Source organism: Triticum urartu, chromosome 5A, assembly GCF_056163025.1.
Source record: "Triticum urartu cultivar PI428250 chromosome 5A, HENAU_Tu73, whole genome shotgun sequence".
NCBI lineage: Eukaryota > Viridiplantae > Streptophyta > Magnoliopsida > Poales > Poaceae > Triticum > Triticum urartu.
The window spans coordinates 574,609,442-574,680,776 of NC_141877.1; the positions used below are offsets into that span (position 1 = coordinate 574,609,442).

At 46.2% G+C, this 71,335-nt stretch overlaps 4 protein-coding genes and 1 pseudogene across 5 annotated transcripts; 3 read left to right on the plus strand and 2 right to left on the minus strand.

Annotated features, from left to right (window-relative positions):
• Window positions 1–1,638: 1,638 nt before the first annotated feature.
• LOC147973000 (uncharacterized) lies at window positions 1,639–2,227 on the plus strand. Its single transcript, XM_087524531.1, has 2 exons — window positions 1,639–1,857; window positions 1,946–2,227. The coding sequence occupies exons 1-2, from the start codon at window positions 1,639–1,641 to the stop codon at window positions 2,225–2,227; spliced, it is 501 nt and encodes a 166-aa protein (XP_087380657.1).
• A 19,149-nt stretch (window positions 2,228–21,376) lies between these two features.
• LOC147973001 (uncharacterized) lies at window positions 21,377–23,450 on the minus strand (annotated as a pseudogene).
• Window positions 23,451–26,287: 2,837 nt separating this feature from the next.
• LOC125510681 (QWRF motif-containing protein 2) lies at window positions 26,288–30,988 on the plus strand. Its single transcript, XM_048675930.2, has 6 exons — window positions 26,288–27,730; window positions 28,724–28,843; window positions 29,429–29,542; window positions 29,637–29,726; window positions 30,326–30,433; window positions 30,527–30,988. The coding sequence occupies exons 1-6, from the start codon at window positions 26,423–26,425 to the stop codon at window positions 30,590–30,592; spliced, it is 1,806 nt and encodes a 601-aa protein (XP_048531887.1). The 5' UTR covers window positions 26,288–26,422; the 3' UTR covers window positions 30,593–30,988.
• A 2,250-nt stretch (window positions 30,989–33,238) lies between these two features.
• Window positions 33,239–37,943, minus strand: LOC125510682 (uncharacterized). 2 transcript variants are annotated; one of them, XM_048675933.2, is made up of 7 exons: window positions 37,817–37,943; window positions 36,797–36,912; window positions 36,058–36,699; window positions 35,805–35,890; window positions 35,642–35,732; window positions 35,109–35,540; window positions 33,239–35,030 (listed from the first exon to the last, which is right to left on the minus strand). In XM_048675933.2, exons 2-7 carry the CDS (start codon window positions 36,884–36,886, stop codon window positions 33,468–33,470), a joined length of 2,904 nt encoding a protein of 967 aa, XP_048531890.2. In that variant the 5' UTR covers window positions 36,887–36,912; window positions 37,817–37,943; the 3' UTR covers window positions 33,239–33,467. The 2 variants fall into 2 exon arrangements, with proteins under 2 accessions (XP_048531890.2, XP_048531888.2); XM_048675931.2 differs by having other exon boundaries at window positions 36,797–36,923.
• A 154-nt stretch (window positions 37,944–38,097) lies between these two features.
• Window positions 38,098–44,606, plus strand: LOC125510683 (casein kinase II subunit alpha-2). Its single transcript, XM_048675934.2, has 10 exons — window positions 38,098–38,478; window positions 38,595–38,724; window positions 39,932–40,126; window positions 40,825–40,982; window positions 41,529–41,619; window positions 41,699–41,764; window positions 43,814–43,896; window positions 43,990–44,053; window positions 44,128–44,196; window positions 44,292–44,606. Exons 1-10 carry the CDS (start codon window positions 38,156–38,158, stop codon window positions 44,349–44,351), a joined length of 1,239 nt encoding a protein of 412 aa, XP_048531891.1. The 5' UTR covers window positions 38,098–38,155; the 3' UTR covers window positions 44,352–44,606.
• Window positions 44,607–71,335: the final 26,729 nt, after the last annotated feature.

Genomic DNA, 71,335 nt, shown 5'->3' on the forward strand with positions numbered 1-71,335 from the left:
TTGGTTTGAAATTTTTTCGAAATCTGATCCTTTTGCTACCGTCAAGATCCATGGTGGTAGGATCTAACAGCCTACCGCCAAGGTTGGCGGACCTTGGCGGTAGGAAACATCCCTACCGTCAAATAGACTTGCGGTAGCTTGTACGACCTTATCGTCAAGGTGCTCGGCGGTAGGCATAAGCACGCTCTGTGTCACACACTACCGTTGTGGACCCTGACGGTAGTAAAAAGGTCAGATCTTGAATTTTTGTTAAACTAGGGTCAAATCTTAAATAGGTTTCAGAAAAGGATCAAAACCCAAAATTTAGCCGCGTGTACGCCCGCCCTCATCTCTTGTCACGTACCATCAACTGCTTCGTTCGCCAGTAAATGAAATGAAACCCACTACTGTTGACGCACGAGCGGTTTCCCCTGTTGCGGCGTGGCAGCTACTTCTTCCATTCCAAATTATTCGTCACAGAAATGGATGTATCTAGAATTAAAATACATCTAGATACATCCATTTCTGCGACGAGTAATTCGGAACGGAAGAAGTACGTGCCAAAAATATCTCCAACTCGAAGGCACATGCTTTGGACCAAGTTTGTTCCTACGCGTGTGAATTTGATCCCACACAGTACATTTTTTCCGTGGAGGAATCATCGTCCTCCACCGCAAAAGGCTGGTTTCAGGCGGAACAATCGCTGCAGCCCTCACTTGTCACTTGTCAGCAGGTTGAATCTTTCAATTATTGTGCCGAGGCGGATTTGACCGTTTTTTTTTCAGAACTTCAGCACAAAAAAAACCAGCTTCAAAAGAAAAATCACAAAAACAGCCAGCACGTGCATGTCCCCTGGCGTCCTGATCTAGCATGGCACCCCAGGCCGGAGCGTCGTGCTATCTAGCATGGCGTCATGCAAATGGATCATTTTATGAAATATTTTTGAATTGCGTTCATTTTGAACTAAAGTTAATCTGATTTGTCCACTTTCACCCGAGCCGAGAGATACTGTATCTATCCGAATAGTGAGCGTTCATCCGTTTAAGGCTAGTGCGTAGGACGACGGGGCCCGTGAGGCTAATCGCACGTTGACACATGGGATAAACTAGAGCGATAAACTATGGCGGAGGAGCGCATTTCCCTAATTCCCTCGGCCACGCACTTGTTTAAAGCCTCGATCAAAGCCTAAATCCTGGCGCTGTCAAACAAAATGATGGTGTCAGGCCGGGGATACCACGCCGTCTGCGCGGGTAGTTAATGGTCGTAGACAAACTCGACCATGTCACATGACCATCTTTGCTGTCCGAGCAAATAATATTTCCGGGAAAGATGATAGATGTGCCTATGTACAAGCATTTGTCAAGAGGGAGTGAAGTCTGAAATAAACCTTATGAGTATAGACGCCGTCGCAAATGAACCCCCACGTCCAAATCCCGGAAGTCCGTACCCCAACCTCTTTGATCCCGGTCGTTATCTCTCTTAAGCTGGGTTGAAGGCAGGATTTGCTGACGTGGCATGGTTCGAGGGTGGGATTAGAAATTAATGATGCCACGTGTGCTGGGGCGCTCCTTTCTTTTTATATCCGACGCTGGTGGGGATCGAACCTAGGGTTCTTGCGACGGAGAGAGGGCGGGTGGCGATTTCGCGGCGGCGGGGGCGATGTCATCGTCGTCGTCGTCGATTGCTTCCTCCCGTTCACGCGGCGGAGGGACTCGACGGAGAGTGGCTGCAGTTAGGTCGCCGGTGCCCTATCGGGAGCAGCCCATGGACTACGAGCCGGCGGTTTTCTGCGAGCGGTGCGGGCGGAAGGCGCCGCGGTGGATATCGTGGAGTCCGGCGAACCCTGGGCGGAGATATTACACATGCGTTGAAGCTCAGGTAAGCTTGATTCGACATTTTGCATCTTCCTCTGCTTGGTGCTCTGTTCTTTGCTTTATGTCTGGCAGAAATTCTGTTAATTGAACAGCACGGTTTCATCCAGTGGCATGACCTTCCTACATCTCCATTTCTTCGTGGATTGCTGGGAGATCTTCGAGATAGGGTATGGAATCTAGAGGATTTTGTAGCTGCATTAGGTGATGGAGATGATGGTGCTATGACTGTGGAACTGCAGAAGAAAAATGAAGGAAATGCAGTGGCAGGCGCTGGAGCATTAGTTTGTAAGAAATGTGTCAGTAAAAAGATGATGTTATTCTGTGGCATCATGCTATTTGTCTCAGGTTTATCTGTAGGGATGATATTATCTTAGTTTATATGGTTGTGAGGCGGCAATGTACTGAATTTAAATCCTAGAACTTGACAAAATGTGTAATGGATGTCATGAATGTTGGGTTTCGTAGTAATTTCAAAAAAATTCCTACGCACACGCAAGATCATGGTGATGCATAGCAACGAGAGGGGGAGAGTGTGATCTACGTACCCTTGTAGATCGACAACGAAAGCGTTAACTTGGTTGATGTAGTCGTACGTCTCCACGGCCCGACCGATCAAGCACTGAAACTATGACACCTCCGAGTTCTAGCACACGTTCAACTCGATGACGATCCCCGGACTCCGATCCAGCAAAGTGTCGGGGAAGAGTTCCGTCAGCACGACGGCGTGGTGACGATCTTGATGTTCTACTGTCGCAGGGCTTCACCTAAGCACCGCTACAATATTATCGAGGACTATCGTGGAAGGGGGCACCGCACACGGCTAAGAATATGATCACGTGGATCAACTTGTGTCTCTAGGGGTGCCCCTTGCCTCCGTATATAAAGGCTCAAAAGGGGGGGGGGCTGGCCGGCCAAGAGGAGGCGTGCCAGGAGGAGTCCTACTCCCTCCGGGAGTAGGACTCCCCCCTTTTCCTAGTTGGAATAGGATTCGCGGAGGGGGGAAAAGAGGAGAGAGAGGAGGAAGGGGGGCCGGCCCCCTCTCCTTGTCCTATTCGGACCAAGGGGGGGAGGGGCGCGTGGCCCATCTATGGCCACCTCTCCTCTCTTCCACTAAGGCCCACTAAGGCCCATATACCTCCCGAGGGGTTCCGGTAACCTCCCGGTACTCTGGTAAAATCCCGATTTCACCCGGAACACTTCCGATATCCAAACATAGGCTTCCAATATATCAATCTTTATGTCTCGACCATTTCGAGACTCCTCGTCATGTCCGTGATCACATCCGGGACTCCGAACAAACTTCGGTACATCAAAATGTATAAACTCATAATATGACTGTCAACATAACCTTAAGCGTGCGGACCCTACGGGTTCGAGAACAATGTAGACATGACCGAGACACGTCTCCAGTCAATAACCAATAGCGGAACCTAGATGCTCATATTGGCTCCTACATATTCTACGAAGATCTTTTATCGGTCAGACCGCATAACAACATACGTTGTTCCCTTTGTCACCGGTATGTTACTTGCCCGAGATTCGATCGTCGGTATCCCATACCTAGTTCAATCTCATTACCGGCAAGTCTCTTTACTCGTTCCGTAATACATCATCCCGCAACTAACTCATTAGTTGCAATGCTTGCAAGGCTTCAGTGATGTGCATTACCGAGAGGGCCCAGAGATACCTCTCCGACAATCGGAGTGACAAATCCTAATCTTGAAATACGCCAACCCAACATGTACCTTTGGAGACACCTGTAGAGCACCTTTATAATCACCCAGTTACGTTGTGACATTTGGTAGCACACAAAGTGTTCCTCCGGCAAACGGGAGTTGCATAATCTCATAGTCATAGGAACATGTATAAGTCATGAAGAAAGCAATAGCAACATACTAAACGATCGGGTGCTAAGCTAATGGAATGGGTCATGTCAATCAGATCATTCAACTAATGATGTGATCCCGTTAATCAAATGACAACTCTTTGTCCATGGTTAGGAAACATAACCATCTTTGATTAACGAGCTAGTCAAGTAGAGGCATACTAGTGACACTCTGTTTGTCTATGTATTCACACATGTATTATGTTTCCGGTTAATACAATTCTAGCATGAATAATAAACTTTTATCATGATATAAGGAAATAAATAATAACTTTATTATTGCCTCTAGGGCATATTTCCTTCAGTCTTCCACTTGCACTAGAGTCAATAATCTAGATTATACTGTAATGATTCTAACACCCATGGAGCCTTGGTGCTGATCATGTTTTGCTCATGGAAGAGACTTAGTCAACGGGTCTGCTACATTCAGATCCGTATGTATCTTGCAAATCTCTATGTCTACCACCTGGACTAGATCCCGGATGGAATTGAAGCGTCTTTTGATGTGCTTGGTTCTTTTGTGAAATCTGGATTCCTTCGCCAAGGCAATTGCACCAGTATTGTCACAAAAGATTTTCATTGGACCCGATGCACTAGGTATGACACCTAGATCGGATATGAACTCCTTCATCCAGACTCCTTCGTTTGCTGCTTCCGAAGCAGCTATGTACTCCGCTTCACATGTAGATCCCGCCACGACGCTTTGTTTAGAACTGCACCAACTGACAGCTCCACCGTTTAATGTGAACACGTATCCGGTTTGCGATTTAGAATCGTCCGGATCAGTGTCAAAGCTTGCATCAACGTAACCGTTTATGATGAGCTCTTTGTCACCTCCATATACGAGAAACATATCCCTAGTCCTTTTAAGGTACTTCAGGATGTTCTTGACCGCTGTCCAGTGATCCACTCCTGGATTACTTTGGTACCTCCCTGCTAGACTTATAGCAAGGCACACATCAGGTCTGGTACACAGCATTGCATACATGATAGAGCCTATAACTGAAGCATAGGGAACATCTTTCATTTTCTCTCTATCTTCTGCAGTGGTCGGGCATTGAGTCTGACTCAACTTCACACCTTGTAACACAGGCAAGAACCCTTTCTTTGCTTGATCAATTTTGAATTTCTTCAAAACTTTGTCAAGATATGTGCTTTGTGAAAGTCCAATTAAGCGTCTTGATCTATCTCTATAGATCTTAATGCCTAATATGTAAGCAGCTTCACCGAGGTCTTTCATTGAAAAACTCTTATTCAAGTATCCCTTTATGCTATCCAGAAATTCTATATCATTTCCAATCAGTAATATGTCATCCATATATAATATCAGAAATGCTACAGAGCTCCCACTCACTTTCTTGTAAATACAGGCTTCTCCGAAAGTCTGTATAAAACCAAATGCTTTGATCACACTATCAAAGCGTTTATTCCAACTCCGAGAGGCTTGCACCAGTCCATAAATGGATCGCTGGAGCTTGCACACTTTGTTAGCTCCCTTTGGATCGACAAAACCTTCTGGTTGCATCATATACAACTCTTCTCCCGGAAATCCATTCAGGAATGCAGTTTTGACATCCATCTGCCAAATTTCATAATCATAAAATGCGGCAATTGCTAACATGATTCGGACAGACTTAAGCATCGCTATGGGTGAGAAGGTTGTTGGGGAACGTAGCAGAAATTCAAAATTTTCCTACGTGTCACCAAGATCTATCTATGGAGAGACTAGCAACGAGGGAGGATTGGATCTACATACCCTTGTAGATCGCGCGCGGAAGCGTTCAAGAGAACGGGGTTGATGGAGTCGTACTCGTCGTGATTCAAATCACCGATGATCCTAGCGCCGAACGGACGGCACCTCCGCGTTCAACACACGTACGGAACGGAGACGTCTCCCATGCCTTGATCCAGCAAGGAGGAGGCAGAGGTTGATGGAGATCCAGCAGCACGACGGCATGGTGGAAGTAGCAGGATTCCAACAGGGCTTCGCTAAGCGCTGCGGGAGGAGGGAGATGTGTCACGGGAGGGGAAGGGAGGCGCCAGGCCTTAGATTGGTTTGCTCCTCCTTTTTCCCCACTATATATAGGGCCAAGGGAGAGGGGGAGGCACAGCCCTTGCCCCTTCCTCCAAGGAAGGGTGCGGCCAAGGGTGGGGAGGAGTCCATCCTCCCCAAGGCACCTCAGAGGTGCCTTCCCCTTTTAGGACTCTCCCCTTTTTTTTCTTCTCTTGGCGCATGGGCCTCTTGGGGCTGGTGCCCTTGGCCCATATAGGCCAAGGCACACCCCCTACAGCCCATGTGGCCCCCCGGGGCAGGTGGCCCCACCCGGTGGACCCCCGGGACCCTTCCGGTGGTCCCGGTACAATACCGATGACCCCGAAACTTGTCCCGATGGTCGAAATAGCACTTCCTATATATAATTCTTTACCTACGGACCATTCCGGAACTCCTCGTGACGTCCAGGATCTCATCCGGGACTCCGAACAACTTTCGGGTTACCGCATACTAATATCTCTATAACCCTAGCGTCACCGAACCTTAAGTGTGTAGACCCTACGGGTTCGGGAAGCATGCAGACATGACCGAGACGTTCTCCGGTCAATAACCAACAGCGGGATCTGGATACCCATGATGGCTCCCACATGTTCCACGATGATCTCATCGGATGAACCGCGATGTCAAGGACTTAATCAATCCCGTATACAATTCCCTTTGTCTAGCGGTATTGTACTTGCCCGAGATTCGATCGTCGGTATACCGATACCTTGTTCAATCTCGTTACCGGCAAGTCTCTTTACTCGTTCCGTAACACATCATCCCGTGATCAACTCCTTGGTCACATTGCGCATATGATGATGTCCTACCGAGTGGGCCCAGAGATACCTCTCCGCTTACACGGAGTGACAAATCCCAGTCTCGATTCGTGCCAACCCAACAGACACTTTCGGAGATACCTGTAGTGCACCTTTATAGTCACCCAGTTACGTTGTGACGTTTTATACACCCAAAGCATTCCTACGGTATCCGGGAGTTGCACAATCTCATGGTCTAAGGAAATGATACTTGACATTAGAAAAGCGTTAGCATACGAACTACACGATCTTTGTGCTAGGCTTAGGATTGGGTCTTGTCCATCACATCATTCTCCTAATGATGTGATCCCGTTATCAACGACATTCAATGTCCATGGTTAGGAAACCGTAACCATCTATTGATCAACGAGCTAGTCAACTAGAGGCTCACTAGGGACATGGTGTTGTCTATGTATCCACACATGTATCTGAGTTTCCTATCAATACAATTATAGCATGGATAATAAACGATTATCATGAACAAGGAAATATAACAATAACCAATTTATTATTGCCTCTAGGGCATATTTCCAACAAAGGTCTCGTCGTAGTCAATCCCTTGAACTTGCCGAAACCCTTTTGCGACAACTCGAGCTTTGTAGACAGTAATATTACCGTCGGCGTCAGTCTTCTTCTTGAAGATCCATTTATTCTCAATTGCTTGCCAATCATTGGGCAAGTCAACCAAAGTCCACACTTTGTTCTCATACATGGATCCCATCTCAGATTTCATGGCTTCAAGCCATTTTGCGGAATCTGGGCTCACCATCGCTTCTTCATAGTTCGTAGGTTCATCATGATCTAGCAGCATGACTTCTAGAACAGGATTACCGTACCACTCTGGCGCGAATCTCACTCTGGTTGATCTACGAGGTTCAGTAGTATCTTGTCCTGAAGTTTCATGATCATTATCATTAGCTTCCTCACTAATTGGTGTAGGTGTCACAGAAACAGTTTTCTGTGATGCACTACTTTCCAATAAGGGAGCAGGTACAGTTACCTCATCAAGTTCTACTTTCCTCCCACTCACTTCTTTCGAGAGAAACTCCTTCTCTAGAAAGTTTCCAAACTTAGCAACAAAAGTCTTGCCTTCGGATCTATGATAGAAGGTGTATCCAATAGTCTCCTTTGGATATCCTATGAATACACATTTCTCCGATTTGGGTTCGAGCTTATCAGGTTGAAGCTTTTTCACATAAGCATCGCAGCCCCAAACTTTCAGAAACGACAACTTTGGTTTCTTGCCAAACCATAGTTCATAAGGCGTCGTCTCAACGGATTTTGATGGTGCCCTATTTAACGTGAATGCGGTCATCTCCAAAGCATAACCCCAAAACGATAGCGGTAAATCAGTAAGAGACATCATAGATCGCACCATATCTAGTAAAGTACGATTACGACGTTCGGACACAACATTACGCTGTGGTGTTCCGGGTGGCGTGAGTTGCGAAACTATTCCGCATTGTTTCAAATGTACACCAAACTCGTAACTCAAATATTCTCCTCCACGATCAGATCGTAGAAACTTTATTTTCTTGTTACGATGATTTTCAACTTCACTCTGAAATTCTTTGAACTTTTCAAATGTTTCAGACTTATGTTTCATTAAGTAGATATACCCATATCTGCTTAAGTCATCTGTGAAGGTGAGAAAATAACGATATCCGCCACGAGCCTCAATATTCATCGGACCACATACATCTGTATGTATGATTTCCAACAAATCTGTTGCTCTCTCCATAGTACCGGAGAACGGCGTTTTAGTCATCTTGCCCATGAGGCACGGTTCGCAAGTACCAAGTGATTCATAATCAAGTGGTTCCAAAAGTCCATCAGTATGGAGTTTCTTCATGCGCTTTACACCGATATGACCTAAATGACAGTGCCACAAATATGTTGCACTATCATTATCAACTCTTCATCTTTTGGCTTCAACATTATGAATATGTGTGTCACTACTATCGAGATTCAATAAGAATAGACCATTCTTCAAGGGTGCATGACCATAAAAGATATTACTCATATAAATAGAACAACCATTATTCTCTGATTTAAATGAATAACCGTCTCGCATCAAACAAGATCCAGATATAATGTTCATGCTTAACGCTGGCACCAAATAACAATTATTTAGGTCTAATATTAATCCCGAAGGTAGATGTAGAGGTAGCACGTCAACCGCGATCACATCGACTTTGGAACCGTTTCCCACGCGCATCGTCACCTCGTCTTTAGCTAATCTTCGCTTAATCCGTAGTCCCTGTTTCGAGTTGCAAATATTAGCAACAGAACCAGTATCAAATACCCAGGTGCTACTGCGAGCATTAGTAATGTACACATCAATAACATGTATATCACATATACCTTTGTTCACCTTGCCATCCTTCTTATCCGCCGAATACTTGGGGCAGTTCCGCTTCCAGTGACCAGTCTGCTTGCAGTAGAAGCACTCAGTTTCAGGCTTAGGTCCAGACTTGGGTTTCTTATCTCGAGCAGCAACTTGCTTGCTGTTCTTCTTGAAGTTCCCCTTCTTCTTCCCTTTGCCTTTTTTCTTGAAACTAGTGGTCTTGTTGACCATCAACACTTGATGCTCCTTCTTGATTTCTACCTCCGCGGCCTTTAGCATTGCGAAGAGCTCGGGAATTGTCTTATCCATCCCTTGCATGTTATAGTTCATCACAAAGCTCTTGTAGCTTGGTGGCAGTGATTGAAGAATTCTATCAATGACGCTATCATCCGGAAGATTAACTCCCAGTTGAATCAAGTGATTGTTATACCCAGACATTCTAAGTATATGCTCACTGACAGAACTATTCTCCTCCATCTTGCAGCTGTAGAACTTATTGGAGACTTCATATCTCTCAATCCGGGCATTTGCTTGAAATATTAACTTCAACTCCTGGAACATCTCATATGCCCCATGACGTTCAAAACGTCGTTGAAGTCCCGATTCTAAGCCGTAAAGCATGGCACATTGAACTATCGAGTAGTCATCAGCTTTGCTCTGCCAGACATTCATAACATCTGGTGTTGCTCCAGCAGCAGGCCTGGCACCCAGCGGTGCTTCCAGGACGTAATTCTTCTGTGCAGCAATGAGGATAATCCTCAAGTTACGGACCCAGTCCGTGTAATTGCTACCATCATCTTTCAACTTTGCTTTCTCAAGGAACGCATTAAAATTCAACGGAACAACAGCACGGGCCATCTATCTACAATCAAACATACATAAGCAAGATACTATCAGTACTAAGTTCATGATAAATTTAGGTTCAATTAATCATATTACTTAAAGAACTCCCACTTAGATAGACATCCCTCTAATCCTCTAAGTGATTACGTGATCCAAGTCAACTAAACCATGTCCGATCATCACGTGAGATGGAGTAGTTTCGTTGGTGAACATCACTATGTTGATCATATATACTATATGATTCACGCTCGTGTTGGAAATATGCCCTAGAGGCAATAATAAATTAGTTATTATTATATTTCCTTGTTCATGATAATCGTTTATTATCCATGCTATAATTGTATTGATAGGAAACTCAGATACATGTGTGGATACATAGACAACACCATGTCCCTAGTAAGCCTCTAGTTGACTAGCTCGTTGATCAATAGATGGTTACGGTTTCCTGACCATGGACATTGGATGTCATTGATAACGGGATCACATCATTAGGAGAATGATGTGATGGACAAGACCCAATCCTAAGCCTAGCACAAAGATCGTGTAGTTCGTATGCTAAAGCTTTTCTAATGTCAAGTATCATTTCCTTAGACCATGAGATTGTGCAACTCCCGGATACCGTAGGAATGCTTTGGGTGTACCAAACGTCACAACGTAACTGGGTGACTATAAAGGTGCACTACAGGTATCTCCGAAAGTGTCTGTTGGGTTAGCACGAATCGAGACTGGGATTTGTCACTCCGTGTAAGCAGAGAGGTATCTCTGGGCCCACTCGGTAGGACATCATCATAATGTGCACAATGTGATAAAGGAGTTGATCACGGGATGATGTGTTACGGAACGAGTAAAGAGACTTGCCGGTAACGAGATTGAACAAGGTATAGGGATACCAACGATCGAATCTCGGGCAGGTACAATACCGCTAGACAAAGGGAATTGTATACGGGATTGATTAAGTCCTTGACATCGTGGTTCATCCGATGAGATCATCGTGGAACATGTGGGAGCCAACATGGGTATCCAGATCCCATTGTTGGTTATTGGCCGGAGAGGTGTCTCGGTCATGTCTGCATGGTTCCCGAACCCGTAGGGTCTACACACTTAAGGTTCGGTGACGCTAGGGTTATAGAGATATTAGTATGCGGTAACCCGAAAGTTGTTCGGAGTCCCGGATGAGATCCCGGACGTCACGAGGAGTTCCGGAATGGTCCGGAGGTAAAGAATTATATATAGGAAGTGCTATTTCGGCCATCGGGACAAGTTTCGGGGTCACCGATATTGTACCGGGACCACCGGAAGGGTTCCGGGGGTCCACCGGGTGGGGCCACCTGCCCCGGGGGGCCACATGGGCTGTAGGGGGTGCGCCTTGGCCTATATGGGCCAAGGGCACCAGCCCCAAGAGGCCCATGCGCCAAGAGAGGAGGAAAAGGGGAGAGTCCTAAAGGGGGAAGGCACCTCCGAGGTGCCTTGGGGAGGATGGACTCCTCCCCCCTGTGCCGCACCCTTCCTTGGAGGAAGGGGCAAGGCTGCGCCCTCCCCCTCTCCCTTGGCCCTATATATAGTGGGGGAAAGGGAGGGCAATCATACCTAAGCCCTGGCGCCTCCCTCTCCCTCCCACGACACATCTTCCTCCTCCCACAGCGCTTGGCGAAGCCCTGTTGGAATCCCGCTACTTCCACCACCACGCCGTCGTGCTGCTGGATCTCCATCAACCTCTCCTCCCCCCTTGCTGGATCAATAAGGAGGAGATGTCGCTGCTCCGTACGTGTGTTGAACGCGGAGGTGCCGTCCGTTCGGCGCTAGGATCATCGGTGATTTGGATCACGACGAGTACGACTCCATCAACCCCATTCTCTTGAACGCTTCCGCGCGCAATCTACAAGGGTATGTAGATCCACTCCTCCCTCGTTGCTAGATGACTCCATAGATTGATCTTGGTGACACATAGGAAAATTTTGAATTTATGCTACGTTCCCCAACAGTGGCATCATGAGCTAGGTCTATGCGTAGTTTCTATGCACGAGTAGAACAAAAAGTAGTTGTGGGCGTTGATTTTGTTCAATATGCTTGCCGTTACTAGTCTTATCTTGATTCGGCGGCATCGTGGGATGAAGCGGCCCGGACCGACCTTACACGTACTCTTACGTGAGACTGGTTCCACCGACTGACATGCACTAGTTGCATAAGGTGGCTAGCGGGTGTCTGTCTCTCCCACTTTAGTCGGATCGGATTCGATGAAAAGGGTCCTTATGAAGGGTAAATAGCAATTGGCATATCACGTTGTGGTTTTTGCGTAGGTAAGAAACGTTCTTGCTAGAAACCCATAGCAGCCACGTAAAACATGCAAACAACAATTAGAGGACGTCTAACTTGTTTTTGAAGGGTATGCTATGTGATGTGATATGGCCAAAAGGATGTGATGAATGATATATGTGATGTATGAGATTGACCATGTTCTTGTAATGGGAATCACGACTTGCATGTCGATGAGTATGACAACCGGCAGGAGCCATAGGAGTTGTCTTAATTTATTTATGACCTGCGTGTCAACATAAACGTCATGTAATTACTTTACTTTATTGCTAACCGTTAGCTATAGTAGTAGAAGTATTAGTTGACGAGACAACTTCATGAAGACACGATGATAGAGATCATGATGATGGAGATCATGGTGTCATGCCGGTGACAAGATGATCATGGAGCCCCAAGATGGAGATCAAAGGAGCTATATGATATTGGCCATATCATGTCACTGTTATTTGATTGCATGTGATGTTTATCATGTTTATACATCTTATTTGCTTAGAACGACGGTAGTAAATAAGATGATCCCTCATTACAATTTCAAGAATGTGTTCTCCCCTAACTATGCACCGTTGCTAAAGTTCATCGTTTCGAAGCACCACATGATGATCGGGTGTGATAGATCCTTACGTTCACATACAACGGGTGTAAGACAGTTTTACACATGCAAAACACTTAGGGTTAACTTGACGAGCCTAGCATGTGCATAGACATGGCCTTGGAACACAAGAGACCTAAAGGTCGAGCATGAGTCGTATGGTAGATACGATCAACATGAAGATGTTCACCGATGATGACTAGTCCGTCTCACGTGATGATCGGACACGGCCTAGTTGACTCGGATCATGTAATCACTTAGATGACTGGAGGGATGTCTATCTGAGTGGGAGTTCATAAGATGAACTTGTTTATCCTGAACATAGTCAAAAAGGATTTTGCAAATTATGTCGTAGCTCGCGCTTCAGTTCTACTGTTTAGATATGTTCCTAGAGAATATTTAGTTGAAAGTTGATAGTAGCAATTATGCGGACTAGGTCCGTAAATTGAGGATTGTCCTCATTGCTTCATAGAAGGCTTATGTCCTTAATGCACCGGTCAGTGTGCTGAACCTCGAACGTCGTCTGTGGATGTTGCGAACATCTGACATACACGTTTTGATGACTACATGATAGTTCAGTGCGTAATGCTAAATGGTTTAGAATTGAGGCACCAAAGACGTTTTTGAAACGTCGCAAAACATATGAGATGTTTTGAGGGCTGAAATTGGGATTTCAGGCTCGTGCCCACGTTAAAAGGTATAAGACCTCTGACGATTTTCTTAGCCTACAAACTAAGGGAGAAAAGCTCAATTGTTGAGCTTGTGCTCAGATTGTCTGAGTACAACAATCATTTGAATCAAGTGGGAGTTGATCTTCCAAATGAGATAGTGATGTTTCTCCGAAGTCATTACCACCAAGCTGCTAGAGCTTCGTGATGAACTATAATATATCAGGGACATATATGATGATCCTTGAGATATTCGTGATGTTTGACACCGCAAAAGTAGAAATCAAGAAGGAGCATCAATTGTTGATGGTTGGTGAAACCACTAGTTTCAAGATGGGCAAGGGCAAGAAGGGATACTTCATGAAACGGCAATTCAGCTGCTGCTCTAGTGAAGAAACCCAAGGTTGAACCCAAACCCGAGACTAAGTGCTTCTGTAATAAGGGGAACAGCCACTGGAGCAGAATTACCCTAGATACTTGGTAGATGAGAAGGCTGGCAAAGTCGATAGAAGTATATTGGATATACATTATGTTAATGTGTACTTTACTAGTACTCCTAGTAGCACCAGGGTATTAGATACCGGTTCGGTTGCTAAGTGTTAGTAACTCGAAATAAAAGGCTACGGAATAAATGGAGACTAGCTAAAGGTGAGCTGACGATATGTGTTGGAAGTGTTTCCAATGTTGATATGATCAAGCATCGCACGCTCCCTCTACCATCGAGTTTGGTGTTTGCGTTGAGCATAGACATGATTGGATTATGTCTATCGCGATACGGTTATTCATTTAAGGAGAATAATGGTTACTCTGTTTATTTGAATAATACCTTCAATGGTCTTACGCCTAAAATGAATGGTTTATTGAATCTCGATCGTTGTGATACACATGTTCATGCCAAAAGATAGTAATGATAGTACCACCTACTTGTGGCAATGCCACGTAAGTCATATCGGTATAAAACGCATGAAGAAGCTCCATGTTGATGGATCTTTGGGCTCACTCGTTTTTGAAAAGTTTGAGACATGCGAACCGTGTCTATTGGTGTATATGCATGAAGAAACTCCATGCAGATGGATCGTTTGGACTCACTTGATTTTGAATCACTTGAGATATGCAAATCTTACCACATGGGCAAGATGACTGAAAACCTCGGTTTCAGTAAAATGGAACTAGAAAGCAACTTGTTGGAAGTAATACATTTTGATGTACGCAGTCCAATGAGTGCTGAGGCGTGTAGTGGATATCGTTATATTCTTACTTCACAGATGATTTGAGTAGATGTTGAGTATATTTACTTGATGAATCACGAGTCTGAATTATTGAAAGGTTCAAGTAATTTCAGGGTGAAGTTGAAAGATCGTCGTGACAAGAGGATAAAATATCTATGATATGATCATAGAGATGAATATCTGAATTACGAGTTTGGCACAGAATTAAGACATTGTGGAAATTGTTTCACAACTAATACAGCCTGGAACACCATAGTGTGATGGTGTGTCCGAACATCATAACTGCACCCTATTGGGTATGATGCATACCATGATGTCTCTTATCGAATTACCACGATAGTTTATGGGTTAGGCATTAGAGACAACCACATTCACTTTAAAAGGGGCACCACGTAATTCCGATGAGATGACACCGTATGAACTATGGTTTAGAGAAACCTAAGTTGTCATTTCTTAAAAGTTTGGGGCTGCGACGCTTATGTGAAAAAGTTTCAGGCTGATAAGCTCGAACCCAAAGCGGATAAATGCATCTTCATAGGACACCCAAAACAGTTGGGTATACCTCCTGTCTCAGATCCGAAAGCAATAAAGGATTGTTTCTTGAATCGGGTCCTTTCTCGAGGAAAAGTTTCTCTCGAAAGTATTGAGTGGGAGGATGGTGGAGACTTGATGAGGTTATTGAACCGTCTCTTCAACTAGTGTGTGGCAGGGCACAGGAGGTTGTTCATGTGGCACCTACACCAATTGAAGTGGAAGCTTATGATAGTGATCATGAAACTTCAGATCAAGTCACTACCAAACCTCGTGGGATGACAAGGATGCGTACTACTTCAGAGTGGTACGTAATCCTGTCTTGGAAGTCATGTTGCTAGACAACAATGAACCTACGAGCTATGGAGAAGCGATGGTGGGCCCGGATTCCGATAAATGGCCCGAGGCCATAAAATCCGAGAGAGGATCCCTGTATGGAAACAAAGTGTAGACTTTGACAGAACAGCTCGATGGTCATAAGGCTGTTGAGTGCAGATGGATTTTAAAAGGAAGACGGACAATGATGGTAGGTATCACCATTAAGAAAGCTCGACTTGTCGTTAAAATGTTTTCCGACAAGCTCAAGGAGTTGACTACGATGAGACTTTCTCACTCGTAGCGATGCTAAGAGTCTGTTGGAATTATATTAGCGATTACTGCATTGTTTATGAAATCTTGCAGATAGGATGTCAAAACATTGTTTCCTCGACGATTTTCTTGAGGAAAGGTTGTATGTGATACAACCGGAAGGTTTTGTCAATCCTGAGAGATGCTAATAAGTATGCAAAGCTCCAGCAATCCTTCTGAGGACTGGAGTAAGCATCTTGGAGTTGGAATATACGCTTTGATGAGATGATCAAAGATTTTGGGTTTATACAAAGTTTATGAGAAACTTGTGTTTCCAAAGAAGTGAGTGGGAGCACTATAGAATTTCTGATGAGTATATGTTGTTAACATATTATGGATCAGAAATGATGTAGAATTTCTGGAAAGCATATAGGGTTATTTGGAAAGTGTTTTTCAATGGAAAGCCTGGATCAAGCTACTTGAACATTGAGCATCAATATCTATAAGGATAGATCAAAACGCTTAATGGCACTTTCAAATGAGCACATACCTTGACATGATCTTGAAGGTGTTCAAGATGGATCAGTCAAAGAAGGAGTTCTTGCCTGAGTTGTAGGGTATGAAGTTAAGACTTAAAGCTCGACCACGGCAGAATAGAGAGAAAGGACGAAGGTCGTCCCCTATGCTCAAGACATAGGCTCTACAGTATGCTATGCTGTGTACCGCACCTGAAATGTGCCTTGCCATGAGTTAGTCAAGGGGTACAAGAGTGATCCAAGAATGGATCACAGGACAGCGGTCAAAGTTATCCTTAGTAACTAGTGGACTAAGGAATTTTCTTGATTATGGAGGTGGTAAAAGAGTTCGTCGTAAAGGGTTACGCCGATGCAAACTTTGACACTAATCCAGATTATTCTGAGTAGTAAACTAGATTCGTATAGTAGAACAGTTATTTGAAATGGCTCCAAATAGAGCGTAGTAGCTGCATCTAGAAGATGACATAAAGATTTGTAAAGCACACACGGATCTGAAAGGTTCAGACCCGTTGACTAAAACCTCTCTCACAAGCAACATGATCAAACCCAGAACTCATTGAGTGTTAATCACATAGTGATGTGAACTAGATTATTGACTCTAGTAAACTCTTTGGATGTTGGTTACATGGTGATGTGACCTGTGAGTGTTAATCACATGGCGGTGTGAACTAGATTATTGACTCTAGTGCAAGTGGGAGACTGTTGGAAATATGCCCTAGAGGCAATAATAAATTAGTTATTATTATATTTCCTTGTTCATGATAATCGTTTATTATCCATGCTATAATTGTATTGATAGGAAACTCAGATACATGTGTGGATACATAGACAACACCATGTCCCTAGTAAGCCTCTAGTTGACTAGCTCGTTGATCAATAGATGGTTACGGTTTCCTGACCATGGACATTGGATGTCATTGATAACGGGATCAGATCATTAGGAGAATGATGTGATGGACAAGACCCAATCCTAAGCCTAGCACAAAGATCGTGTAGTTCGTATGCTAAAGCTTTTCTAATGTCAAGTATCATTTCCTTAGACCATGGGATTGTGCAACTCCCGGATACCGTAGGAATGCTTTGGGTGTACCAAACGTCACAACGTAACTGGGTGACTATAAAGGTGCACTACAGGTATCTCCGAAAGTGTCTGTTGGGTTAGCACGAATCGAGACTGGGATTTGTCACTCCGTATAAGCGGAGAGGTATCTCTGGGCCCACTCGGTAGGACATCATCATAATGTGCACAATGTGATCAAGGAGTTGATCACGGGATGATGTGTTACGGAACGAGTAAAGAGACTTGCCGGTAACGAGATTGAACAAGGTATAGGGATACCGACGATCGAATCTCGGGCAGGTACAATACCGCTAGACAAAGGGAATTGTATACGGGATTGATTAAGTCCTTGACATCGTGGTTCATCCGATGAGATCATCGTGGAACATGTGGGAGTCAACATGGGTATCCAGATCCCGCTGTTGGTTATTGGCCGGAGAGGTGTCTCGGTCATGTCTGCATGGTTCCCGAACCAGTAGGGTCTACACACTTAAGGTTCGGTGACGCTGGGGTTATAGAGATATTAGTATGCGGTAACCCGAAAGTTGTTCGGAGTCCCAGATGAGATCCCGGACGTCACGAGGAGTTCCGTAATGGTCCGGAGGTAAAGAATTATATATAGGAAGTGCTATTTCGGCCATCGGGACAAGTTTCGGGGTCACCGGTATTGTACCGGGACCACCGGAAGGGTCCCAGGGGTCCACCGGGTGGGGCCACCTGCCCCGGGGGGCCACATGGGCTTTAGGGGGTGCGCCTTGGCCTATATGGGCCAAGGGCACCAGCCCCAAGAGGCCCATGCGCCAAGAGAGGAGGAAAAGGGGAGAGTCCTAAAGGGGGAAGGCACCTCTGAGGTGCCTTGGGGAGGATGGACTCCTCCCCCCCTTGGCCGCACCCTTCCTTGGAGGAAGGGGCAAGGCTGCGCCCTCCCCCTCTCCCTTGGCCCTATATATAGTGGGGTAAAGGGAGGGCAATCATACCTAAGCCCTGGCGCCTCCCTCTCCCTTCCAAGACACATCTTCCTCCTCCCGCAGCGCTTGGCGAAGCCCTGTTGGAATCCCGCTACTTCCACCACCACGCCGTCGTGCTGCTGGATCTCCATCAACCTCTCCTCCCCCCTTGCTGGATCAATAAGGAGGAGACGTCGCTGCTCCGTACGTGTGTTGAACGCGGAGGTGCCATCCGTTCGGCGCTAGGATCATCGGTGATTTGGATCACGACGAGTACGACTCCATCAACCCCGTTCTCTTGAACGCTTCCGCGCGCGATCTACAAGGGTATGTAGATCCACTCCTCCCTCGTTGCTAGATGACTCCATAGATTGATCTTGGTGACACGTAGGAAAATTTTGAATTTATGCTACGTTCCCCAACAGCTCGACCTTTCGGTCTCCGTGTTTCGAGGCCATATCTGTATATGCTTGGCTCGTCAAGTGTAACCTGAGTATTCCGCATGTGCAACTGTTTTGCACCCGTTGTATTTGAACGTAGAGCCTATCACACCCGATCATCACGTGGTGTCTCAGCACGAAGAACTTTCGCAACGGTGCATACTCAGGGAGAACACTTCTTGATAATTAGTGAGAGATCATCTTATAATGCTACCGTCAACCAAAGCAAGATAAGATGCATAAAAGATAAACATCACATGCAATCAATATAAGTGATATGATATGGCCATCATCATCTTGTGCTTGTGATCTCCATCCTCGAAGCACCGTCGTGATCACCATCGTCACCGGCGCGACACCTTGATCTCCATCGTAGCATCGTTGTCGTATCGCCAATCTCATGCTTCCACGACTATCGCTACCGCTTAGTGATAAATTAAAGCATTACAGCGCGATTGCATTGCATACAATAAAGCGACAACCATATGGCTCCTGCCAGTTGCCGATAACTCGGTTACAAAACATGATCATCTCATACAATAAAATTTAGCATCATGTCTTGACCATATCACATCACAATATGCCTTGCAAAAACAAGTTAGACGTCCTCTACTTTGTTGTTGCAAGTTTTATGTGGCTGCTACGGGCTTAAGCAAGAACCAATCTTACCTACGCATCAAAACCACAACGATAGTTTGTCAAGTTGGTGCTGTTTTAACCTTCGCAAGGACCGGGCGTAGCCACACTCGGTTCAACTAAAGTTGGAGAAACTGTCACCCGCTAGCCACCTTTGTGCAAAGCACGTCGGGAGAACCGGTCTCGCGTAAGCGTACGCGTAATGTCGGTCTGGGCCGCTTCGTCCAACAATACCGCTGAACCAAAGTATGACATGCTGGTAAGCAGTATGACTTATATCGCCCACAACTCACTTGTGTTCTACTCGTGCATATAACATCAACACATAAAACCTAGGCTCGGATGCCACTGTTGGGTTTCGTTGTAATTTCAAAAAATTTCCTACGCACACGCAAGATCATGGTGATGCATAGCAACGAGAGGGGGAGAGTGTGATCTACGTACCCTTGTAGATCGACAACGGAAGCGTTAACTTGGTTGATGTAGTCATACGTCTCCACGGCCCGACCGATCAAGCACCGAAACTACGGCACCCCCGAGTTCTAGCACACGTTCAGCTCGATGATGATCCCCGGACTCCGATCCAGCAAAGTGTCGGGGAAGAGTTTCGTCAGCAACGGCGTGGTGACGATCTTGATGTTCTACTATCGCAGGGCTTCGCCTAAGCACCGCTACAATATTATCGAGGACTATCGTGGAAGGGGGCACCGCACACGGCTAAGAATATGATCACGTGGATCAACTTGTGTCTCTAGGGGTGCCCCTTGCCTCCGTATATAAAGGCTCAAAAGGGGGGGCTGGCCGGCCAAGAGGAGGCGCGCCAGGAGGAGTCCTACTCCCTCCGGGAGTAGGAATCCCCCCTTTTCCTAGTTGGAATAGGATTCGCGGAGGGGGAAAAGAGGAGAGAGAGGAGGAAGGGGGGCCGACCCCCTCTCCTTGTCCTATTCGGACCAAGGGGGGGGGAGGGGCGCGCGGCCCATCTATGGCCACCTCTCCTCTCTTCCACTAAGGCCCATATACCTCCCTGGGGGTTCCGGTAACCTCCCGGTAACCAGTTTTCTTCACCTTCCACAGGTTGGAGGCAGTGCTCATATATTTTCTTGAAAGTATCAATGTAGTAGCATGGGTCAATGAAATCTTCTATTTTCTGTCCACTCTTGTATATGGCACATATGGCATGGCAGCAAGGAAGGCGTGCCAGTTGAAGATACCCACATGAGCATGTCTTGTTGGCAAGGTTTACTGTGTATCTCTTTCCTCTGCCTCTTAAGTGCTTTACCTCAAATCCATCCTTCCCATTCCAGAGCACATCACAGAACTGAGTCATCTTAATGTTGGCATGCATTTTCTTCATAATGTTAGGGCAAACTATGTCATGCCACTTCACACTTTTACTTCTCTGGTCCTGAATTCTAGCAAATACTTTCTTCCTGATCATTTCTTGCTGTGATATTATGGGGTAAAACCTGGACTCAATGATAGCATTGTTAAAAGACTCACAAAGATTGTTATCCACTGATTCACACTTTGATCCAGGTGGGAAAAAGGATCTGGCCCAATGCTTTGGCTCTGTCCTCATAATATCCTTTGCACCTTCAGGAGTCTTTTGAGCAAGCTTGGCCTTGTTATAGTTGAAATCCTCTCTGTTAGAAGACTTGGCAATTGCCCAGAACCTTTTTTGCAGTTCATGATATCTATGCTTCTTTCTCCAATTGGCATAAATGTGCCTAGCACACATCCTATGTTGTGCCCTAGGCAAGTAATCCCTCATGCTATTAATTAATCCCTACAAAAGGCAGTTTTGCATTAATACAAGCAAATTAATTAATAAAAGCTTATATGCATTAATAAAAGGCATATATGAATTAATAAAAGGCTGTTTGAATTAATAAAAGGCATATATGAATTAACAGAAGCAAGTTTGATTTAATAAAAGGCAAGTTTGAATTAATAACCCCTACCCTAACCTTGTCGACAACCCCTACCCTAACCGTGTCGACAACCCCTACCCTAACCGTGTCGACAACCCCTAGCCTAACCGTGTCGACAACCCCTAGCCTAACCGTGTCGACAACCCCTACCCTAACCGTGTCGACAACCCCCACCCTACAGATACAACAACAAATATAACAATTTTGTAGCACATAACAAATATAACACTTGCAGGAGCAACAAAAAAACAAGGCATACAAAAACAATGTTTACCTTTTGCTGGTCAGATATGAAAACCCACCCAGCTCCTTGATCATTTATATCCAGATCCTTGATTAGCAGCCCAATGAACCATTTCCAAGTTTCTGTAGTCTCCTTTTCAACAACTGCCCAAGCTACAGGGTACATTTGGTTGTTTGCATCCCTAGCAATTGCAGCAAGTAGTTCACCTTGTCATGCTCCTTTGAAAAAGCAGCCATCTAGCCCTATCACCTTCATGCACCCAGCTTTAAACCCTTGCTTTAAAGCACTGTAGCAAACATAGAACTGCTGGAAAACATTCACTTCCATTTCTTCTGGGTCCAAGCAAATAGCTACTGTACTTCCTGGGTTACTCCTAAGCAACTCTAGCTGGTAGTCAAAGATTTTTGTGTACTCACTCTTCATACCAGACAAAAGCTTATCCATAACAATCTTTTTTGCTGCCTTACACTTGGAAGTGGATACATCAGCAAACATATCTTGCAGTACAGTGGCTTTAATACTATCAATCTTCCACATAGGATTGGCCAGAATGAAATGCTGATATTTTTCCTGCTATGACCTTTGCAGAAACAAGCCTGTTTTCTCTGTTTTGTGCACAGTGATGCTCTTCCTCATATGTTATTATTTGGAACCTTGAGCACCTGCTTGTTTTTGCTCCATACACAAGCCATGGACAGCCAGGCCATGCACATTTGGCTCTAACCCTATTCTCCTCAGACTTCACAAATCTGATGCTTCTTTTTGTAGCAAGACCATATCTCTTAACAGCTTTTAGAAACTGATTTTTGCTCCTGAAAACCATCCCTAAACTGAAATGTGGGATATCAGTTTCAGAGTTAAATCTTGGGTATCTGCTCTTCCTCCTAACCATGTTCCCCTCTTGATCTTCATCATAGGAGTAATCTTCATCAGAAGAGTCAAATTCCATTTCTTCTACTGCCTCCTCAACATTTGCAATTAAATCAATAGGCACAGCCCCTGATGCATCTGAAGTAGCCCATTTCCTAGAATCTTTCATCTTTTTCCTAAACTGTCTTGCATGCTTTCTCAACTCTACTACCTATGATTCCTCTCCACTGTCATCAGTGTGTGGGACATATTCATTGTCCTCTGAATCATCTGAGTCAGACTCTTCCTTTGCTAGCTCTCCTCCTTGCTCTGCTCCTGCATGCTCTGCTCCTTTCTCTGTTCCTGCATGCTCTGCTCTTTGCTCTGCTCCTTGCTCTGCTGCTGCATTTCCTGCTTCTTGAGCCGCTGCATGCTCTGCTGCTGCACTTTCTGCTCCTTCAGCTGCTGCAACATGCTCTGCACCTATAGCTGCTGCTTTATGCCTTGCTTGCACTGCTAGTGCAATATGTGTTGAAGGTTGGGAAGGATTGGTCACTTGTGAACTCTGAGAAGGATTGCACTGTTGAGAAATCCTCTTCATTGGGCTGCTTATGACTGCAGTAATAACACCAGTGTCATTAGGGACAAACACTTGCTCAAATATTTCTTCTTCTGCATCCACATGTTCCAATTGCAGTTCTTCAACACTCATGATAATAGGCATATCTTCTTCACTTCCACTATCCATGTGATCCTTAATTTCATCCTCAAAATCAGACCCACTTGCACTGCCCTCCTCTCCTTCTTCATCCTCTTCCCCATTGTACTCCACATAAATATCTGCAATTCCTCCATCAGTTGTATGATCTGACATTCTCATGCACCCAGCATCATCATACAGAAACATGAGCCCATTAACCAACTCTCTGCCAGGCATAAGAAAGAAAAATTTCATGCTTTCCTTAACTGCCATATGATCTGCAAGAAATCCTTTCACCTCTGGCAAGGAAAGCTTGTCCCTTTCAATATGAGAGTAGGCCACATCTCCCCCAACATAGTCTAGAGAAGGACCAATACGAACAAATTGCCCCCCTATATGAAATCTGACATTCAAAATCTCAGCCGGGTCCATGGATTCAACAGAAAGAACCTACATTGCAAGATGGGCAAAATGATTACTACATAAATCACCAGCAAATCGACCGATTAGGGCCCCAAATTTCCATGGCTTCACCCTTCAAAAACCCTAAACCTAACCGATCCAGAAAGGAAGAAAAAACCTGTAAATACAGAGGGGAGATAGACCGGACGTACCTTGCTTCTTTCTGTCGGTGTGGTTGTCGCCGGCCGCCGCGATCATCCGCTCGTCGCCGTCGCCGCCGTGGAGGAGGAGGAGCCGAGGCGTCGAGGGAGAGGAAGAGGCAAGTGGAAGACGAGGGAGAGCGAGCGACTTGGTCCGGCTCGACCAGGTTTTAGCCTAAGACCCCACCTACAGAAGCTGACTCAGCCAGTTCCCACTCTTTCCTGCGCCACGTACGAATCCCGGCGTTTGGATACGCACAGAAGCCTCAAAACGACCGGGATCAGAGAGGTTGGGGTACGGACTTCCGGGATTTGGACGTGGGGATTCATTTGCGACGGCGTCTACACCCATAAGGTTTATTTCAGACTTCACTCGTCAAGAGGAGAACGTTTGGTACACTCGAGCATGCACTTCACTTGGACGTGCAAACGTCGACGCCATGTTTAAGAAATCAGATCGCAGCACAATTGATTCTGAAATTTCAAAATAAACAAGCTAAACCACTTGATACGAGATGTGTGCATTCATGGTTTTTCTGTTCGCCAGGCCATTTTTTTAATTTCTTTTTAATTATACTATCTCTGATCCAAATTAATTGACGCATATTTAATACTCCCTCCGTCCTAAAATAAGTGTCTTAAGCTTACTACAAATTTATACTAGATCTAGTACAAAATTGAGACACTTATTTTGGGACGGAGGGAGTACAACTTTGTTAATTGACGCACGTTTAGTACAACTTTATACTGAAGTTGTATTAAGTATGTGTCAATTAATTTTGATCAGAGGGAGTAGTTTTTTTAAGAAAGTTTTTAATTTTTTATTTCCAGATGGTTAACATAATGTAAAGTTGGGTATCGTAATTTTGTGTACCTATGAAAACCATATGATTCATTCGAAATCATGTAAACTCTCACTTGCGTACCAACTTGATAGGAATTATCGGTTTAGAGCTAATTGTTTTTCATGGTCAAAGGTCAATTCTTTCCATCTATCTTTTATTAAGGTCAACACTGTTTTTATCAATAGCTAAATGCATTTTTAATCTTTCTTTATCAGTCTAACCTATAACCAAGTTGCCGTTTCTACTTTTGCGAAAACACCCGAATCTATTAGTATAAAGGTTCTGGATCATCATAAGTATAAAATATCTCAAGCATAATAAAAAATACATCAAGGACCATGAACCATCCAACAAGCACTACCATCCCCAAAACGAGCCGCAAACACGCCGCTTTATTTGCTCCCAAATTGCTCGGTGATGATGCCCCTCCCAGTCATCTTGGCCTCGTCGATGCGCCTCTTCCATCCAACTCCTTCCTCGATCGTCCCTCCCTAATCATAACCTATGTGAGCCTCTAATGCCAATGTTCTGTCGGCTAAGGCCATTCTTCTATGTCCCCTTAACGATGGTAAGAGCACCACTGCCCAAACCGTAAGGTCTCCTTTGTTTCAAAGGAATTTCATATGATTTAGTTCATTGAGATTTTTCCTGCATTGATCATTTGATTCATAGAATTGCCATTGTTAGGAATTTTTTCTTAGGATTCATCTGCACTCTATTTGTGAAGAAAACTGCACCCACTCAAAAATTGTTGATAGAATTCCGTTTTCCCTATGTTAGCAAACATTGTTTCACCTAAAATCCCGCAGTTTTTAGATTCGATAAGATCCAAGTGGACATGCCACTCTAATCAATTGCCTTCATATTAAAAAGAGGCCCTACTCCTTTAACCCTCTGCCCTGTGCCTCATCGGACATGACAAAAAAACAGAGCCATGTTATCTCTTCTCCTTTTTTGGGTTTGGGGGGGGGGGGGGATTACTAGTTTTACTACAAAAATTCTGATTTTTTTTGGTAACAGACGTTGATGTGTGTTTCATCTGATGCAAAATATCATGACAAAATGACATTCATGAAGGTGTGGGTAAGAAAACAAAATCGATGCTTCAAAATGCTTTTACAAAATAGTCTTTTTTGGAGCATCGATTCTGTTTTCTTCCAGACCTCTACAAATGTTACCCCATAATGGAATTTTACAAAAAAGGTGAAACACTCATCGATATTTACTGTTCACCCGGGTTCATGTTAGCACGGGATCAGAAACTTTGTGTCCAACCCACAAAAGAAAAAAAAAGAAACTTCGTGTCCAGGCTAGCCTTTTCAACCTCTAAAAGAATCGGCGATCAAACCACATCTCTCTCTCTCTCTCTCTCAAGGTAATTCTGATTGAGCGAGAAAATTATAAAATTAACACTTTTATTTATTTATTGCATCCTAGATCTACCAATGTTTCGTGTGTACCAAACATAGTTCCATAGGCCGTTTCACAGTGACCAAAGACAAAACAAACTATAGTCCAAAAATGAAAAATGACAAAATGAGCGTAGGATTCCGTTATACTGCACGCCATGCGGTGGATAACACATACGTAGTACTACGTACACATGCATACAAACCCCGTCGAAAGGAAAGGAAGAGGCGGGGACGGAACGGATTGACGCCGCCGGCGCCGGCAACGCGCCAATGGCCACTGCCCAATTGCCCATCACCGCCGTCACGCCCGCCCCGCCCCGGCCCGTACCCACCACCACGCCCTTTATCCCGCCCCACCCCCGCCACTTTCCGCTTTTCGCCCTTTACCCCTCGCCTCGCCTCCCCCGTTTCAATCGGCCTCATCACGAGTTCACTCCCTGGAAGCGCTTCGCCCCGGACGCTGCCGCTGCTGCTCCTCCCCCCCATCTTGAAACCCCAAACCCCACGCCAGGCCCCGCGCCGAGATTCCGCGAGATCCCGCCGCCATGGTGGCCGCCGGGGCCGCGGCCGCCGCGCCCCGGCCCAACCCCTCGCCGTCGCCGCACCGCCGCCGCGCCGCCTCCGCGCTCTCCCCGTCCAAATCCACCAACGCCAATGCCGACGCCCGGGCCGCCAGGCCCCGCCCCAAGGCCGTCCCCTCCCGCTACCTCCTCGCGCCCTCCTCCAAGTCCACCTCCACCTCCACCTCCACATCCACATCCACATCCACCACCACCACCACCACCTCCTCCAACTCCACCTCCACCTCGGCCGCCACGCCCTCCCGCCGCTTCGCGTCGCCGCTGCCCAGGCGCTCCTCGTCCGTCGACCGCCCGCGCCCCGCGGGGGGCAATGCCGCCGCCGCCGACGCCGCGGGGCCCAACGGGGCCACCACCACCACCACCAGGAGCCTCTCCGTCGCCTTCCAGGGCCGCTCCTACTTCCTCGAGACCAGCAAGGCCAAGCCGGCCATGTCCCCCTCGCCGGTGCGCCGGCCCGCGGCGCCGCCGGTGGCTTCCACCACGCCGGAGAGGAGGCGGCCTGCTGCGGGCGCGGTGCCGGAGAGGGCCAAGGGGTCCGAAGGGGGCCATACCCACCAGAGGTGGCCAATGTCGGCACACGGGTTCGAGGGGAACCCGCTCACCAAGAGCCTCGACTGCTCCTTGGACAAGAAGGGCGCTGCTGTCCTGGCCGCTGTCAGATCGCTGCGGCAGTCCATGGCGTTCGACGACGGGGTGCGCCGCACCTCGTTTGACAGCGGGGACTACTTGATGTCGTCGGACACTGAGAGCTTGTCATCAGGGAGCAATTCCGAGTCCCAGGATGCCGGCAATGGCGTTGCTCACAGAGCACGCCCATCAACAAAGGGGATGAGTGTGCCTGCACGCTTCTTGCATGATGCTGCTGGCAGCAGGATGCATCGCTTTGCAGACCCAGGCACACCCTACGTGACACATAATAATTCTGGATTGGCATTGTCACCAAGATCAGCGCCGGTGAAGAAGTCGCTGTTGAATGGGTTTGTTTCGTCTCCACTTAACAGACCAGTTAGGCAGTCTTCACCAAGTAAGCTTGTGGGCAATTCATCGAGGAGAATGTCAAGTCCATCCCGCCCAAGGAACTCCATGGGGACGAGTGCGTCAACGTGGGATCAGCAGGGAAGAAATTCGTCTGGTTACGGTAGGAGGTGGGTTGGGGGTAGTAAGGTTGATGGGGAGCACCTATTGAGAATCTTGTGCAATAGACATTTGCAGTGGCGGTGTGTAAATGCGCAGGCTGATGCCACACTTGCTTCACAGAAGATGACTGCAGAGGTGAGTGTGTCTGTTAACAAATCATAAATTGTGGGTATACCAAATGTCTAATCAGTGTTAAATATTATTGCCATATTCTTTTCTCCTTGTCAAACATCCAGAAATAGAAGTTGGTGATATTCATGTCTATATATGATAATAGCTCAAGACTTTAAATTTTACCTGATATAATGCCACTTATATTTAGTGTGTAAAAAACAACCAAGTCTGAACAGCTGGCTTACGAAACTTTATGGCAACACACTTACAGTTCTCTTATAGCAGGAGTTGATTCCATGTAAATATTAGTGTAACTCCCAAGCATTTTTCATGCAATAGCTTATAACGTAGTGCATAATCTGCATTTTTTTACTGGGATCAGCTTTCACGCTAAAGGTAACCGGTCTATTTATGTGTAATTGTAAATAAAAAATCATGCTACCAGATCTTATTCAGCTGAAAAATAGTCCGCGTACCAAATATGTAGGATAGTGACACGATAAAAGAAAGAACTGACAGAGCTTTTAAAATCCTTTCTGTATGTTGGAGCCATAAAGAAAAAAAGTATTAATATATTTAAACTTCTCAAGGTGTTCTCCCTCTGTTTCTTGCAATGATAAGGAATCCTTTTGAATACAAATACAATGGTATCAATTTTGTGTAACATAACCTACTTGCTACTGGATTAATTGTTGGCCAAAGCATAGATTTGGACAGTCAAAATGCACACTATATTTCAAAACAGATGGAATATCATATCTAATGCTGAAATTACGATGATTTAAGAATTGAAGTTTGAACTGTGCATTCATACATGAACTAGTAGAATTCTGTGAACTTTATTATCTTAGTGCTTAACTGAAGTCGCGAAATAGATATCCTAATAAAACCTACATTTAGAAATAAGGAAAGGATTCATTTTGGCCAGATGACTTTAGCAGTCAAATGTTGCCATTTCTGCTACTACTTTTTTTTGTTTGTTCCTTTGCTGACATTTCTACTTTCTTTTACCAGAAAGACCTATGTGATGCATGGATTACTACCCTAAGCATGCGCAAATCTGTTGCTCTTAAAAGGTTACAGCTACAATTATTCCGAAACAATTGGAAACTCATGACGGTTCTAAAGGGACAGGTAAGAACTTCTTAAATTTTGGTACCCATGATATTTTCGCATTATTTTGAAATATGCGGTGTATTTTCCTGCCGGGCATAGTTAGCAAGAGACTATTTTGCCAACAGGACAAGAAGTGCATGAAAGAACTGTAGGGTCAACTAGCTGTAAACTTGATAATTTGAATACTGAATTACTGATTTGAATGATTTCCAGTCTTTGCAGTTTGTACAATTGATCCACTAATATGTTTTTTTCGTTCGTATAGTGATTGGGATAATTAATAGCAAACTGAGCCATTTTGTTACTTATTTCCTCTATTAAGTAAATCGCACACGGTCCTTTCTTATGCATAACTATGAAGTTGAGATGGGAACAAGATCAGTATGTAACTTCTGCAGTGGGATATTAGATAAATATACAGAACTCATAACTGCTTAACAATCATCCATATTAGCTTTGACTTAGTAAAGTGATAGAGGTATCAATTAGTTAGGTCAGCACAGCCATCAGGTCATTTTATATACTAGAACAATATCCTTTTGCATCGAAGTTCGTTATAAATTTGCATAACTCTGGAAATCTGATTGAATTCAATTGACATAGATGCCATATTTGGAGGAGTGGTCTTCACTAGAGATGGAGTATGCAGATTCAATATCTGGAATTGTGGAAGCTCTAACTGCCACCATTCTGTGCCTTCCTGTCGATGGAGCAAAGGTCGGAATAGCGTGCCATCTTGCTAACTTATTGTCATGTGTATCTCTTATGTTGATTAAATCTCAGACCTTATTTGCTACCTCCTGAGCTGCAGGCCGATATCCAAGATGTAAAAAATGCTGTTGGATCTGCAATTGATATCATGCAAACAATAGGAAGTTCAATATGTTCGTTGCTGGCTAAGGTACTGTTTGCTTCACATTGTCATCTTATTCCTTTTTACCAGTTGCTTGTCTACCACTGCATTTCCTTGCAAGAATGATCGTAATGCCTACAAAATATACTTGATACATTAAAAGTTTTACAAGTCTTCTGATCCGGAATGGATGGTTGGATTGGCTGAGTGTATCAGGTGTCAATTTGTTTGTGTCGATTAGGCTGATTCTGGCCAACCATCTCCCAGATCATATCGTCTTTGATAGCCCTACAAGCTTTGGAATAGTGCAAGATATCTTACTTAACTTTGTCCCTTCTCTGAGGGTCCAGCCGTAGGACTATGCACATTCGCTTTGGCTTGTTTTCTAGTTGAGCTACATGAAGAGGTTTACATATTCATGCCACTTTGCAGCTGCAAGCATCTTATTAACAAACATTAGCACCATTGTACAGTCAATTCTTTCTTGCAGCTTGTATGGTGGTGCATGTAAACACGCTTGAAGGATTTCATATTAACTAGAGTATAGAGATCATAGAACTAGTTCTGATAGTGTTCGGTGCAATATTTGTTATGTGGTGCTTCATAGATTAATAGTTTAATTTGGCTTAATTCATGTCATCCTGCAGCTATCTGGGACAAGTATTTTGGTGTCTGATCTTGCCAGAATCGCCACACAAGAGCGGTCTCTAATGGACCAGTCCAGGGAACTGCTGTCCACACTCGCATCAATGCACGTAAGTAGTACAATCTGCTCGGTTCTGTTTCATTTTATATGCAACGATTATAGAGCACTTCTAATCTGTACCTCTCAACTATGATAAAAACAGGTCAAGTACTGTAGCCTGCAAGGGCAGCGAGTACAGACAACTCACAGGAGGCTCAAGCACTCGTAGCTGACACTAGGCTTAACTCACTAACCGAAGAGCCTACGTAGGTGGAGCTGCTATATCTGATGGCTTGCTCGGGTTGCCCGCTGAGCGGTATGACTTTCGAGGAAGTTACCTCGGTCGGTCGATGATCGATGCGGTCTAATGAAGTTCCGGTGCTCTTGTCATGGTGGTGGTTGGCTAGGTTCTGATTGGCTAAGTTGAATATGCAGTGGTGCAGAACAAATGTAGGGGCCAACATGTATATATAGTTGTAGTTCCTTTCTTTCTTTTGTTGGTCTTATTAGATGAGCAATTAGGTCTAATAGTAGCTAGTTTTAGATTGGTTTCCTGTTTATCAGATGACCGTCCGCGCCATGGCAAATGCAATATAATCCTCCACTGGTACTCAGTTCTCTTGTATAGTACGGAGTACCATGTTTGCTTCGTAGCCGAATCTTGTTTTTTTTAACAGGAGGCAAACGATTTGCCTCATTCATCAGTTAAGAAGAGGAATGGAGTGCTACAACACCCCGAGCAACAAAGATTCACTACTCCTGCGACATCATTTGACCCAATTTTTAGCACCCACGGTGAACCATAGCTTGACTTCTTGACACTGGCGAGGAGGACGCGGCGGAGCACTCTTCTGATGGAACACGTGTGTGCATTCCTCTCGTTTCTTGTTTCAAACGGTCCAGGCAACGAGAATGGTGAGTGAGGTCATCACCTTCCTATTGGGGACTCATTTGTCTGAAAGGTCCACCCACCAATCTTTGATGGATCTCAAGAGGTACCATGAGTAAGTATCAACATTCACAAGTTGGAGACAGTCTTTGAGCAATCTTGCGCTGTAATGTGAAACAGCATGCAAATAAGTCTAGTACAACAATAGTTCAAATTCAACGAGAAATAGTTCAAATTCAACAACATTAACCGGATGCTCAACAAGTTTTTCATGAACAAGCCATGTTGTCCCACACATACTGCCCCTTGAGCTTTATCCAACAACGTATGTGCATAAATGGTCTGCCCTCTAACCTGTGGTACATCATGGTAGCGAGTACATGCTACACATTGAGTAGAGCAACATTGAGTGAATGAATGAATCAATTAACAAGTTGAGCAAGGAGAAGCAAAACTTACGATCTCCACGTCTGCCGCGCACAATGGCCACATTGCCTCTAGCTGATCAACTGCTTTACAAAACTTGACAACGATGGTCTGGATGGTGTACCATCGATACGCTAACGACTTCACATTGCGTTCATGGATAATGTGCATGTCGTAGGGCGCAATGTGCTTTCTCGTGCAATGAATCATGCACGCGCTGCTAGAAGAGCCCCCCTTCTTCTGCATACGAAAAATCTGCGGATACTGCCAACCACACATCATACAACAACTCATCCTTCATGCTCGAGTACCCTACCATCCTTCGTACTCTAAAAAACAACATGAAGTTTGAAAATAAGCTCAATGGCATGTGACCGAACATCTGACAAGCGTGGTATCCACCATGTCAGTCGTCAAGGGGCGAAGGGCACCTGGCTGCAGACGGATTCTGGGTGGACGGCCGCATGGGTGGTGGTTACGAACCTCTGGCAATTTCTGGATGGCGACCGGAGAGGTACAACGGCGGCGGCGGAGGGTGCGGATGCAAAGCAAAGGGGAGCAGGGACAAAGTAAGAGAATGAGACCAGGAGGGGAATTCAAATGAGCCCAAGGTGTCGGAGTCCGACGCGATTGTTGTTCGCACTCCCACAAAGCCCCCCCCCCCCCCCCCCCCCCCCAAGTTTGCTTCCAATTTGCAAAAAAGAAACACGTCATCGACACAGAACCACATTAGATGGCAAAACACGTCCGAGATGGAAGTAGGCGGTTTGAGGTCCGCTTTGGAGATGCCCCCTACCATGTTTATGACCAAGATGAGCTGCAACAAAATGGGACGATGCACACAGTGCTAATCAGGTGTGCCAAACACCTGCCCTGAAGGCCAGAGAGAGAGAGAGAGATGGGCAACATTTATGTCCCGGAGCGGCATAAATGCAGCACACGAGCGCGTGATTGCGCTCACGGGCAGGAGGGAGGGGAAGGCTGGGGACAGCGCCTGCCGTGCCCACCTGAGAAGATTTCTCCCCTGGCATCCCATGCCGTTGGGTCGGCCACGCAGGCAGCACGCACGGTCACATCAGCGGCTGGCAGCGGAAGCTTCGCCGGCGCCAGGGAGGGACCGTGACGAGTGCCGTGCCGGCCCAAGGACGGCGTCAGTCGATGCAGCAGAGAGGAGAGGAGGGGAGCACGGCACGACCGACACCAACGGAAGGAGCTTTGCTATAGCTATCACCACCGCCACCGGCCAGGGGTGGAAAATCCTTGTGATTTGGGGTTAGCTGGCGTGTCTTGCTCAGGCTACAACGTCTCCCTCGCTCTCTTGTCTCCTCCGCACCTGCACGTGAGTGATCTGGAACTAGTGGCTCCTCCTGGTGTTGAAGTTTAGGGTCATTATATCAGGAGCGGGGAGCAAAAGGTGCATGGTTTCTAATACCAAATGGGAAATTAAATGGCAAGCATGAGGAAGCCTTTTTGGCTCACAAGGTTCTAAAACCACAGAAATGTAGTATGCTACAAAGCAGAGGACCGGAAAACACAGAAATACAGTCCTAAAAACATGTGAGCAAAGATTTTTCATATCCACTTCTACAAAGTTGGCAAGAAACATTTTTTCATATCCCAGTATGCCCATCCTCCATACAACAACATACATAAGGAAAACCAGCCCTAAAAAAATACTATTGCTTAATAAAACACTCCCTCTGTAAAGAAATGTAAGAGTGTTTAGATCACTAGTGATCTAAAAACGCTCTTATATTTCTTTACGGAGAGTAGATGAGAGGATCAGGAGTCAGGGAGAAGACTGCATTACTTCTGCCTTATTTGTTTTCCTTCTTGTGAATGCGATCATCTGGGCTTGGGCGCTGCCAGTTCTAACATACTGGCAAGTTTGCTCATCAGTTTTCGCATTTCCCTCTATTTTAGTATCTGGGGCATCCGCATTTTCATGCCAAGAAGCCGCCACTTTCCTCCTTTTACTAGATAGTTTATACTCATCAGGATACCCATCACCGGTAGACGTCTCCTTTTCAAGTGTATCGGTTGCTTCGACAGTGAATGAACTAGAACGGTTCTCTCCAACGCTAGTGATATGCACAGCACTTTTATGCAAGACTGCAGGGCCCAAAGCGTTGTTCCCAATTTGGTCATCAACATCCGCTTGCAAGATAAGGTTTTGCGCTGCATCAACAACATGGTCCTCACCGCACCCTGGCACTGCAGCAGCAGCAGCAGGTTCTTCCTGTTCAGAACCTGATGGAGGTCCAGCATCTTCTTGCATTGAACTTGGCTTATCCTCAGAAGCATTCAAGTTCTCTCCAAGTCCAGTGGCATTGAAAGGTCCACCAATCGCCCCCTGACCTGTACTATTGCCTGTTCTCATGCCCACAACGTCATCAACTATATCATCCTTCCCAGATGCACTAGTGACCTTTTGCAGTTGATCATCATGTGAAGATACGCCCAATATCTTGTAAGATTCTGGACCATCCGATGATTTGCTCACAGTTTCCTGACCTGCAACGCTGTCAGGATCAACATGAGTGGCGTCCATGCAATTGTCTTTCCTGAATGCACGAACAATCTCCTCATCTGCACTGTTAATCACAGGTGCATGAACACACTCCTGTGGTTCATGATCAACCTTCTTGCGGATCCTATTGTTATCCATAGGCTCAACATCCTCCTGCGCGTCCACAGTCTCAATGAGAACATAGGAAGTTAGCGGATGGCCTTCTCCATTCTTCATTTCTGCATCTGAAGTCTCCTCCAGCGTAACATCCTTAGGAGACGTATTCATAATCTCAGTCACAGCATCCTCTACCGGTGTGCTCATTATGTCCCGCAGATTGACTTCTGTCGTGGACGCAGAAAGAGGATCTTCTTTCTGATGATGATGCACATCCTCGCTCCAGTTGCTAGTGTCATCTCGTGTAGGACAAGGCCCTACAGCTGTTCCTCCTGCAGGTTGAATTTCCCTCGTTTGGTCCAATTGTAGCATGGAATTTCGCTCCATGCAATCACCAGTGACTTGTTCCAGCTTTGTAGCAGTAGCTTGAGCAAAATCCACAGAAGCTGAACAGGTCGTCGCTGATTCAACACTCCCGTTTCTCATTTCAGTTGGAACAACAATTTGCATAACCTGCAGCGGAGTTGAGGGCAGAACCATATGTTGATTCGTGTAGTTTAAGCAGCCTGTTTCATCAGCACATGCTGTGGTAGCAAACTGTGATTTCTCCATTTCAGAAGTAATATACATATCGATATCATTAAGTGATTCTTTGACCCTCTCCCCGTCGATTTCACCTGATAACAACGCTCTAATTCGCCCCTGCACCGTACTTACCAGATCAACCTGTTCATGGTCAAATACACATGTCAAAGACATATAATACAGACAGGAAGATGACAAATACCATTCTAAAATTCTTACCAGAGCTTTCTCGCTGTGCCCAGATAACTGATACGATATAAACGGACACTCTACTGGAGTGGAGATCCATCGACGCGTGATCTGCCAGTACCACTCTAAGTAACAATTCCTTGCATGAGTAGGATCTGAATTCACAGCATTGTGCAGGCCAGCGACTGAATGGAGCCTGTTATCCCATTGCTTAATGTACTTCTCATGGTAGGTAGACCAATCCTCATCTGTTTTTCCCTGCATTGTAACACGCTCAACTGCCTCAACTGGGTCTGGAATGTGCTGCATCATTCCGAATTGTAGTAAGACACGATCAGGCACATGCATTTCCACTATTTGGAAGCAGATTAATGGAGTTCTTGATTGCCAAACTGCAGATCCAAGTGTGCATAGCGCAGGCAGGCCATCGATCAGACTTGGTTTGTACGGGTCCCATGTTATCTAGAGAAAATGCAAAGATGAGCTGTAGCACTGTGCTGCTTATAGTGTGCACGTGGATAAGATGTACTATTTTGCAGTTATGAGAAGTCCTACATTCATACCTGACAATCTGTTATAGTATCAAGCCCATGCCTGTAAAATTCCTGGTCTATGGATCGGACATTTTCACGGTTCTTGAAGGGTACGTCCCATCTGATTATAAAATGATGTTCATTTCCAGGAATAAAATAAAGCAAAACAAAAGGAATGACATACAACACAAACCTGCATCCAAGGGGCTGATCGCCGTTTAGAGATTTATTCTCCAGTCTTTCAGGACGGCCTATCTGGATATGCTCCCATGCCCATATCTGCAATGTGTATTGATTTGCCATTAGTTGCTGTACTAAGAAAAGGTACTGCATGGCTGGGGAAATATACCACTCCTCTGATCCGAAATAATTGTCGCAAGCTGTACACGACTTTGTACTATCGCAGCAGTTCCTCCACGAAAATTAAAGCGGACCGGAGGTAGTACCTGAAGAAGAGTGAGAAAAGCACAACAGTTAGCCTTGCCCTTCATGCTAGCCTTTCCAAGTTCTCTGTAGAGGTGAGCAAGAACAGCAGCCCCCCAAGCCATCTCCCCTGAGGCATCAAAATCACGAAGCAGTGCCAAGTATCTTAAGTGCACTCGAGTCCCACTCGGGTCAGGAAATAAACTGCAGCCAATTTGGTACATTATGTAGGCCCGTGTAGCATGCTCTATTTCTGACTGATTAGCTCCCTCTGGCAAGTTACTGAAAGTGTCATACAACCATGCAATGTTGATAGAACCACCTTTTATCTGTGGAGGTTCTTGGCCTAGTAACTCTAAACACAATTGTTCCCAATGACAGCCTGTTGCGCCAGTCACAGGAGTACCATCTACGCGAAGTCCAGTAAGAATGGCCACATCCTTCAAGAGGACAGCCATCTCTCCAAACCGCAAGTGGAAGGTCTGTGTTTCACGCCGCCACCTTTCGACCAAAGCATTTAACAAAGCATGGTCCAACTGAACCCTCTTCAAGAAACACAGGTGGTAAAATCCAGCTCGCTGCAATATTGCAAGCATTCCCTCATGCTTCACTTCCCATTGGTTAAGTCTTGTGCCATGTTCGATAAACCTAATAGGTTTGTACACCTGCATTTTTAGCCCAAGTGAGCAACAGCAGAAGAGGGTCAATACCTTACTGGAGTATCTTTACAGAAAAACGTAAGGAAAACCTCTAAACTGTTACCTTCCCAACAGATATAGCTTCAGATTTATGAAGCTCCTGCTCTACAAGAACAGATTTATCAACAGGACCAGGATCCAGGTTCTGCTCCATTTACAGCCAGCAGAGAATAGTAGCTGCTGTAATATGCCTAACAAAGAAGGACGGTAATGAGTAATGACCAACACAAGACAGCATATCAGTTCATAAACTGATAAATGCAGTATAGTTTTTTTTGCTAAAATTCCCCTTTTTACCTTCTAAAATGACATGAGTGGCAGTGAATATTCTTCCAGGTTTTATAACCTAAATACCAAAATACACACTCTGGAACCATTTGATTATTATGTTTAGTACTGATTTTACTTCCAGTTCTAGTCCTTTCTTCTCCGTAAAGTTTCAGAAAATTATTCTCCATCATACTAGATTTTTTAATTAAATATTTTTGAATTCCAAAATTGATTTTGAATCAATTTACTTTTATCTTATGCCTCCAATGTGGTCGGACCCCGCGCAAGCGGGAGCTACATGCACCGGGCTGCCCTTTTTTTTATGCCTCAAATGTGTCACCCCAGACAACAGCCACGGGAGTGGACCAGTTTTGTTGGAGGCGGGGGTAAAAGAAAATGCAATTCACTCATAGGTAGTCAGGTACACATTTTCTCAAAAAAAAAAAGGTAGCGAGGTACAATACTACCAGGCACTCCATAGGCAAGAAATGCAAGAGTGACAACATTCGTATGCTGAGTAGATGCTAGGCCAGGTTAGGGGAACACAGATCACCGTGCATCTGAAACACATGCTTAACCATCAAGCTCCGGTGACAAGAACTTTAACGGCCGTGCCAAAGTTCCAAGGATTTCTGAGCACTGGTAGAATCTACACTCTGCATCTCAAGTATACTACACCATCTCAAAAGCTTCCTGGTTTTTGCCCCAGCCTCACAGAAATGGCCGAGACGCACACGGAAATGCAGCAATGCATTGCGCACAGCGTACACAGCTGCATTGCAAGAAAATGGGGGCATTAGAGCTAGGGTTTGACCTGCGCTCGGGAGGCGTTGCGCCGCCGAGGTTCCCGCTAAGCTCCCCAGCCGGCGTCCATGGCAGCTTGCGTGCGCTCGCCAGCGTAAGTCGTAGGGGAGGCGAAGCCGGCGGCGTGTAGCGGGTTGCCCTCCGGCTCCGGCTCCGGGTAAGGTCGTAAGACTGCCTCGGGCTGGACCGAGAGGCCCACTAACGTACGCAGGCCTCGCGGGCTGGGCTTTCATGGGCTCCCCCGTCCCTGTCCCGTGCCGTGCGGCGCGCTGCTCTCTCACGCTCCGCGTCCGCGGCAGGGTGAGGCGTGAGCAGTCCACATCCTGTCGCGCCGTCAAGTAACTGCTACATGGCCTGGTGCGCCCTGCGCAGCCGCCTCCACCCGCTCTCCCCCTCCTCCGCCGCCGCCGCCGCCGCGACGCCCCACCGGCTCCTGCTCTGCCTCCTCTCCACCGCGGCCCCGCGGCACTCCCACGGCCACCACCACCGCCGCCGCCACTCGCCCACCGCCTACGCCGCGGCCGCCGCCGAGTCGCCGCGCCCCATGCCGCCCATCGGCCGCGCCACGCGCCACCCCGCGGGGGCCACCCCCATCGCGCGCGTCTACGCCGACGCCAACTCCCAGCGGCCCAAGGAGTACTGGGACTACGAGGCGCTCGACATCGAGTGGGGGTAAGGAGGCGCGGGAGCCCGTGCGTGACACTCCAGATTTGCTGTTGGCTAGGGTTCGCGCTCTGACGCTGGCTGCCCCTCTGCGGGCGTGCTTTGCTTGCTTGCGTTGCGTGCAGGGAGCAGGATGGGTACGAGGTGCTGCGGAAGGTGGGCAAGGGCAAGTACAGCGAGGTGTTCGAGGGATTACGGACCGGGAGCGAAGAGAGGTGCGTCATCAAGATCCTCAAGCCCGTGAGGAAGAAGAAGGTATGCCTTCATCTTCATGTCTGCAATGCTGCTGTGTCTGTTGTGTTTCTATTGATAGGTTATTGGATGCTAAATCCGAAGAAGGCCAGAGCGCTACAATCTTTTGTTGGATAGTGCAAACTTAACTTCGTACAAATTGTTTTAGGAGTACATCTTAGCATTGGTCGATGTGATTTGGTAATGATTCAGGAGGTTGTGGAACTATTATGTTATCGTGTGTGTTAGAACAATTTCACATGAAGCAGATATTTGGTTTGGATTTTATCCATGCGAAAACAACAGATGCGATTGAAACGGTGAGAAACTAGAGATGTCAAGTTCTGAGAGCCCCCATGCACCATTTCCCCCATCAGCCTTTAATGGCGTGCCACAGTAGCAAACCTCCTATTCTCCCCTTCCCTCCACTTCCCAATCTCACATCTGGTTTTGGTGAAGGGCTCCTTGTAGGTGAGGGCCCTCTACCCCATCCCCCCTCCCTCCTTCTTACGTGTTCATGGGCCAATGAGCTATTGTGTGCATAGGCTGGATGGGGATGCGTCAACAACCACTGCGTCCGGCGTGAGTCAGCAAGCTAAGTCTTTTTGTGGGGGTTCTCATTGGTCACTGGTGAGCAGCATCAGAAGACAAGAAAATTGAAATTAAAATTTTAACTGCGAACAAAAGAGTTGTCCTGTAGTAGATCGCTGTTTGCATGTGTCATCTCTATTTCCTTCTTTCATTGTTAAGCCACCTTGGAACCATGTCCTCAGAACTTCTCAGGGTCATCCTTGCAACTGTCCTTGACTCTGTTCTAGGCCTTCGTAAAAGTTTTTGATTACTGTTCAATTTTTAATTTCAGATGCTGTGTTAACCCAGCAATTGGGTATCGAAGAAAAAAAATTGAATCTGGTTTCGCTCTATTGCCCATCTAATTGCATATTGAATGATCATGCTCTGATCCTTATTCCCATATAGAAGTTTCTTCCCTTGTATCTAACTTGGGAAATAGTGATTACCAATTGCTTGGTTGTTTCTAGGCATACAATCTTATGAGCTAAGAATGTGTTAGCATATGCCCCACTTTAGGACCAAATACAGTTCAATGATGCACCTGTGCTGATGTGTTTGGTTATCTATTTGCTTCATTGCAAAGTACTGTCATTGCATCTTGTAATGTACCTGGTGTGTCTTACTACCAAGCCTTATTGAATTTTGTATGATGATGCAGATAAAGAGGGAAATAAAGATACTTCAGAACTTATATGGCGGACCTAACATTATAAAGCTACTCGATGTTGTCAGAGATGATGATTCAAAGACACCCAGTCTGATCTTTGAATATGTCAACAATACTGACTTCAGAGTGCTCTACCCCACACTGTCGGATTACGATATCAGATACTATATATTTGAATTATTAAAGGCAAGAATCTGAACTGGGAAAGTATTGACGTGGATAATATTCATATGTTCTTCTCTATATTGATTTTTCTTGGTGCATTTCTGTTTTATTATTTTTAAACTATTAATATTAATATTGCATAATCGATTAACTGTAGAGTATCGTGGCTTGTTTCATTCTAATCATGTTTTCCCAATACATGAATTCTTTTTATCTGTAGTGTGATTTCATAATTGCTGCCTTGCTCCCCTTGTTCTGTAGCTGTATTTAAAAAAAAATACTACTCCTAAGAGTGACATCTCTTTCTACAGACTACACTGATTGAGAGTTAATAGCATACTTAGCTTCTTTCCTTTGATTTTGTTTGGGTTGGTAGAATCTCCCTTTGATTTGTTTGGGTTGGTAGAATCTCATGGGTTGACAAACTCGAATTGCGTCAATGTGTACTTACACACATTACCTACAATATTACTACTCCTTCCGATCCATATTACTTGTCGAGCTTTAGTACAACTTTGTATTAAAGCTGCGACAAGTAATATGGATCAGAGGGAGTACCTATTTTGCAATATTCAAACATATCTGTATGTCATTGGCACAGTTTTGCGAAGCAATTCTGTTGCTGAAGTTTGCACTATTTCAGTGGCCAACACTGGATGCAACATACTGAACAAGCATTTAATTTGATGGTCTTTAACCTTTTCCAGGTGTTTGTGTAGGCACTAGATTTTTCTCACTCACGGGGTATCATGCATCGAGATGTCAAGCCCCACAATATCATGATTGATCATGAGAAACGCCAGCTTCGTCTTATTGATTGGGGTCTCGCTGAGTTCTATCACCCCAGGATGGAATATAATGTTAGAGTTGCTTCAAGGTTAGTCCCACAGGCTCTGAAAATTGGATGTCATTAGACTTATTCAGCTTGCTAGTAACGGTATTTTAATTTTTGTAAGTACACTTATGCATGTAAAATTTTAACATTGCATTCACTTGTGGACCTCCTATGGTCCTCTGTTGTGTATGACTTCAGCAGATTTATGAAGCGGGACTGAATTCTAGAGCTCCTTTATGTTGGACCTGCTTGACTTTGCCCATAGCAATTTTAAATTCACCTACCGGACTTATTGGAAAGAGTCGTGTACGGACTCACAGTAGGTTATGTCATTAGAGTATCATCCACATATATAAAGATCAATATAACTGTCTCCAATGTTTCTATTAGTGCCTAGTTGCAACTGCTGGTTGATGTTCTCTATTACTCCCTCCGCCCGGAAATACTTTTCAGAGAAATGAATGTGTCTAGACGTATTTTAGTTCTTGATACATCCATTTTTATCCATTTCTCCTACAAGTATTTTCGGACGAGGGAGTATTTTTCTTCTGTTTATCTGTGGCTTACTGCATCCTGTGCCGTTGACAGATGCTATAAGGGCCCTGAATTACTTGTGGATTTGCTCGATTATGACTACTCGTTAGATTTGTGGAGCCTTGGTTGCATGTTTGCAGCAATGGTAAGGAGCAAGCCTATGATTAGGCAATCATCTCTTATTAACTTATTTCTAATGATACACATTCTGATTTTCTTAACAGATATTTCGTGTCGACCCTTTCTTTCATGGTCAGGATAACTACCAACAATTAGTCAAAATAACCAAGGTATGTTTACAGGTTCTTAAAGCGTCCGACTTCTGTTCTAGTATTTCTCACTGGCATTTTACTCTTACGCTATATATGAAATGACATATTTAATCACGAGCTGTTTGAACTGTAAATTGATTAAATACTAGCAGAGTACCCGTGCATTGCTGCGGACCTTTAATGAACAAACTATGGACACCCACTTTTATTTTGCACTTCCCTCTGACTCGACATCCACTATATTATACACAATTACATACATTCTAACACGGCATGTGTTGCTATGAATCTTAAATAGTCATATCCTGATCGCTAGAGGTAAGTCGCTGTGTTATGGATCTTATATAGGCATACCACAATTGCTAGAACACAAATTATCATCCTTTTCCATTTCCTTTCCCTATGTATGTTCTGCCTCTAGCTCTTCCACGGGTTTGTTATGGCTCCTAATTCCTAAATATTCATACAACAATCGCAAGAAGGTGATGTGTCCTTTTCCTCCCTTTGCTTGCCTCTTGGCTTCATCTCTGACTTCATCGCAAATATGCCTTTGCTCTGTTCTGTTGGGAATGAGTTGCTTTGAATATAGACATGAAACAATAACAACAAGAAGATGATACTCCCTCTGTCCCAAAATAAGTGTCTCAACTTTGTACTAACTTTAGTACAAAGCTGTACTAAGGTTGAGACACTTATTTTGGGACGGAGGGAGTACATCGTTTTCCTCCTCGTCCTTCGCCTCTCGGATTTGTCGTTGCTTGTCATTCTGCGGTTGCCTCATCCTGTGTTGGGTCGTGCTGTTAGCACCAAAGGTGAGACTGAGAATAATGCAACGCATCATGGAGTTTTTATGGGAAAATGTACCAACATGTCACTCATCTTCTAATATCTATACTACATGGCATTCATGTGTCACTCATCTCTCTAGTTTTGTCCACCTATCACCTCAAATAATACTAACCAAATAACACAATTTATTTGATTCCAAGAATCAAAACACTGCATAATTTTCTCAACTTAATGGGCATGTCGATTACTGGTATGCACTTCAACATGCAGAATTGTAGGGAAGACCTTAACCACCGCTTGGGACATAACCCGAGAGCACCATTAAGAAAAATGTCCTCATACTGAGACGAAAAATAGACGCATCAGGCTTGTTTACAAGCTGATTCTGCATTTCACAGGAATCAAGGATTCAGTTATCATGAAAAAAATAGATTGTCAAGAGGGATTGCCTCAAGCTATACGCCTACATCTTATGGCTTTGTAACTTTAGCCTTGCAACTTACTCTTGGGCCATCATAGCCATGCCCTGTACTCCCTCTGTTCCTAAATATTTGTCTTTTTAGAGATTTCAAATGGACTAGCACATACGGATGTACATAGACATATTTTAGAGTGTAGATTCACTCATTTGGCTCCGTATGTAGTCACTTGTTGAAATCTCTAGAAAGACAAATATTTAGGAACGGAGGGAGTACAACACACTGCTGACAGTGCTTAAATAGTACCACAGTATCTTATTGCATACACAGTTGTGGTGTATGCATTGCCTTGTAAACATGAATGCTAAACTTATTATGATAAATTGATCATCACCGAGGCTTGTTTTCCCAAAGAAGGGCTTTAGTTAGATTTCCCTGCTCATCCAAAGGGATTGGCCCAAATGACTGCAGCATATGCTAGTGCTGATTTTAGGAAGCCTGTCTAGCATTGTTTATGGCATGTCTATATGCTCTTTCAGAATATGTAATCCTATACAGGTTTTGCAGTATTCCCTTGTGTTGCTGACTGGCACCATATATGTTGTTTCAGTTTTACAGTAATTTTTTTCCGGCAGTTTTAGTTGAACAGTTTGCTCTTGTTCCAATGCGCTAAAGAAATGGTTGTTCAGCACCTTTAATAATCCTATTTCATAGCAATGGCCTAACGGCGAGATGAATTATGATACTCCCTTCTCTTGTTCCAAAGAATCAATGCTTTCTGCAGTCCACTTTTCTGAATGAAACAACTACTAATATAACTTGATACGACTAATGTATGCACTACATGGTGCTGCTGTAGGTTCTTGGGACAGAAGATTTCCACCGGTACCTTGAAAAATACGGTCTTCGGCTTGACCCGCAGCTTGAAATGCTTGTTGGAAGGTCAGGGATTGATTTGGATTATCCTTGGGGGAATTATTTTCAGAAGAACAGTTAACATAACAGCAAGATCTAACTATATATTTATGGCTGCAGACACAGGAAGAAGCCATGGGAGAAATTTGTTGACTCAGGGAACAGACACTTAGTGAGCCCTGAGGTGACTCACGTTCCTTTACTCAACCTGGTCCACTACTCATTGGATGTGTTATTGACATGTTTTCACTTGTGCAGGCTATTGATTTTCTAGACAAGCTTCTTCGTTATGACCACCAGGAAAGGCTTACAGCAAAGGAAGCCATGGTATCTTTCCCACTCGTACATCCAAGAATCATTTTGCCTTATCAATACGAGATACAGTTTCTACAATGTTTGACACTTAAAATGTTGCTATGCAGGCGCATCCCTATTTCAACCCAGTAAGAGGCTCTGAAAGCACCCGGGAGAATGTTCAATAGTTATTTGCACCATTGTTGTGTGTAGAACCTGGCATATTTGACAATTTTGAAATAGCATGTCGAACGTATAGACTAACACAGAATGAGTGTATTCGATTATCAAGGGGCATCCATGGTTTATCCAGAAGGAAAAAAAACCCGCCTTGAACGGCATGTAATTGTCATGTCATTTTTTTATTTGAATTAATTCTTATTTCGCTGTTGACTGCTCTGAATTATTTTTTATCAATAAGAATCTATGTCAGTTAAAAGTAATGGGTTATACATCTTTACCCATAAATCTTGGGCATCATCATTATTCTCATTGTTTTGCTCAGATTTGCGAGGTGCTCAGTTATTTCACTACGAGTTCCCTGATCTATGTACATGCACGTTCCTTGATCTTACATGTATGCCTGTTGCAATTGTTGGTTGTTTTTTGGTGGTGCCTTGTGGTATGTTTGCTGCGCAAGCATCGGATGTCCTGCAGCACGGTCAATTTTCGAGATGTCCCAGCACTTTGTGCGCTTCAGACTCGTCGATTTAAACGTCTGAAGTTCCTGAAAATAAAAGATTTAAACGTGTGAAGTGCTTAAAAAAGAGAGTCGAAATAGCTGTACCCGTGCACGTTTTCCACAGGACACGTTGTCATCAGACCCTCGGCGTGGGCCGGTGCTCTACCGCACGGTGCCATGGCCAGTTGCATGCAGACTCGTACTGCGTCGTGGTCCCTGGCCTAAACAACGGAAACAGGATGCTATGGCCTCGCACATGTCCTACGGGTGCCCTCAGGGCATCTTCAACGACGACACACAATTTTTTTTCCGCATTCATTCGTAGACAACAAGGCTTTAAATAATTAGACGCTATCCACCCGTAGTCGCATATGTTTCAAACCAAATTTTAACTAACTATACAAAATTCATGGAAAACGCCCGATATTCATCAAAATTTCGATAGAAAATAGCGTAAATCATTCGTATAGCATGCAAATTAAGTCTAGTACAACAATGTTTCTAATTCGATTAGATTCCGGATGTCCAACAAGTTTTTCAAGAACAGATCATGTCGTTTCACACAAACTCCCCCTTCAGCAACAGTGTGTGCATGTAAATGGCCGTCCATCTGTCTTGTGATACACCACGGCAATACGTGCGTGCTACATATAATGTGTAGACCAACATTAAGTAAATGAATCGATCAACAAATTGAGCAAAAGGAAGTAAAACCTACCATCTCCGCCATGTCCGGGTGCAATGGCTACCTTGCCTTGAGCCGACTAACCAAGTTGTAAAACTTGATGACGCTAACCTAGATAGCGCGCCAGTGATACGACAATGACCTCACGTTGCGTTGCTGAACGGTGTACATGTCGTAGGGTGCAATGTGCTTTCGTGCGTGAAAATTTTCATGTGCTTGCTCCCATAAGGGCTCCCCTCTGCTCCTGCCTATGAAATCCGCGGATACGGCCAGCCACGCATAGCACAACAACTCAGCCTCCATGGTCAAATAACTCACCATCCCTCGTATTCTAAGAAATGACAGAGCATTCAAAAATAAGTTCAATGGCATTTTACCGAACACCTGCCGGACGTGGTGTCCGCCATGGAGGTCGTTGACAAGGGAGGAGTGTACATGGTAACCTGGGTACAAACAACTCCAGGGTGGAAAGCTCTGTCGAAACGACGAGTGGGCACGTCGGTGCTAGTTGTGGACGTCCACAATACCTCTGTGGCGGCCGAAGACGAACATCAGCGGCGGCGGAGGTGGAGGGTGCAGATGCAAAGTAGGGGGGAGGGAGAAGAGAAGGGGCGGGAGGGGAGATTGGGTGGGCCGAAGGTGTCGGAGTCCGGACTCCCGCAAACCTCTCACATTTTTTTGTCTTCAATTTACAGAAGAAACCGGACCGTCTCAGGGACCGATACATGTGGGTGTTCGATGACTTCCAGAGTGTTGTGAAAGGTTTGCGGGTGTGTGTTGAAGATGCCCTCATGCACCACACCGTCCACGGAGACCAAGATTTGGGCATCGGCACCACATGTACTTGCCTTTGTGTGACAGCGTTGCGTGCCTGCTCCTGGTACGGTAAAGCCACGACATGGTGGTCCTGTGTGCCCCGGCCGGCGGCCCGCGGCCGACCGACGCCGGCCGGCCCCCGTCTAGGGGTAGAGTTTTAGGGTCTGGTTCACACTACTTTGTGTTGTCAATTCAAGTGCTTTACAGCCTCCAAAGCTTTGTTTCTTGTCTTCTTCCTCTCATGTCCCGGCTAGGACTCTTTCCTTTTCCTTTGCGGCCGTATTCAGTACACTAGTTAGGTTGGAATGCCTGGATCATTGCTGGTTGGTTTTGTGACAGGTTATTAGTTAAATTTCAGTGCTTCCCGGTTCCCGCTCAAATCCATTCCGTTGATCCGGAGATGATTTGTGCCACGCACCATCGGTTCCAGTTCAAATTGATATTGACAGCTTCATTCTCGCCCGGTTTTCTGTTGATTAACTGAGCAACTCGTCTGTGCTCAAGTAATCAATAAGTCAAATATTTTTGCTTTCGTGTTGGAAAAAAAGAAGAAAAGAATTGACGGTCGAACCAGCCACGGCCACAACCCAGATTGTCTTGTTTTGTGCACCCGGGACGTCTGTTCAGACTACGGACCGCCTATTCAAAATCATGTGTTGGTGTAATTAAGTGTCCCGAGAGTTTTGGAGATTGTTAAATAGAAACACTGCAAGACTAATGTATTTACTAGTGCACATAGAGAGATTAGGTCCCTGGAGTTGAGAGAAGTTTGCTATAAACTCAGAAGATTATTACCTGCGAAGGAGTAGAGAAGAATGCTAAGGCCAACTCCAACGCCTGACCTCAAATGGTCCGCTCGCGTCCGTTTGGGGGGTAACGGATAAAGCAGGCCTTCCAACAAGCGGCCGCAAATGGACCGTCGTCTGTTTTCTGCCCATTTTCGACCAATTCCTGACCCAACTTTGAGCCGAGTTTGCGGCCGAACGGACACGCGCGGACGCGAGCGGCGCGTGCCCTTGTCCTGCCCTGACCCGCCCGTTGGGGAGACATGCCCTCCCTTTTCTCTTCCTCTTCCTCCCTCCGGCCCCTGACATTGCCGCTGCCACCACCCTTCCCAGCCGCGTCGTCTTCCACAAGGGCCGTCCCAACCAGCACCACGCCATGCCATAGCTGTCTCCGCATCGGCGTTCCGGTAAACATTTGGCCGACATTCTCCTTGTTGCCGGTGGGAGAGAAACTACGGCTGCCGGCGTCGCCCGTCGTCCCCAACCTCTTCCGGCCGGCCGTTCGTTGCCGCAGGGCGCCCTCCAGCACCAGCGACCCCCAAAACCAGCACCAGCACTACCAGTTCCAGTTCAAACTGATGTTGACAGCTTGATTTTTGCCAGGTTTTCTGTTGATTAACCGAGCAACTCTTTTGTGCTTAAGTAATCAACGAGACAAATATTTTTGCCTCCGTCTCGAAAAAAAATGAATTGATGGTCAAACCAGCCATGGCCACAACCCAGATTGTCTTGTTTTGTGCACCCGGGGTCGTCTGTTTGGACTTTGGACCGCCTATTCAAAATCATGTGTTGGTGTAATTTGAGTGCTCCTAGAGTTTGGAAGATTGTTGGACAGAAACAGTGTGGGACTAATGTGTTTGCTAGTGCACATATAGAGATTAGGTCCCTGGAGCTGGAGTTCAGAGAAGTTTGCCATAAACTCGGAAGACTATTATCTGCGAAGCAAAGAAGAATGCTAAGGTAATCGAGAAGATTGCTATCGAAGAGTTTGCGCATCAAAGATGATCCCCAAAAATATTGTTGAGTTGAAGCAATTAGTATGCGAGGCGTCCGAGAGCAAATGACTGCAGTACAGAAGACGAAGTGAAGACGTAGCATTTATTGCTTTGTTTCATTTTTCTTTCATTGGGTCATAGGACCACCGTACTATTAAGAGTGATCAATGTTTCGAGACTTATGTCTGTATGATGCTTAACTGAAAATTATCCCAAGTGAGACAAGAGAAATCTCTTCGTGCCAAAAATAATTACTTGCCAGCCAGAGACGAAGTTCTTCTATGCTACGACGAAATTGCTCTAGCAGAGGAGGCAACTTTGCTTGTTCCTCAAGTAAAGTTGTCGGGTGCGTTTGAAATCCGACTGTTGGCTATTGGCTGGGCTCGAGGGCCCAAATGGTAATTTCACCCTCGGGGTCGCAAGGGTGAAATTACCAACCCCCGCTTGCCGTTTCAATCGGGTGTACTATGGTTGTTGGAGTTGCAATATTGGGTGTGACTGGTCATCGTCCGCAAACGTGCCCGGACGCTTCTGCGGGCGTTTGACAACTCAATTTAGGTAACCGTGGTTGTAGTTGGTCTTAGGGCAACTCCAACGCTGACCCACAAATTGACCCCCGCATCCATCCACGGACAGAGGGAGGGGGAGTCCGTGGATAAGTTCCATTTATGTTGGTCTAGTGACAGGGCTCTCTTGAAGCTTTAGCCTTCCTCTAGCCTAGACCTCGCTTCTTTTCATTAATGACATCTGGTCCGGTCTCTAGTTCGGATGCTGGAGCTAGTCATCCAATGCTATCCGCATACAATTCAAACAAGGTTTAAAATAATCGACGAATTACATGCAAACCCAATGATTTTCATTCAAACCGAACGAAAAACATTTACATTTCCGACATATTTTAGCTAAACTATACCGGACTAGTTAAACCTAGTCTAAAATACCGGCCGCAACGGATCTCCACTCCCACGACATGTCTTCCCCATGTCCGGAGCCCGCTTGCGGGAATGTCGGGAGCCCTAGAGAGATATGCTTCAGTGAGAGGAGAAGAATAGCCTCCGTCTTGTTCAGTAGCGTCGCTCATAAGAGTGGCACCGGAGGGATATGCTTCAGCCAGAGGGGAAGGGTGGCCTCCGCTTCCGTGCAACACGGATCAAGGTTGGTTTTAGGGGCGGGGCACGACGGTGGCCTGCGAAGCGGGCAAGACACCGGCTGTGCACGCTAGTGATGCATCGGCGGTGGCCTTCCTGGGAACCAAGCAGTGTCGGCCTCCCATGTTCTACTTTTCCTGGATGTTGGCGGCGACCGCGAACGTGCTGACGGCGGCCTCGTGGATCTCCGCAAAGCCGGCTTCTTTCTCCGTTGGCAGGGCGCGGTTCCGCAAACGTTGATGGCGGATGGCACAGACGCAAGCCGGGATGAGCGGTACGACACAACCTCGTCCATGGCAGCCACGATGTCCGTGCCCCCCTCCCCCTACCGGCATGGACCAACTTTCACTCCTCCGCGAGCTGGCTTGGAGCGGCAAGTTGCTGAGCCAGGTATCGGCTTGGAGCCTCGCCCATGGTATTGGGGGCCTGGAGCGGCAAGGGAGGTGGAGAAGTGAGTTGCCTGGCTCGTATCCGGTGGTCTCGGCAGACCACCTAGCCAACTTTTTGTTGGGGAACGTTGCAGAAAACAAAAATTTTCCTACGGTTTCACCAAGATCTATCTATGAGTTCATCTAGAAACGAGTGATCGGATTGCATCTACATACCTTTGTAGATCACGTGCGGAAGCATTCAAAGAATGGGGATGAGGAAGTCGTACTCGACATGATCCAAATCACCGGAGATCCTAGCGCCGAACGGACGGCACCTCCGTGTTCAACACACGTATGGTCAGCGTGACGTCTCCTCCTTCTTGATACAGCAAGGGGGAAGGAGAGGTTGATGAAGATCCAGCAGCACAACGGCGTGGTGGTGGATGCAGGGGGTCACCGCAACAGGGCTTCGCCGTTATACTGCGAGAGGGAGAGGTGTAGCAGGGGAGAGGGAGGCGCCAAGACTCAAGGGTGCGGCTGCCCCCTCCCTCCCCCCTTTATATAGGCCCCCTAGGGGGTGCGCCGGCCCTAGGAGATGGGATCTCCTAGGGGGGGGCGGCCAAGGGGTGGAGTGCCCCCCAAGCCAGGTGGGGCGCCCCCCCACCCTAGGGTTCCCAACCCTAGGCGCATGGGATGGGCCAAGGGGGGCGCACCAGCCCACTATGGGCTGGTTCCCCTCCCCACTTTGGCCCATGGGGCCCTCCGGGATGGGTGGCCCCACCCGGTGGACCCCCGGGACCCTTCCGGTGGTCCCGGTACAATACCGGTGACCCCCGAAACTCTCCCGATGGCCGAAACTGCACTTCCTATATATAATTCTTCACCTCCGGACCATTCCGGAACTCCTCGTGACGTCCAGGATCTCATCCGGGACTCCGAACAACTTTCGGGTTACTGCATATTCATATCTCTACAACCCTAGCGTCACCGAACCTTAAGTGTGTAAACCCTACGGGTTCGGGAGACATGTAGACATGACCGAGATGGCTCTCCGGTTAATAACCAACAGCGGGATCTGGATACCCATGTTGGCTCCCACATGCTCCTCGATGATCTCATCGGATGAACCACGATGTCGAGGATTCAAGCAACCCCGTATACAATTCCCTTTGTCAATCGGTACGTTACTTGCCCGAGATTCGATCGTCGGTATCCCAATACCTCGTTCAATCTCGTTACCGGCAAGTCACTTTACTCGTACCGTAATGCATGATCCCGTGACCAGACACTTGGTCACTTTGAGCTCATTATGATGATGCATTACCGAGTGGGCCCAGAGATACCTCTCCGTCATACGGAGTGACAAATCCCAGTCTTGATCCGTGTCAACCCAACAGACACTTTTGGAGATACCCGTAGTATACCTTTATAGTCACCCAGTTACGTTGTGACGTTTGGTACACCCAGAGCACTCCTACGGTATCCGGGAGTTACACGATCTCATGGTCTAAGGAAAAGATACTTGACATTGGAAAAACTCTAGCAAACGAACTATACGATCTTGTGCTATGTTTAGGATTGGGTCTTGTCCATCACATCATTCTCCTAATGATGTGATCTTGTTATCAATGACATCCAATGTCCATAGTCAGGAAACCTTGACTATTTGTTGATCAACGAGCTAGTCAACTTGAGGCTTACTAGGGACATGTTGGTGTCTATGTATTCACACATGTATTATGATTTCCGGATAACACAATTATAGCATGACTAAAAGACAATTATCATGAACAAGGAAATATAATAATAATCCTTTTATTATTGCATCTAGGACATATTTCCAACAGTCTCCCACTTGCACTAGAGTCAATAATCTAGTTACATTGTGATGAATCAAACACCCATGGAATTCTGTGTTGATCATGTTTTGCTCTAGGGAGAGGTTTAGTCAACGGATCTGCTACATTCAGGTACGTATGTACTTTACAAATCTCTATGTCTCCATTTTGAACACTTTCACGAATGGAGTTGAAGCGACGCTTGATATGCCTGGTCTTCCTGTGAAACCTGGGCTCCTTGGCAAGGGCAATAGCTCCAGTGTTGTCACAGAAAAGAGTCATCGGGCCCAACGCGTTGGGTATGACTCCTAGGTCGATAATGAACTCCTTCACCCAGACTGCTTCGTGTGCTGCCTCTGAGGCTGCCATATACTCTGCTTCACATGTAGATCCCGCCACAACGCTTTGCTTGCAACTGCACCAGCTTACTGCCCCACCATTCAAAATATACACGTATTCGGTTTGTGACTTAGAGTCATCCAGATCCGTGTCGAAGCTAGCGTCGACGTAACCCTTTACGACGAGCTCTTCGTCACCTCCATAAACAAGAAACATTTCCTTAGTCCTTTTTAGGTACTTCAGGATATTCTTGACCGCTGTCCAGTGTTCCTTGCCGGGATTACTTTGGTACCTACCTACCAAACTTACGACAAGGTTTACATCAGGTCTGGTACACATCATGGCATACATAATAGACCCTATGGCTGAGGCATAGGGGATGACACTCATCTCTTCTATATCTTCTGCCGTGGTCAGACATTGAGCTGAGCTCAATTTCATACCTTGCAACACAGGCAAGAACCCCTTCTTAGACTGATCCATATTGAACTTCTTCAATATCTTATCAAGGTATGTGCTTTGCGAAAGACCTATGAGGCATCTTGATCTATCTCTATAGATCTTGATGCCTAATATATAAGCAGCTTCTCCAAGGTCCTTCATTGAAAAACTCTTATTCAAGTAGGCCTTAATGCTGTCCAAAAGTTCTATATCATTTCCCATCAAAAGTATGTCATCTACATATAATATGAGAAATGCTACAGAGCTCCCACTCACTTTCTTGTAAACGCAGACTTCTCCATAAGTCTGCATAAACCCAAACGCTTTGATCATCTTATCAAAGCGAATGTTCCAGCTCCGAGATGCTTGCACCAGCCCATAAATCGAGCGTTGGAGCTTGCACACCTTGTCAGCATTCTTAGGATCGACAAAACCTTCCGGCTGCATCATATACAGTTCTTCCTTAAGATAACCGTTAAGGAATGCCGTTTTGACGTCCATTTGCCATATCTCATAATCATAGTATGCGGCAATTGCTAACATGATTCGGACGGACTTCAGCTTCGCTACGGGAAAGAAAGTCTCATCGTAGTCAACCCCTTGAACTTGTCGATAACCCTTAGCGACAAGCCTAGCTTTATAGATGGTCACATTACCATCCGCGTCTGTCTTCTTCTTAAAGATCCATTTATTTTCTATGGCTCGCCGATCATCAGGCAAGTCGGTCAAAGTCCATACTTCGTTTTCATACATGGATCCTATCTCGGATTTCATGGCTTCTAGCCATTTGTCGGAATCCGGGCCCGCCATCGCTTCTTCATAGTTCGAAGGTTCACCGTTGTCTAACAACATGATTTCCAAGACAGGGTTGCCGTACCACTTTGGTGCGGAACGTGTCCTTGTGGACCTTCGAAGTTCAGTAGGAGCTTGATCAGAAGTATCTTGATCATCATCATTAACATCCTCTCTAATTGGTGCAGGCACCACAGGAACATTTTCCTGAGTTGCGCCACTTTCCGGTTCAAGAGGTAATACTTCATCAAGTTCTACTTTCCTCCCACTTACTTCTTTCGAGAGAAACTCCTTCTCTAGAAAGGATCCATTATTGGCAACAAAGATCTTGCCTTCGGATCTGAGGTAGAAGGTATACCCAATAGTTTCTTTAGGGTATGCTATGAAGACGCATTTTTCCGACTTGGGTTCGGGCTTTTCAGGTTGAAGTTTCTTGACATAAGCATCTCATCCCCAAACTTTTAGAAACGACAGCTTAGGTTTCTTCCCAAACCATAATTCATACGGTGTTGTCTCAACGGATTTCGACGGGGCCCTATTTAAAGTGAATGCGGCAGTCTCTAAAGAATAGCCCCAAAATGATAGCGGTAAATCGGTAAGAGACATCATAGATCGCACCATATCCAATAGAGTGCGATTATGACGTTCGGACACACCATTACGCTGAGGTGTTCCAGGCGGCGTGAGTTGTGAAACTATTCCACATTTTCTTAAGTGTGTGCCAAATTCGTGACTCAAGTATTCTCCTCCACGATCTGATCGCAAAAACTTGATTTTTCTGTCACCTTGATTTTCAACCTCACTCTGAAATTCTTTGAACTTTTCAAAGGTTTCAGACTTGTGTTTCATTAAGTAGACATACCCATATCTACTCAAGTCATCAGTGAGGGTGAGAACATAACGATAGCCACCGCGAGCCTCAACACTCATTGGACCGCACACATCAGTATGTATGATTTCCAATAAGTTGGTTGCTCGCTCCATTGTTCCTGAGAACGGAGTCTTGGTCATTTTACCCATGAGGCATGGTTCGCACGTGTCAAATGATTCATAATCAAGAGACTCTAAAAGTCCATCTGCATGGAGCTTCTTCATGCGTTTGACACCTATGTGACCAAGGCGGCAATGCCACAAGTATGTGGGACTATCGTTATCAACCTTACATCTTTTGGTATTCACACTATGAATATGTGTAGCATTACGCTCGAGATTCATTAAGAATAAACCATTCACCATCGGAGCATGACCATAAAACATATCTCTCATATAAATAGAACAACCATTATTCTCGGATTTAAATGAGTAGCCATCTCGTATTAAACGAGATCCTGATACAATGTTCATGCTCAAACTTGGCACGAAATAACAATTATTGAGGTTCAAAACTAATCCCGTAGGTAAATGTAGAGATAGCGTGCCGACGGCGATCACATCGACCTTGGAACCATTCCCGACGCGCATCGTCACCTCGTTCTTCGCCAGTCTCCGTTTATTCCGCAGCTCCTGCTTTGAGTTACAAATGTGAGCAACTGCACCGGTATCAAATACCCAGGAGCTACTACGAGTACTGGTAAGGTACACATCAATTACATGTATATCACATATACCTTTCGTTTTACCGGCCTTCTTGTCCGCTAAGTATTTGGGGCAGTTCCGCTTCCAGTGACCACTTCCCTTGCAATGAAAACACTCAGTCTCGGGCTTGGGTCCATTCTTTGACTTCTTCCCGGTAGCTTGCTTACCGGGCGTGGCAACTCCCTTGCCGTCCTTCTTGAAGTTCTTCTTACCCTTGCCTTTCTTGAACTTAGTGGTTTTATTCACCATCAACACTTGATGTTCCTTTTTGACTTCTACCTCTGCTGATTTCAACATTGCAAATACTTCAGGAATGGTCTTTTCCATCCACTGCATATTTAAGTTCATCACAAAGCTCTTGTAGCTCGGTGGAAGCGACTGAAGGATTCTGTCAATGACCGCGTCATCCGGGAGATTAACTCCCAGCTGAGTTAAGCGGTTATGTAATCCAGACATAGTGAGTATGTGCTCACTGACAAAACTATTTTCCTCCATCTTACAGCTGAAGAACTTGTCGGAGACTTCATATCTCTCGACCCGGGCATGAGCTTGGAAAACCATTTTCAGCTCTTCGAACATCTCATATGCTCCGTGTCGTTCAAAACGCTTTTGGAGCCCCGGTTCTAAGCTGTAAAGCATGCCACACTGAACGAGGGAGTAATCATCAGCACGTGTCTGTCAAGCGTTCATAACGTCTTGGTTCTGTGGGACGGGTGCGTCACCTAGCGGTGCTTGTAGGACATAATCTTTCTTGGCAGCTATGAGGATGATCCTCAGGTTCCGGACCCAGTCCGTATAATTGCTGCCATCGTCTTTCAGCTTGGTTTTCTCTAGGAACGCGTTGAAGTTGAGGACAACGTGGGCCATTTGATCTACAAGACATATTGTAAAGATTTTAGACTAAGTTCATGATAATTAAGTTCATCTAATCAAATTATATAATGAACTCCCACTCAGATAGACATCTCTCCAGTCATCTAAGTATAACATGATCCGAGTTAACTAGGCCGTGTCCGATCATCACGTGAGACGGACTAGTCAACATCGGTGAACATCTTCATGTTGATCGTATCTTCTATACGACTCATGCTCGACCTTTCGGTCTTCTTTGTTCCGAGGCCATGTCTGTACATGCTAGGCTCGTCAAGTCAACCTAAGTGTTTGCATGTGTAAATCTGTCTTAGACCCGTTGTATGTGAACGTTGGAATCTATCACACCCGATCATCACGTGGTGCTTCGAAACAACGAACTGTCGCAACGGTGCACAGTTAGGGGAAACACTTTCTTGAAATTATTATGAGGGATCATCTTATTTACTACCGTCGTTCTAAGTAAACAAGATGCAAAAACATGATAAACATCACATGCAATCAAATAATAATAGTGACATGATATGGCCAATATCACATAGCTCCTTTGATCTCCATCTTGGGGCTCCATGATCATCTTGTCACCGGCATGACACCATGATCTCCATCATCATGATCTCCATCATCATGATCTCCATCATCGTGTCTCCATGAAGTTGCTCGCCAACTATTACTTCTACTACTATGGCTAACACGTTTAGCAATAAAGTAAAGTAATTTACATGGCGTTTCTCAATGACACGCAGGTCATACAAAAAATAAAGACAACTCCTATGGCTCCTGCCTGTTGTCATACTCATCGACATGCAAGTCGTGATTCCTATTACAAAAACATGATCTCATACATCACATATATATCATTCATCATTCATCACAACTTTGGCCATATCACATCAGAAAGCACTTGCTGCAAAAACAAGTTAGACATCCTCTAATTGTTGTTGCAAGTTTTACGTGGCTGCAAAAGGGTTCTAGCAAGAACGTTTTCTTACCTACGTAAAAGCCACAACGTGATTTGTCAACTTCTATTTACCCTTCATAAGGACCCTTTTCATTGAATCCGCTCCAACTAAAGTGGGAGAGACAGACACCCGCTAGCCACCTTATGCAACTAGTGCATGTCAGTCAGTGGAACTAGTCTCACGTAAGCGTACGTGTAAGGTCGGTCCGGGCCGCTTCATCCCACAATACCGCTGAAGCAAAATAAGACTAGTAGCGGCAAGAAAGTTGACAACATCTACGCCCACAACAAATTGTGTTCTACTCGTGCAAGGAGAACTATGCATAGACCTAGCTCATGATGCCACTGTTGGGGAACGTTGCAGAAAACAAAAAATTTCCTACGGTTTCACCAAGATCTATCTATGAGTTCATCTAGCAACGAGTGATCGGATTGCATCTACATACCTTTGTAGATCACGCGCGGAAGCGTTCAAAGAACGGGGATGAGGAAGTCGTACTCGACGTGATCCAAATCACCGGAGATCCTAGCGCCGAACGGACGGCACCTCCGTGTTCAACACACGTACGGTCAGCGTGATGTCTCCTCCTTCTTGATCCAGCAAGGGGGAAGGAGAGGTTGATGAAGATCCAGCAGCACGACGGCGTGGTGGAGGATGCAGGGGGTCACCGCAGCAGGGCTTCGCCGTTATACTGCGAGAGGGAGAGGTGTAGCAGGGGAGAGGGAGGCGCCAAGACTCAAGGGTGCGGCTGCCCCCTCCCTCCCCCCTTTATATAGGCCCCCTAGGGGTGCGCCGGCCCTAGGAGATGGGATCTCCTAGGGGGGGGCGGCCAAGGGGTGGAGTGCCCCCCAAGCCAGGTGGGGCGCCCCCCCACCCTAGGGTTCCCAACCCTAGGCGCATGGGGTGGGCCAAGGGGGGTGCACCAGCCCACTATGGGCTGGTTCCCCTCCCCACTTTGGCCCATGGGGCCCTCCGGGATGGGTGGCCCCACCCGGTGGACCCTCGGGACCCTTCCGGTGGTCCCGGTACAATACCGGTGACCCCCGAAACTCTCCCGATGGCCGAAACTGCACTTCCTATATATAATTCTTCACCTCCGGACCATTCCGGAACTCCTCGTGACGTCCAGGATCTCATCCGGGACTCCGAACAACTTTCGGGTTACTGCATATTCATATCTCTACAACCCTAGCGTCACCGAACCTTAAGTGTGTAGACCCTACGGGTTCGGGAGACATGTAGACATGACCGAGATGGCTCTCCGGTTAATAACCAACAGCAGGATCTGGATACCCATGTTGGCTCCCACATGCTCCTCGATGATCTCATCGGATGAACCACGATGTCGAGAATTCAAGCAACCCCGTATACAATTCCCTTTGTCAATCGGTACGTTACTTGCCCGAGATTCGATCGTCGGTATCCCAATACCTCGTTCAATCTCGTTACCGGCAAGTCACTTTACTCGTACCGTAATGCATGATCCCGTGACCAGACACTTGGTCACTTTGAGCTCATTATGATGATGCATTACCGAGTGGGCCCAGAGATACCTCTCCGTCATACGGAGTGACAAATCCCAGTCTTGATCCGTGTCAACCCAACAGACACTTTCGGAGATACCCATAGTATACCTTTATAGTCACTCAGTTACGTTGTGACGTTTGGTACACCCAGAGCACTCCTACGGTATCCAGGAGTTACACGATCTCATGGTCTAAGGAAAAGATACTTGACATTGGAAAAACTCTAGCAAACGAACTATACGATCTTGTGCTATGTTTATGATTGGGTCTTGTCCATCACATCATTCTCCTAATGATGTGATCTCGTTATCAATGACATCCAATGTCCATAGTCAGGAAACCTTGACTATCTGTTGATCAACGAGCTAGTCAACTAGAGGTTTACTAGGGACATGTTGGTGTCTATGTATTCACACATGTATTACGATTTCCGGATAACACAATTATAGCATGAATAAAAGACAATTATCATGAACAAGGAAATATAATAATAATCCTTTTATTATTGCCTCTAGGGCATATTTCCAACACTTTTATGCCAGAGAACTCCTCTTCCTGCTCGCCGGATGACATGGTGATTGTGGAGAACATGTTGCAAGGAGGAGATGAGGAGCGGAGGTGTGGTGCGATTCTTCACCCGGCGTCCGGCCTCGTTTAAATAGCGGGCTAACACAAGGAGTCAACCGACGTTGTGTTTAATGTCGGCCGGCTTGTGAACGGACGTGTGGCCGGAATAGGTTTCTCGGCACATGTGCGTGTTTAATGGAGTTACGCATGCAATCTGTAGCCATTTGAATGTGGCGAGAAGGCATGTTCAGCCCAGCGTGCAGGAGCGGCGCTCTCTCGGTTGGCACGCCGCTTCAATGCCGATAGTGAGAGGTTGCATCCACTCTAGGCCGGCGTCAATGCACGCAGCTAGCGTCAGGCGGCAATGCACATTGGCGCGGGAGGAGGGTTTTGGGTGGGCCACGGTTGCGAAACGCGGACGTGGCAACGGCCCGAACACCCACAACACCGCCACTTTGTCTTCGGTTTACGAAAAAAAATACGTCCGGACTGGCCTGCGGATAGATGTAGGATTGTGTTGGATGTCAAAACATGTCCGGACTGTGCGGTCCGGACGGTTATGAGCCGTTAGGGGGTTCACGTTGAAGATGCCCTAAGTGGTTTGTTTTCTTGCACGTTCCCGCTGGCAGATCTATCAATGGAAAAAAAAAATACCCTGGCGCTTGCTACTGTACGTGGTGCAGAATGTGGCAACGAGGTCATAGGAATAGGATTACTAGACTATGTGTCCAGTTGCAATTCAATAATTTGGCCACAACTTAGCATCTACTCCAGTACTGCTGATTAGTTCGTCTAGCCCGAGAAGCTTGCGAATCAATCGACCGCCATGCGACGTGATAAAATTCGATCGGCCTGTCGTTCGGGAGCTGCTCCAACTGGCATGCATACAAGCCGTCCGACCACTGGACACCAGAAGGCTGGCTCTGCGTCCATGTCTCCGCTTGTAAACCACCCGTCAGAATGCGCCACCGTGATACTATCGACCAGCAGCAGCATAATACGAGATTGATCGTCTTGTCCGAGACAAAATCGGATCGTATCATTTCACGTACACTGCTCCCCTAAAGAAACGTAACAAGACACTGCCCAATACGTACCGTGTGTGTTGATCACGACCGACCAATCCCAGGAGATACCGGGCTCATTAGCTTTGCATTGCAGCATGCTCATGAAAATGGCGTACTAGTGGCGATCTATGGATCTTGAACGGAGTATGGATCAGTACCGAAGTCAAAATTTGGTCGATGGTCTCGATGCTTGATGAAACCTATAGACCACTAACGCAAAGTTGGCGATGGTCCAGGACACTTGGGTAGCGGCTACGGTAGATCTGCCGTGCGACCCGATCGATATGCATGCTCCAACCTGGGACCATAATTAATACCGAAAGGTTAATCTAATCCATGGACGCATCGAGCCACGTAAAAACCTGCCTTTGCAGTACTCCTCGTATGCCACTTGCACAGTGTGGAGCGTGGAGTCAAAGCACCACGCTCTAGGTCACCAGTGAAGAAATGCGAGGATTAACTTTGTCTAGTAGAGTATTTAATCAGTCCGTGCTCCACGAGATCGGCGTTTAACAGGGCACTAATCCAGGATTAGAGCGAGGCTGCTTCCTAGATGCCTAGTGGTCGCTGATGATTGTCGTTTTAAAATTGTGATTCTTGGAGGGAGAAGAGGTTTCATATGGTCCATGACTCACATGTGAGCTTTCATGAGGGACCGGGGCTTCGTATCCGGCACGACAACGATGGTGGTTCACTACCTCGTGTCTGGTAACTCACTAAATATGAAGTATAAGTCTTTTTAGACATTTCAAATGAATTACAATATATGGATGTAGATATATTTTAGAGTGTAGATTTACTCATTTTTGCTTCGTATGTAGTTATTTGTTGAAATTTCTAGAAAAACTTATATTTAAGAACGAAATGAGTAGAATTTAGCATTTTTTAGGTGTGCTTGTCTTTTGTTTTTTTTGAGACAATCTCGCGAAACTTTATTAACCCGTCACAATGTTTACAGGGACGAACTGAAGATCTCCCGGCTGGCCTAATCAAACATGTCGGCCAACCGCGAGGGAGAGAGAATGTTTCGCTAGATTGTGAGCTTCATAGTTTGAGCTCCTATATTCATGACCGAAGTTACAAGTTAAAAAACTAGAAGAGTGTTCCAATATCTCCCGAAGGACAGCTCCGTAAGAAGCTAGCTTGCGTTGATGCAGCTCGTCGACAACCACCTTACAGTCCGAAGCAACCTGAGTGTCTCGTGCATTTAGATCATCTGCCAATGAAAGAGCTTCCCTTATGGCTAGGGCTTCCAGCGTTTGAGGCTCTGTGATATGCTTAAACACAATGGCCGAAGCCCCCAAAAAGTTGCCCTGTTGATCCCTACAGATTGCTCCCACAGAGCCATGTTTCCTCCTCACAGCCACTGCTCCGTCAACATTGATCTTGACGCAACCTTGGCTTGGCGGCACCCACGTTGCACTCCGCACAACTCTCCGTGGTACTGCATTCGTCTCCCTTTTGTTGACTATCTCCATCTCTGAAAGATACTTATTAATGAAAGCCGCAGTAGCGTGTGGAGATTGAAATATATCCTCATGAATTGCCTTTCTTCTTGCAGCCCAAATTGCCCACATGGTTACGACAACACGGGTGAAATCATGAGCATCTAGCTTTTCATGTATAGCAAACAACCAGTCCTTTGCGTCTTCCTCTTGGTGTGTTATGATTTTCTCGACCAACTCCTCTGGTGCGATAGCCCATACGCTTCTTGCGAGAGCACAGGAAAGGAGTGCATGTCTCCATGTATCCCTAGCTCCACACAAGGCGCATGTATCTGTCTTAGCCATATGGCGATGATGAAGCACTTCGCCACTGGGCATAGAATGTCTAGCAAGTCTCCACAGGAACATATGAAGTTTCGAGGGTACCTGGATATGCCATATAGTGCTCCAAAACCTGCTGTTATGCCCCGTGGATGAGCCATCGGCCTCATTCCACCATCCCTCTCTACTCATCTTTGTACGCAATATCATCCTATATGCAGACCGAACGGTAAAACAGCCCGTTGGTTCTTCGTGCCACGCCCAAAAATCCGGCTGCCTGCGCATACACACTGGTATTTTTAGGATCTCCTCTGCATCAATCGGGATAAAAACTGAACGAACCAGGCCCTCGTTCCATTGTGCTGTAGTAGCATCAATAAGATCCGTTACCTGACGAGGTGGATTTGGTACTAAGGATGTGATAGGCCTTTTGAAGCTATCACGAGGGATCCAGTTTTGTGACCATATCTCCGTACTGCCTCCATCCCCAATTCTCCTTATGATTCCTTGAGCTAGTATTTCCCTTCCATCTAAAATAGCTCGCCATATCTGAGATGGACGAGCACCTAAATCTGCCTCCAATAAAGTACAGTTTGGGAAGTAAACAGCCTTCAAAACCTGAGCACTGAGAGATCGTTCATCATTCATTATTCTCCAGGCTTGCCGCGCCAGCACAGCTAGATTAAATATTTCCAAATCACGGAAACCAAGTCCACCCATCTGTTTTGATTGTATCATAGTGTCCCAAGCAACCCACGCTGGTTTTCTTTTTTCCTTGCTTACTCCCCCACCAAAATTGCCGAATGATGGCCGATATACTCTCACAAAGCCCTCTATGGAGCCGGAAGCATGACATAGAGTAGACTGGAATTGCCTGCGCAACTGCCTTGATCAAAACTTCTTTACCTGCGGTAGAGAGTAATTTTTCCATCCAACCCTTAACCTTCTCCCATACCCGGTCTCTCAAGTACTTGAACGTTCCATTCTTTGAGTGTCCCACGTCCGTTGGCATGCCCAAGTAACGCTCGCTTAAGGACTCATTATGAACCTGCAAGGAGGTTTTTATTGCTTCCCTCATAGAGCCTGGACAGCCACGACTGAAGAAGATGGAAGACTTGTCGTGATTGATGCGTTGCCCAGAAGCCTGACAATATGTTTCCAACAGGTTTGACACTGCAACTGACCCCTCAACATTAGCCTTAAAAAGCAACAAGCTGTCATCTGCAAACAAAAAAGTGGTTTATAGTCGGGGCGGTTGGGACCACCTTAATACCTGCAATTGATGACTGTGTACTGGATTTCAGGAGGCACGAAAGGCCCTCTGCTGCAATCAAGAATAAGTAAGGGGAAATTGGGTCTCCCTGTCGGATGCCTCTGGTTGGTTTAAAAGAATCAAGCTTCTCACCATTAAAAAGAACAGAAAAGGACACTGAAGAGACCATGCTCATAACTGTATTAATCCATCGATGAGAGAAGCCAATCTTGATCATAATGGCCCTCAAATAAGGCCACTCCAACCTGTCATAAGCCTTCATCATATCCAATTTGAGAGCACAATAACTGTTAGTCTTAGCTTTAGACCTCTTCACGAAATGCAAGCACTCGTAAGCACATATGATATTATCAGTGATAAGCCTTCCGGGAACAAAAGCAGACTGCCCAGGCGAAATAATGTCTGGTAGAACGAGCTTCAGTCTGTTGGCCACCACTTTAGAAGCAATCTTATACACAACGTTGCATAAGCTTATGGGCCTAAACTGGGAAAGGAGAGTGGGGTTTATTACCTTCGGTATTAAAACAAGAACGGTGTCATTTATACCTTCTGGGCTTTCTTCTCCATGGACTATTTTCAGCACCACCCTTGTTACATCATCCCCACAAATATCCCAATGGTGCTGATAAAAATGTGCCGGAAAACCATCTGGCCCCGGAGCCTTTGTCGGGAACATTTGGAACAATGCTGTTTTCACTTCTTCCTTAGTGTAATCTGCATTCAACATAGCATTCATATCTTCAGTCACTTTCCTCGGCATGTGAGCAAGAACTTCATCCATGCCCTGGACCTCCTCAGAATTATATAGCGTTTGGTAAAAATCATTTACCATAGCTTTGAGCTCATCTGGATCTACTACAATCGCTCCCACAGAATTATGTAGCGCCTTTATCATATTTTTCTTCCTCCTCAAACTTGCCCGGAGGTGAAAAAATTTGGTGTTCTTGTCACCCGCCGTAAGCCAATCTATCCTCGCCCTTTGGTGCCACATTATCTCCTCACGGTGATACATTTCAATGAGACGCTCATTTATTTTGATCTCAATATGTGATGGCCCCATCCGCAAAGGATCGGACCGAAGCTCTTCGAGGGTTTTCTTTAGCTGCTTGATCTCCTTCCTCACGCTTCCAAATGTGTCTTTACTCCATCTGTCTAGTCCCTTAGACAATCTCTCAATTTTAAGTCGTATATCTTCTACCGAGTTACAGGGGGCTTCGGTTTCCCAGCTTTGAATCAACATATCTCTCAGGCCCGCATGGGTCTCCCACATGGTCTCATATCTGAACTCCTTTTTTACCCTTTCGCCTTGAACTCTTCCAAGATCCAAAAGCAGCGCCATGTGGTCCGAAGACGCCGCAACCTCGTGTGATATGGAGGCTAATGGGAATCTCGCCAACCAGTCTGAGTTTACCAGCGCTCTATCAAGACGGCAACGAGTAAAAGAGCCACCCGTAACTTTCTTCTCAAAAGTCCAGAAACAGCCCTTATAGCCCAGATCAAGCAACATGCAAACGTCCACCGTGTCTCTGAATGCCTGGATTTGAGCATTACTGCGTTCTCCTACACCTTCGTGCTCAGTTGGATGTAGCACTTCATTGAAATCACCTATACATAACCATGGAAGGTCATTTAAAGTACTGATGTTTTTAAGTACTGTCCACGTTTGGTGTCTAAGATGGGTCTGCGCCTCCCCATACACACACGTCATCCGCCATGGGCTTTCCCCCTGCTCTGTCACTGAAACATCAAGATGATAACATGAATAACCGAGAATCTCAACTTTTATTGCATTATTCCAAAATAAGCCAATTCCACCACTCCTTCCCTGACTATCGATAGCATAGGAATTATCATAGCCTATTGAGCTAGCCATAGCTTCTACCCTTCGACCATCTATCTGCGTCTCAACGATACAAAGTAGGGTAGGGGTAAACTTCCTCGCGAATTCGCGAAGCTCTTGAACTGCCGCAGGTTTACCCGCGCCACGGCAGTTCCAGCATAGCGCATTCATTGGGCTCGGCGGTGCTCCTCGAAGGAGCCCACCAAAGAAGTGACGATGTTGCCATTACCGACACCTTTCTCCAAATCCTCATCCGCTGCATCTGTGTTTTTCTTGGCTCTCTTTTGGTCTTGCTTGCTGCTCGGACTATGTAGTATGGACGCCGAAGAAGTTAGCGCTAACAACGCCCCCGGACCAGAGCTGTTTGCTTCGTTGGTCGCGCTTCACCTGTTGTGCCCTCTTTCTATTGTTCTCAGCATCATCCATGACCGCGTCAGGTTCAGAGCTAACATTGTCGTTCCCGTCCTTACCTTATCACGATCCGATCGGGGGTTTGGTCCATGGCCACCTCGGCCACCCCGTCGTCCTCCTCCTCTTCCAGAACCACCCCCCGGGCCTTGTCCCGTCCTCATGACCCACGAGGCCCTTAGATCCTTGAAGATCAAAGCTGACGGAGGATGTATACCAGTACCATGTTCCTTGAACTGATGACCCAACATGCCACAAACCGCACACCAGTCCGGAAGTTTTTCATACTTGATCCTGTATATCTGGCGCCTCCCCTCTCTTATCATAGAAACTGCGTTCTTCAGAGGCTTATCAACATTGATCCGGACCCAAACTCGATGGAAGTTGCCAGCAAAATCTTGCGATTGGGGTTCGGCGTAGATGACCTCCCCAACCTTGGCTGCTAAAGAAGGGACCAGATGAGCTTGTCTTCTGTTGGAGCGCAGTGACGGGGAACGCCTACGGTAGGCACATAACAGTTGCCCTAACCAAAAGCCCTGGCCCATAAAGACTACTACACTCATAAGACGATCAAGTATGGGGGCTTCTTGCCACTCAAAAAAAAGTAAGGGGGCTTATTTCAGTCGGTGACTAGTTAACAGTCGTTCCCCCGTCAGATTTATAGGCATCACATGCTAGCGGATGACGAGGGATGTAGCCCACGATCTTCAACGGTGCAATATCTAGTTAAATACGGCCATTATCACCGGAAATTACTTTTGAAGGTTGAGCTCCATGGAGGCCTCCATTTGCAATTTTTAAAATTAATATTTCTATGTTTCAAAAAATTATGAAAAAATGCACATATACATGGAGGCATAATGTACATGTGTGTGAATTTTCAAGATGAAATACGTGGGAATGAGGGATGCACAAAAAAAATCCGAGGCTTTTCAACACATGATACTATTAATCCTCAAAGTCCATGATTTTTTTGCATAGGTCGTATTTCACCCTGAAGTTTTACACACAAATACATTTCATCCTTGTATACTTGCATTTTTCATATTTTTTCGAAACTGAAAAGTTTGAATTTTGAATATTAAAAAAAACAGGCTCCATGGGCCGGGTCACTAAAACGCTCCACTCCATTATCACCTAGCTATGGCCATGAAACGTCGATCGTGCTTGCATGCACTCTAATGTTAGCATTTGTACCAGCCCATTATGAGACCTCTCCTAGCACACGTATAAGCCGGGAGGAGGGCACCGTGGTGAGGGTTGAACTCTCCTGTAACCTTATGTGCAAAGGCAAAAACACCATAGAGAGGAGTGTTATTCTGAACACAGCGAAAAAAATGTTTAGTACGGTAACACATATCCTATCTCTGGGGATTCACGAGGTGTAGTCATTAAACGCCAAATACTTTATAACCATACTATGCCTCTGGTTTTCCTCTAGGGTTTCCCTAGAGTCCACCTTTTCCTCCAACGGCGCCGCCGGAGTCCACCAATCAAATCCAGCGTTAAGTTTAGCGATCGTGGCTGGCAACTCGCTAGAGTTTGATCTCGGGAGCAAGACTGTGCTGCTGCATGGCGGAACCGGAAGTCCTGGCGATCGGGGGCGGGAAGAAGGGAGACAAAGGCGATCTAGGGTTTAGTGCGGAGGCGGGAGTCGCAGGAGGACATCAGAGGGAGTCTGGGGCGCCCTTGGGTGCGGATGGGGCTGGACCCATGGAGGCGGCGGGGGCTGAGGTTGAAGATGCAGGTCGGGGGGATGATGCAGATCGGGAGGAAGATACTACTGGATGGGATCAATTTGGCCCGGATCCAGAGTTGGAAGACATGTTTGAAGGCCTAAAGCTTCATGGCGAGGAGGAGGAGGACCTCGATCTTTTAGGAGAGGTAGATGAGTTGATTAAGGATGTTCGTTGGCTGTGCTTGTTTCGGGTTCATACCATGAGGCCGTTTAGTCATGCAGCGCTACTGAATTCAATGTGGAACGCATGAGCTTGTGCCCAAGGAGTTACTTTCAACATCAAAGGGCCGAATCTGTTCTTGGCTCAGTGTCATTGCCTGGGCGATTGGAAACGGGTAATGGATGGAGGTCCTTGGCAATTCCGAAGAGATCCGGTGGTCATTGTGGAATATGATGGGTTCACTAACGTCTCTGAATATGCTCTGGATATGTACCCTTCGTGGGCGAGGATCAAGGGCTTGCCGGATGGGCTTACAAGAAAGAGGGAGTTGGCAGAAAAGGTAGCCAAGAAGGTCGGAGAACCGCCATTTATGGTGGTAGTTAATGAGGGGAGGATTAACCCAGCTAGCCACTTAAGGGTGAGGGTTTTTGTGAATGTCCAGAAGCCATTGGTGAGGTTTGTGAGTATCACTCTAAAGGAGATGAAAAGGTACCCTGTTACGTATGAGAAGCTGCCGGATTTTTGCTTTTTCTGTGGCTGTATGGGGCATGTGGTAGAGGAGTGCGGGGACGGAGTTCATGACCCCGCCGAGTGTGAATGGGGGGATTGGCTGCATTGGAGTAGTGAGCCGGTCACGGCGGGTGGTGGTGTAGGGCGTGGTAGAGGAGGGAGGTCTGCAGGCCAAGGCGGGGGGGGGGGGGGGGTGCGAGACGGGCTGGTAGAGGTGGTGGCAGAGGCGTAGGAGGTCCAGGAGGAGGGGGCGGGTCAGCAGAAGCTCAGGCAAGGAAGGGAGAAGATGATGCTCAGTACGTGGGGGTTGGTGTGCACAACGTGCCAGAAGTTCCAAATATAGGTGATGATGATGTGCGGATGGCCCGTAAGAGGCTTATGGGGGTGGACGGCGTTGTTATGGTGCGCGGGCAACCAGTGCCAATCCTTGCGGGTAAATTCCTGAACACCGTTCTGCTGTTAGAGGGGGGGGAGTGTATCAGAGGCGAATACTGTGGCGGATTCGTCTTCTACTCCGGGCAAGGTGCCCATTGTGAAGAGAAGAAAGCAAGGGGAAGAGGGGGGTGATGGTGACACAACTATGACTGAAGAGGCGGCCTCCTTCGAGGGGGACCGCCGGGCCCAATGAATGTCTTAAGTTGGAATTGCCCGGGAGGGGGGAATACCCGGACAGTTCGTGAGTTAGCGACTATATGTCAGTCGCATTCCCCCAGTATGGTGTTTTTGTGTGAAACAAGACAGAAGGCTGAGAAAATAAAGAAGGTGTGTGGGAGGATTGGTTTGAAGGGTTTTGCTGGGGTTGATAGTAATGGTATGAGCGGCGGCCTCGCTCTTTTTTGGCATGAGAACTATGAAGTGGAGATCTTGGAAAAGGAAGAACACTTTATTGATGCACTGGTGCGTGTCTAGGAGGGGGTGACACAATGGAGGATCACTTGTGTTTACGGTGAACCACGAGTAGAAAACAGGCACGTCATGTGGTCAAAACTCGAGCAGTTAAAGGTAGTGAATGATCTACCCTGGCTTGTAATCGGCGACTTCAACGAGGCCATGTGGGACTTTGAACATCTATCTGCTACACTGCGTGGAGAGCCACAAATGATTGCTTTTCGAGATACTTTGGAGATCTGCGGTCTAGTTGACCTTGGCTTCATTGGTGTACCCTTTACATATGATAATAAGAGGGGAGGAGGAGGTAATGTGAAGGTAAGGTTGGACAGGGCAGTTGCAACTAATGAGTGGAGGAATTTGTTTGCATATGCTTCGGTGGTGCATGTTCCGTCGCCTTGTTCAGATCATGCGGCCCTTGTCCTCAAGGGTTCGGCCGATCCGGGGCCGCTAGGTGGAAAGCAGAGGAGGTACGAGGTGTTTTGGGAGCGTGATGAGTCACTACCCGAGGTGATAAAGGAGGCCTGGGAAGCAGTGGGGGGTGTTCATAATATGTCTCAGTTGCGGGACGCCTTGTCTAAAACAATGACAGCTCTCAGGGTTTGGAGCAAAAAATTTGGTAATATTACAAGGGAGCTTGCCAAGTCCCACACGCAGCTGGAGGAGTTGATGAATATGAACGCCAATCGCCAAGATATCGCAAGAGTGACGGACAAAATGAACGAGCTTCTGTACCAGGAGGAGATGCTTTGGTTACAACGATCGCGTATCACGTGGTTGAAGGAGGGAGATAAAAACACAAAGTATTTCCAAAGCAAAGCAGTATGGAGGGCGAGAAAGAACAAGATCCGTGAGTTGACGGATAGTGTCGGTGTAGTTCATTCGGATCTTGCCTCTATGGGGGATGTGGCTAACAATTATTTTCATGACATTTTCACAGCTGATCCCACACTTAATGCAACGCCTATTTTGGATTTAATTAACCCGGTGGTAACCGATGAGGATAATGCTAAGCTGTGTGCGTCTTTTACGGATAAAGAGATCTCGGATGCTTTGTTTCAAATTGGGCCACTAAAAGCTCTGGGTCCGGATGGTTTCCCCGCTAGATTTTTTCAACGGAATTGGAGCACCCTCAAGGAGGGTGTGTTGGCTGCGGTAAAGGATTTCTTCAGCACTGGTGTCATGCCGGAGGGAGTGAATTCTACATCTATTGTACTTATTCCCAAAGTTCCCAACCCGGTAAAAATCACAGATTATAGGCCCATTAGTCTGTGCAATGTTATTTATAAGGTCATCTCCGAATGTCTAGTGAATAGGATGAGGCCGTTGCTGGATGATCTCATCTCTCCTGAGCAAAGCGCCTTCATTCCCGGACGGATGATCACAGATAATGCACTAGTTGCTTTTGAGTGTATTCATCATATCAAGCAGGAGAAGGATCCCACAAGGAGTTTTTGTTCTTACAAACTGGACCTTTCAAAAGCATATGATCGAGTGGATTGGGTCTTCTTGAGGCAAATGATGCAAAAGTTGGGTTTCTCTCATCGATGGGTTGACTGGATAATGTCGTGCGTCACGTCGGTGAGATACTCTGTCAAACTTAATGGAACCCTCTTGGATTCGTTTGCGCCGACATGTGGTCTTCGGCAAGGAGATCCGCTCTCTCCGTTTCTTTTTTTGCTTGTAGCAGATGGTCTATCAGCTCTACTAAAGAGCAAAGTGGCGTCGGGTGGCATCACGCCGGTGCGGGTTTCTAGAAGAGGACCGGGCGTTCCACACCTATTGTTTGCGGATGATACATTGTTGTTTTTTGAGGCTTCAAGAGAGCAAGCAGAGGAGGTTAAAGTGGTGTTGGATATGTACGGGAAGGCTACGGGGCAGTGCATAAACCCCAACAAGTGCTCCATTCTTTTTGGCGACGCTTGCCCTGTAGCGGTTCAGGAGGAAGTAAGGTCAGTACTTAATATCACGAGCATGCACTTCGAGGATAAATACTTGGGCCTGCCGACGCCGGAGGGGCGAATGTCTAAAGGGCGTTTTCAGAATTTACAGACTCGGCTCACCAGACGGTTGATACAATGGGGGGATGGCCTTCTGGTGCAACCGGGGAGAGAAGTGTTGATAAAGTCGGTGGCGCAAGCGCTCCCAACTTATATTATGGGCGTCTTCAAGTTGCCTTTTTCAGTTTGTGATGATCTCACACGTATGATGTGGAATTTCTATTGGGGATCGGCAAAGGGTAAAAGGAAGGTGCACTGGAAGAATTGGGACCATCTCATGCAGCCGAAGGACAGGGGAGGTATTGGTTTTCGCGATTTCCGGCTGTTTAATCAGGCCCTGTTGGCGAGGCAGGCATGGAGGCTTTTAACAAAGCCATACAACCTCTGTGCTAGGGTTTTGAAAGGCCGCTATTACCCGGATGGCAAGTTGGAAGATAGAGTTTTTGCTGGGAACGGGTCATCATCTTGGCAGGCTATTTGCCATGGACTGGAATTGTTGAAAAAGGGGCTGCTATGGAGAGTAGGGGACGGGGCAAGCATACGGGTGTGGCGGGATAGCTGGATCCCGAGACCCTTCTCATATAAACCGATCTCTCCACAAGGGCGTTGCCGTATTCGGTTTGTTTCTGGTCTACTGAATACTAATGGGTCGTGGAAAGTTGAGATCCTCCGGGAATATTTTATGGCTGCAGATGTGCATGAAATAATGAAGATTCGTGCATCTCCTAGAATGGAGGGAGATGTGATCGCGTGGGGGCCTGGCAGACATGGTATTTTTACAGTTAAATCAGCCTATGAATTGGCTTTCGATGAGGCTCATCGAAGTTCTGCGGTGGCGTCCAGTTCGGCGCCTTCGGGCAGCCGTGCTTGCTGGGACTTCATATGGAAGAGTGACGCTCCTCCAACGGTGAAGCACTTCGCATGGCCCTTGTTGAATGATGCTTTACCCACATGGCAGAGGAAACACCGTATTGGACTGGAAGCCACAGGTATGTGCCAGGTATGTGGAGTAGAAGAGGAGGATAACTTTCATCCGTTCGTGCGCTGCCAGTTCGGGTGTGACTTGTTTGTGGCTATGGCTAGGGTGTGGAGGCTCCCGGATATCACATCAATACTTAACAACGGGAAAG

What these genes read in the sequence shown, in the direction of transcription:
- LOC147973000 (XM_087524531.1), top strand. Translation starts at nt 1,639, where the DNA reads ATGTCATCGTCGTCGTCGTCGATTGCTTCCTCCCGTTCACGCGGCGGA. An exon ending in ACACATGCGTTGAAGCTCAG is followed by an intron (nt 1,858 to 1,945) that starts GTAAGCTTGATT and finishes TTAATTGAACAG; the next exon opens with CACGGTTTCATCCAGTGGCA.
- LOC125510681 (XM_048675930.2), top strand. Translation starts at nt 26,423, where the DNA reads ATGGTGGCCGCCGGGGCCGCGGCCGCCGCGCCCCGGCCCAACCCCTCG. An exon ending in TATGTTCGTTGCTGGCTAAG is followed by an intron (nt 29,727 to 30,325) that starts GTACTGTTTGCT and finishes GTCATCCTGCAG; the next exon opens with CTATCTGGGACAAGTATTTT. An exon ending in CCACACTCGCATCAATGCAC is followed by an intron (nt 30,434 to 30,526) that starts GTAAGTAGTACA and finishes TGATAAAAACAG; the next exon opens with GTCAAGTACTGTAGCCTGCA.
- LOC125510682 (XM_048675933.2), bottom strand. Translation starts at nt 36,886, where the DNA reads ATGGAGCAGAACCTGGATCCTGGTCCTGTTGATAAATCTGTTCTTGTA. An exon ending in AAGCTATATCTGTTGGGAAG is followed by an intron (nt 36,700 to 36,796) that starts GTAACAGTTTAG and finishes CTAAAAATGCAG; the next exon opens with GTGTACAAACCTATTAGGTT. An exon ending in CTTTTCTCACTCTTCTTCAG is followed by an intron (nt 35,891 to 36,057) that starts GTACTACCTCCG and finishes TACACATTGCAG; the next exon opens with ATATGGGCATGGGAGCATAT.
- LOC125510683 (XM_048675934.2), top strand. Translation starts at nt 38,156, where the DNA reads ATGGCCTGGTGCGCCCTGCGCAGCCGCCTCCACCCGCTCTCCCCCTCC. An exon ending in AATGTTAGAGTTGCTTCAAG is followed by an intron (nt 40,983 to 41,528) that starts GTTAGTCCCACA and finishes TGCCGTTGACAG; the next exon opens with ATGCTATAAGGGCCCTGAAT. An exon ending in GTTGCATGTTTGCAGCAATG is followed by an intron (nt 41,620 to 41,698) that starts GTAAGGAGCAAG and finishes TTTTCTTAACAG; the next exon opens with ATATTTCGTGTCGACCCTTT.